The following is a 72089-nucleotide window of genomic DNA, read 5'->3' as shown; positions in this document are numbered from 1 at the left end:
GCTAGCCCAAGCTAACAAATACCTGAAGAAAAGAAGAAAACAAAGGATAATAGAGAAAAAAGGAAAAACATTGGAAGCTCAAAGGTAAAATTAAGGAGAAGCAAAAGGATTTCGAAAATTTCAAATACTCAGCCATCGGAGATGATCAATCCTGAAGAAGAAGGGTATAATACACCACCTCACATAGTCACCCCAACAATACAAACTCCAAAAATTGATCTAGTCCAGCAAGAAATTTATGACTATGTGGAATATCTAGAGCGAAGAGCACAACAAAAGGAAAAATTTTCTCAGTATGAAACGGGAGAAACTTCAGCAACAAAACAGAATGCAAAACAAGAACACAAAATTGAAGAAAATATAAAACAAGATATATATGAGCTGGAGGTTCTTAACAAATATTTAATTCAGGAAAGGGAAGCAACAAAGGTTCAGAATGAGATACTCAAAACTCAAAATGACAATATACTTCTACACCTTTGTCATTGGTACAAAAAGAATAAGAAACTTAAAGTTCAAAATAAGTTTCTTAAAAATAGGGTCAGAGGATTACAAGGCAGAATTCTAATGAAGAAACCAAGGACCATGTTTGGCATTAAAAATAAGAAAGAGAGTACTAGCTTGGATGTACTTGCACAGGCCTCAGAGATCATTCACTAAAGGAGGAAGGAAGAACCCGTTTTTGAAATTTTGATGCATGAGGACATGCAAAACCTTTGGTGTGGGGCAATGTTGACATTAGGGGATTTTTGAGGTCTAAAATGGGCCTCGTAAGGAAAATATAAAATAATAGTGGAAATAATAAAATAAGATTAGATTAAATCATCAAATTTTAGAGGGCAAAAAGAAAAAACTATTTTTTCAACTCGTATTTTCAACTTATCTCCCTATGGGTTTACTCAAATTTCAAGCGGAAACACTCATTGGATGCATAATTTTATTCCTCATCCAAGGAGTACCCTTGCATACTTTTGGTGAACTTTGCTACACGAAAAATTAGAAATACATGAAAAATGTGATTGCAATCACGTTTTTTCATGTATTTCTCATTTTTTGTGTAGCAAGATCCAGCAAAAGTATGCAACATGGGTACTCCTTAGATGAGGAATTAAATTTTACATCTAATGAGTACTCCCACTCGAAATTTGAGTAAAACCTTAGGGATATAAGTTGAAAATAAGAGTTGAAAAAATAGTTTTATTATTTTATTATTTTATAATATTTTTACTTTTTTACTCCAAAAATGGTGAATCATCCCCCATGGTTCACATCATCATCTTGAATCCTATTGGTTCTTATAAAGTTTATTTGGGTTGTGCATTTTTCTTAGGAGGCCCATTTTAGACCTCAAAATTCCCCTAATGAGTCTGAAATTGTTTCTTTTTTACTATCCTTTTTGCCCTCTTATTTCATCTTCTTTTACCTTCTTATCACCATTTTGTAGCAAACATAACATGTTTGAGGTCAAGGTCAACCCTTAAAAGGTATTCATCGTCCGTAATTAGAATATCTACTTCTTAATGAATTATGATGGAAATATTCTTACAACTATGGAATTACAAACATTTTGCAACTAATATTTGTTTCCACAAAAGAATCCAATGTTACACAGGTTATAGCACTCCAGTAAATGGAAGAAGACTAGAAAAAGGTGACAAATGGCTTCTATATGGACAACCACCTAGTGGCATCACTTGGCAAGCTACACGGGTTAAAGAAATCTCGAAGTCAAAGACAAAGTCAAACATGGGAACTGTGTGTAGAAATCAAACACAAGTAGTGGAGAAATAAAAACGTCAAGCGAGAAAGGCTGAAGATTGGATCAGTGGTCAATATTGTAGATCGAGATAAAATATCCTATGACTTGTTTTTTCAATAGCAAGTCATAAAGAGATTGAACTCTAAGATAAATTGGTCTCATAGGTGTCAAAATAATTTATAGCATATCAGCTTTAAACTCTTTCAAAGTTGTTTTATAATTTTTATAAATGTTGTAAGCGAGACAAGAAACATAAGGTTATTATTACTAAGTTTATAGTTATTTTGTGGAGAAGACTGATACTTTGTTTTATAATACAAATCATTGTTGTTTCCAAATGCGTGTGTAAAGAAATTTTGGTCACCAATCAAACTTGCATTTCGGGAGGGCCCCTTGCAAGATTTGAGGTCTTATTCATAGTTTTTGTTTTGTTTCATGCATTATCATTTCTTTTAAGAATTTGTTTTGAATAATAGTTACATTCCTGATTGTTTTTCATTTGGTTGCAGAGTACTCATAAACAGAAAAGCATTAAAAATATTTCAGTTATTAAATGTGTGTTCTTTCTAGCACTTGATCATTTCATAGTTTAAATTGATTTCTTAATTGTTAGTGAAACACTCTTTAGAGGAAAAATAAGCACACAAGTAATCGCTCTCAAGTTGTAAAGATTTTCATGCCGTTTTCTATAAGTAGATATTTTTATGGAAATTTCTCTTTCATGCAATTAATCTAGAATTTCTTGCTGCAATTTAGAATAAGAGTTTCCTTCTGCAAAATAGAGTAGAATGCTTTGAATTTTGCAAAATAGAGTTAGATTTTCTCTTTCATGAGCTTTGGCCTTTCAGCATTGTACCTTCATAGAAGAAAGTTTTGAATTCTTCAATTTAAGATAGATTTTCAATTTCTATAGAGAAGAGGTTTTCAATTCATTTAATTCAAATTTAATATAACTTTAGAATGAAATAACATGTGTGTGATTACTCTCCAATTTGTGTCCATAGTTAGAAATAATTTCATTTATAGAATAAATTAGTTCATAAGAAGAATCATAGCATATATAGTGCACATACATTTCACAAGTGCACGAATCCTGGTTAACAATTAATAAAGGAAATTAAGAACAATTAATTTAACGAACAGTTGATACAGGGAATCTTGAGCCAGGAATAGAGTCATATGTTCTTCCAAGCCAATGTGAACATGTATTTTAAGTAGATGTTCCACGTTAAGCGGGTTGGTCATATGTTGTTAGATATGATCCCAGAGGAAGGCCTGTAAAGTATAGTATAGCAAAATAAGATGAAATTGAAGAAGAAGATGATGTAGAGGAGCAGGGGGTTCATGGTGTGTTAGACAAAGACATTGAAGAAGTTCAAGGAATATATTTTAATCAAGACAATGTTAATTTGGATGAATTAGATGATATTGACTTTTTGTTAGATGAATAACTTGAAGAATTTGAACCAAATGTAGAAGAGCATGTTCCAGATGATGATATAGACGATGATGATGATGTTGATATGGAGAATCCTTTGAACATGAATTTTGAAATGGATGATATAGATGATGATTTGGATGGGGATGAAGATTAATGATATCAAAATGTTGAAAAGTATGAGGTATGTATTTATATGTTTTCAGTTCGTTTGTTCTCTTTAGTCCACCTTAAACTTTTATTTTCCTAGTTTTTATGTTTGATTGTTACTGTGTTTCTTTAAAATATATTATAGTAGATAGATTGGATATTGATCATTACTGTGTTTCTTTAAAATATATTATAGTAGATAGATTGGGTGTTGGGGAATTGAGAGTGATGTGGGTGGGGAGGAGGGGGGGAGGGGCCATTTGAGCTTCCACCTTCACATGGTTGGCCTTTCTCAATAGAGAATATATTATTCTGGAAGCGAAGAGAATATCACCTATTTTCATACCATCATTTCCAATTTTAACTTTGGTTCATTAATCATGCGTAACAGGAGAATTGGGCAGCAGGTGAACCAGAAGACACTATGGTCGGGAATATGTGTGAAAAAGCAAGGACAAGACGTGCCAGCAATCAGGTGAATGATGGCATATGAGTGAAGCAACCGGAGGGAAAATTCATAGCGTGACGTGCACGACAGGGTGAAATCTTGCACCTTGATCATGCCCGCATAAACTCAGGGTGCCCAGGCTCCCATGGGCTCAACATTTACTATGCACGCTAGGGTGCCTACCTGATAGGGGCGCCCGTGCGATGAGTTGGTGGGTTGACCTCACTTGGCAAGGGGTTCCCGCATAAAAGAATTAAGATTGGCCCATGACTTCCCATGAACAAAGATCCCACCAGGGAGTCTCATAATAATTTTTAGAAAATTGACTAAATTAAAGTTTGGGTGTTAAAAGCTATTTTATAATTGATTGATTATGTAGCATGGTACTAAAAAATGCTAATATTTAATTGTCATTGATGAGCTAATAATTTGTGTTGACTTATTTGCATGGCAGGTGAAATGTTTGCACCCTGGGCACGCCTGCATGAATGCGAGGCTTCCATGGTGCATCACGTGTTGGGCACGCTCGCATGAACGCGGGGTGCCCATCACGTGTCGCGTGTTGGGCATGCCGGGGCACCTATGCGACGAGTTGGTGATCGACCTGACTTAGTATGGGGCGCCCACAAAAAAAAAGTAAGGTCATCCCATGACTACCCATGAACATAGTTCCCACAAGGAGGTCTCATAATGATTTTTAGAAAATTGTCTAAATTAATGTTTAGGTTTTAAAATTCAGTTTATAATTGATTGATTATGCAACATGGTACTGACAAATAATCATATTTTGTTGTCATTAATGAGCTAATGATTTGTGTTAACTGATATATTTGTTTCTCCACTACGAGGAGGTGTCACCATTATTCTCATTGCTATGATCATCATCTAAAAGTGTTATCATTTGATTGTATAATTTATTGTTCTTCACTATCTATTCTTTGCAAGTTTCAGTGAATCAATTTCTAGAGGGTTTCAGAAGTCTCTTGAGTTAATCATGATGTGACTTGAGAATGGGGTCAACGTTGATTTTTTTTCATTTTGTGCTCGTATGCACTGGAATTTGAAATGGTTATGGTAGATGCATGCATTGACAATATGGAAGGGTTTTGAGACTCAAATACAACTCACAAAAATAATTATGACAATTAAATTATTGAATTGTATATAATTAGTCAAGCAATTAATTATAAACCCATTGCAAAATGTATAAAAGGACTTTTGGCATAGTGTATAAGTTATTGATGATATTTGGAAGGTCATTAAGGTAGAAACATTTTCTTCAACAATTTTGGAATTTTATGAACATAAGTATAATCAAAATGGTACTTAGAATAAAAAAATTAAAATAATCTATGTGTTAATAGGATTTACCTGGGTCGTTGGGAGGCATGATTGTTATCACACCCACTTATTTTCAATTCCTACAAGTGACATGTTGATCTCTTAATGAGTATATCATTGCAATGGCTTAACACTACCATTGAAATGAATAGCTTGTGATGTGTTGCATCAAACTATTTCTAAAAGAAATATTTTTTAATCTTTTCTTAGGATTGTTTTTTCAAATTCATAAAATTCTTAATTATATCATGCCATGACTTGTGATATTGCATTTCTATAACTCATGTGAATATAAATGATTTATTTTCTCAACTCCATAAAATGACAAATGTTTCAAAGTACAACTTGTATCAATCTCTTGGATCTTAGTGCAATCTGAAATAAAAAATAAAAAATATATATACCTTAGGTTAAATCTTCCCATAATTCATTCCAATAAGTAATCCTACATTTACAACACTATGCTAATGTGTATAAAAAATTCATGAAGTAATAATGCTTAAATTAAGCAAAGTATTCTCTCCTAATTTATAATTTGTAAATGTGACTTCTCTTGTAAAGGATTTCTACATTCAAAAAAAGCTTGGTAGATGTCCACTAACCAAACTTGTTTCTTTTGTTTTAGTTTGTCAAGTGGCCTAAGTTCTCCAAAGATTACATCAGGCTTGACCTGTGGCTTGAGAAACCACGACCCAGGGTCATCTAAGTCGTCAAAATCACCCAATGATCACACTCGGCCTGGACCACACTAGCCTTTAACATGACTGGACTTTTGCCCACGTATTTTTGAACCAGTGACCTTCACATCATGGAGCGACTTAACAATACACCCCATCACTGTCTATTCTACGCCCCATGGGAAACCAACTTTGTGATTGAATGGGAAGTGCTCATCCAGGGTAATTTCAAGGAGTTTTAGGATGATTGAAAAAAGAATTGTAGGGATCAACTACAAGATATGTTTGAGGGCTACTATGTTGATCTTTGCAAGCTGCCTATGTAGAGGTTGATAGATCAAATCACAAGACAATACATGAAGATTATCATATTATGAGTCATGGATTCTTATGGCTAACTAACGCCATATATTGAGTACTGAATGCCATGAATTGACATTATTTGTTTCAATATTCTCTTCTACTCACCAACAAATGGGTTGAATGTGTATTAATGATAGTGATTTAAGACATCCTATAACAATTGATAAAATTATCAACTAAAGTCTACCTCTACCAATTCAAATTTTAAATTACATGATTTTTTTTAAATGTAACCATTAGTGTAAGTTGATTATTAATTAATAAAATTAATAACTATTATCTATCACATAGTTGTTGATTTTATTTTTTTAATAATATTTTATTGTTTGAAATTAACAATTACAATATAAATTTTAATCTTAAATCAAAACCCATATACCCAAAAACATAGAATTCATAGCTCGTCTCAATATATGGTTGTGGCATGTCATTGCATAGACATAGAGATATATAGATTGTGGGTGTTTCTCACTGGCTCCGCTCCCTACATTCGATTCTTGCAGACTTGAGGGTTTCTTGGTGGCTCCACTCCTTATATTTGATTCTTGCAAACCTGAGGTTTTCTCAGTGGCTCCTCCCTAAATTTGATTCAGTGTTCCCTTGAGTGTTTCTCGATAGCTCCTCCCTATATTAAATTATTGTATATTCATCCTAAAGGATCAAGTGAAATACTCGGTAAAGGTTTCGGGGAGGGGACAGTGGTCATGCGCAAACTCCTTCAAGAATCCATAGTAGCTGGAAGATTTGGGCATCGGGGTTAAGAAATGGTAAGTATACATTCCTTCTTAAACACCTGTAAATCTAGGGTTTTCAAAAAAATTGTAGAACTAGCACCTAACACAATTTGATTGCACCAAATGCAAAGAATCTTAGGCTTGAAAATGGCATGAATTGAAATTATTGACTAGTTATCCCACCCGCTTCCTTGTACTACTTTTGTACTACCTTTTTAAATTCTTCTTGATTTTTCCATATTGTTGTCGCATGGCTATTAAGAGGAGATTCATTATTTGGTTCTCCCAAAAGACTCTGAATAGACAGTAGAACAATTTGAACCTCATATGCAGAGGACCATTTATCCTTATGCTAGAGTTGAAAAGAGTTAATGGCTTGTCAAAACACATCTTGGTAAATTCACATTCAAGAACCTCACTTTCACCCTTTCACTATTTAATTTACCACTTTGACAAGGCAACCTATCACATTGAGGCCCAAGTATGAGAATTGCTTATTAATTGTAACGGGTTGCAAAGGCACAACAACCTTATTATCTTTCCTTGTGTATGTTTGGTAAGTTGTTTTGTTCTGATTGAGTTATATTCACCACCTCCTCTTTCCAATGGAGAGGGACAAGAACTTCCAATACTATTCAAAACAAGGATGAACTCACAACCCATTCACCCAACTACCAACATATTTTAGAGTTCTTAACCCACCTGGGAATGGAAATCAGGGCCCTACCTCGTACTTCTTTTGCTAGGATGAGAATCCCCTTGTATCGTATTGTTGGGCTCATAATCCCCTTACCTAAGCTAGTTTCTAATCAGTGACCAGATATAGGGAGGAATGAAGCCTCTAGAATACTTCATGACATAATGGATTGTACCCTTTAGATATATGAGTACATGCTTACCATATTTACAATGATATTGGTGAGGCTCAATATATTCACCATATTAAATGTATTTGTTAGTTTTTAGAGATTTAGACACAACATCATAAACCATTAAGGTACTTGTGTCTATATATATATATATGTATATATGTATATATGTATATATGTATATGTATATGTATATGTATATGTATATGTGTATATGTATATGTATATGTATATGTATATGTATATGTATATGTATATGTATATGTATATGTATATGTATGTTGTTGTGGGGAAAAATGCCTATGCAGGACGATCCTATCCACCTAAGGTGTGACAGTGCCTTAGCAACAAACGAGTACAGCTATTCTGTTTTCTTCCTTTATGAAATGTGAAAGAAGAGAGATCAATAGACTTACCGGTGTCTTCCGTTTGTCCCTCGATCCGGTCTCTCTTCTCTTTGGGTGTTCACAGCTACTTGCCTTCTTGCTTATCCAGCTTCAACTTCCTGCAAGATCACAAGAGAACAGCTACTTGCGACAAGATAAGAACACTACACAAAGACAGATATTCACATTCATAACTAGTTTAGGATTAGAAATAAACCAAATACACTAATACATTCATACATCAAAATACATCAGCATATAGGAGAAACCAAGATAGCTTTGTTGATGAATAACAAGGTTCAGGAAGAGATACAACCCAGAGGGCTCCAATCCAGCATCTCCTTCCCAGAAAATGGAATTCCTATCTTCAGCCCCTTCAAAGCATTAAGCACCCAATGATTCCAGTCTCAAACCAACATCAATTCTTTGCAATAACAAAATTCCCGCCTCTAGATCTCATGGAGGAGAGATCCATATATAGATGTTTGGAGAGAGGATGAGTCAGCTTGAGATCTGACTAGTGTCCTCTCCCTCTGTCAGTTCTTGAGTCCACTTGGAGGTTCTTGCTTCCACTTGGAGATTTGGAACCTCTTACTCATCACCACTCGAATTCCCTGAGGCAAGTGTCATTTTGGAAGCTTCCTGGGTTTTGACACCTTGAGAAATGAGCCTGCCACTTGTCCATTCTCGTTCAGCGCAGGTAGCCTTTGTTCCAGTTGACATTCAACGCAGGTAGCCAGTGTTGGCTTTGACATTCAGCGCAAAAATCTAGTGTAGCCACTGAAATGATCCTGAATTGACTTGTTTTGAGCAGTTTTTGGTGGAGAACTTCTGTGAATTGCTGTGGTTTGTTAGCCTTGTTCCTCTAGGGGTAGGAACAACATGTTTAGGGACTTTGGATCCCTTAGATTATGGACATTTCATGCTCAATGCTGTAAGGCACAAAAATGTCTATAACAGTTGCCCCCTAAAGTATGAGGCTGTTTATCGGGTGAAATGCTTTATCAGGGGGATCCGAAGTTCATCCAATGCTGGGAGGAGACCTGTAATACAATACAATACAATACATTATTTTTCATACTGCTTTCATGATCTAGCTGAGGTGAGCATTCCCATGCTCAGCTTTATAAATTCATTTTTCTGTACATAGAACAGACAATCGTCTGATGGTAGACTGATAATTTTGATGAAATTATCGTCCTTTGAGTAGGATGATTATCTGCTGCAATGATGTACATGTCAATGTCTTTATCTTTCCTGAATATATATCATAGCCCGGATGGATGAAACTAGATCCGGGGTCTTCAAACTCGTTCGATCTTCACTCTAAGTACAAGTCGATCCATGTGAGAAATGTTCTGAAGTCGAACATGGAAAGACGTCGCTTGATTACCGGTCAATGATGTAAACTGTTAACAAGCGCGAGAGGAATCACTGATAATGATAATGACCCTCAAGGTACTGCAGTACAATTCACGTGGTGTGAATAAAGGACTTGGTGTCGAACACCACGCAAAATCTTTCGGTCGAAGGTCATTGATGTATACCTGTCGCCGGAAGTGAGAAACTTGCCATTGTGGCATGCAAGCTTCAAAGTACTGAAGGGGGTGTTCCTAGATCAACTTCTTGGATAATGAGCTGATATCGACAAGAAGCGATCCATCAAAGGAGGGCCTTAATGAATGCCACATCAGTGACACGGAACGGAGCTAATGATTTTAATGGAGGTGAAAACGATCTGTGACATATGATTCAGGGTGGCGGTCATGAAAGGATGAAGGATAATGTATGGCAGTGGATGGGACACGGTTGACTTTTCTGAATGACTTTTCTTGAACATATGGCGACACTGATACGATGGATCGGTAGCATTACCCCAACTATGGATGGTATGGCGAGACCATGGATGTGACCGGTGAATGAAACAACCCAACCCGATTGTGGTACGGAGGAAAAGTGTCATGTTCAAGAGCGACTTGCTACCATCAAAGTTTTCTTTAGTTTCTCCCAATTTTTCCCCAGTCATTGCTGACCAGTACCTCTTTATTTTTGTCAAGCTTGAGGAGGATAACATATGCTTGTTCTATAACCTGCCCTTCGGGCAAGCCCATCGCTATGTTTTAACAAGCCTAGCGATAGTGAAACTCGTTCTCGTCTAAAGACAAGTTTGTCGCTATTTAATGATTTTAACGAGTCTAACGACAAGGATAGCTCGGTCCTTTTCATTTTTAGAAAGTCTGAAAAGGTACATAAAGTTAACTCCAGAAGTCCTTTTTCGTCATCTAATCCCTTAAGTCCGAAAAAGTATAAAACAATACAGAAGGGATGAGTTTTCGATAGTTTTAACGAGCCGAATAAAACAAGCGCTCGATCTTTTTGTGCAATAATCCCTCAGGTCCAAAAAGATTAAAATCTAGAGGAGGGATAGCTCTTCCGGTCGCTTTAACGAGTTGGAAGGCCAAAACTCGGCAATCTTTTCATTTTTTACGAGTCAGTTGAAAAGAGCTTAAAGAAGACTCGTCTTTTGAGGAACGAGTGATAAACAGGGATAGCAGCTGATTCTAGGTACATGTTGGAATTTTCCAATCACGGCAGTGTCACAAGGATGGCTAGGTGAGATCACTCTTCGCAGCTGTTCCTCAAAATGGGTAAACAATCATATGGAGGTGAACAATCGGCCAAATGAAAAGTGGAGGTGACGGTGCAAACACGACCAAGGCTTTAACGGCTGATGATATTACATTCACAGTGGTTATTTACCGGGTAGTTCATTTTTTAACGAGCTTAAACGCAGGTGGAAACATTTGCTCGATCTTATGTTTATTTTTTAACGAGCATGAACTATGTGCTAAAACTGCTCGGATCTTTCGTTTATTTTTTAACGAGCATGAACTTTGTGCTAAAACTGCTCGATATTATATGGTCAAATCTTTGATTTTTACCATGACTAGCTTTGCCCTTTTCAAAGATAGTACTGTATCCTCAATTGCTGCATCAAACTAGTTAGAAATGAATAATATTTGCATGGAAATGAGATTAGAACCCTAATATTTCGCTTTGAACTACGTAAAAAGCAATTAAAAGGTGTTTTTACCTCTCATTTTACCATTTCATTTGAACTTGGTTTGTTGGAGCTTTGGAGGTGCCTCTTCCCCCTTGATTTTCACCAGCTGATTCCGGGAGATTCTGCAGACGATTTTCGGCGCCGTCTGGACCAGGTAGGAGCTAAACTCTAGCTCTTTCTTTTCATGGTTTCCTTTTTCCATTTTGTGCCTGTTTTCCTGTTCTCATGAGCCCCTGGGGTTTTGCTAGGGCACTCTGCCATCAGCGCAGGCAGTCCATTCGAAACCTGCGTTGAATGTCAAGCTGCCTGAAGGCAGTTTGACCTTCAACGCAGGTAGGACACTAGCCAATTGCGTTGATCATAGAAAAGCAGTTCTATTGCACAGTTTTTGATGAAATTTTGCCAGTTTTTCATCAAATCCAGGATCTTACTCTTTCTCTTGTTTGTTTTGCAGGGACTTTTGAGCAAAATGACCCTCACATGGCGAGAACGAGAACATGAAGAGGAGGACATGATTGCCCTCCATGACCCTGTCACAGTGAACGCGCTGCGGAACTGTGGCCTGCTGAAGTTCTTCCGTATCTCTAGTATGAGAGCACAGATCTCTTTACTGCAGTATATGCTTGATGCTTGGGATCCTATTAACCAAGTATTTCAGATCAGGAGCAAATCCATCCCTTTGACCGTGGTAGACATTTACTTCTTGACTGGTTTTTCGAGGCGGGGTGCCCCCATTTCTTTGTTTGGTTCGGCCCGAGGGAATGACTCCGTGAGAGATTATGTCCACCAGTATTGCAGGGAGGGATCCCAGCCGAGCAGAGACGGCAAGGTTTTTATCCGTGAGATTACTGACAGGTCTCTCAGGTCCATTCTGTATACTATTGGTAGGATGGCCGGTAGCGCCTCTCTACATGTTGCCAACAGATCTTATGTGCAGCACGCCTTGGAGTGTCTTCAACCGAAAGTATTCAACTAGTGTGATGCAGTACTTCTTCAGATGAAAAGTCAGTTGAACAAGGTAAAGGACGGGAAGCTGAAGAACTTTGGATTTGGTTCTGTTCTGACTGCCTTTGCCTTGGAGAAAATACCACTGATGCAGCCTTAGTATATTGCACTCGACTTGCCTTCTCCTACCGAGCCACACATGCAGAGATGGGTTGATCACATGTCTAGGCATGCTGGTCAATCTCAGATTTCTTTCACTGATACCTTCTTCAAGTGGTTCGAGCGTCAGGAGATGGTCTATTCTGAGTATCCATATGTTGGTATGGATTTCCGAGGTGATCCGGACTTGGTACTGCCGGATGGCGAACAGTGGGGCGCTATTGGTAAAATCTTCGACCATATTATTGTTTACTGTTCTTATTTATAATGTCCTTGTGCTTTATTCTATCAATACTTTAATCAAACTCATGTGTGCATGCAGATGTTGGTCCTGTTCGTCCAGCAGTTCGCCCGAGAGTGCCAGTTGCTGCCCCAGCAGGGGAGACTGCTGGGAGAGTTATTCTCCGCGACCTTGACGTAGCCGAGACCCTTATAGCTGTGCAGGAGCAGGTTGAGAGCCTTACTCTCGGCATTCCCGATGTGAGGATTGATGAGTTACCTTTACAGTTGCAGCGGCATACTACTGGTGTGCCTAGACAATGGACTCGTCTCTTGCGCATGATTGCACAGGCCGTGACGTGCTATCATGAGCATCACTAGGCTAGGGTGCCCCCTAGCATTTTTGAGTTTTTGGGTCATATGACCGATTTTTGTCTTGGTTACAGAACATTATGTATGAACGATAAACAGCTTACATATATATATTTTGATTTTCGAGTTTTATTCTGGTTGAGTTATATGATCCATATGTACAACATTGATGATGTGTCTCTTTTTATAAATGTCGCAAATGTCTATCTAACACATAGTTTGCTAATGAGTCGGTTAATGTGTTTAAGTTTCTGGAAATATGCTGGTATTGAATTGAATCAAATTGTCTTTCCAAAATCTTTACCCTTAGGAACATGCGATAAATAGCTGGATTGCGAACGAAATATATACCATTGAATTGTAGTATTACGAGCTGTGAGTCTAGCCTGACGATTAGTCGGCGTATACCACGGGTGATGGCATCAGAGAGTAGTTCTATCAACGCGTTATACTCAGTGATTTTATTCGTTGATTGCCTAATACACACACCTCTGAAACTTAATAACTCGCCGCTTGGATCAAAAATGGCCCAGGCTGCGGAGGATAGGTTCCGCGAACTACGACTCGCTCCGTCGGCATATCCAACACATGTCTCCAGAAGGTTTGACATCTGCAATAAATGTAAAAGGGTGGATCACTCGACCAAAACAAACACTTTAGCGAAAACAAAATACAACAAAAGCATACAGGTTACTATTTAAGCATAGTAACGCTTGAGGTACAACCCATTACAGGGTTGCGCCAGTGGAATTCCGTCATAATCCATTAACTCGTAGGCTCCTTTTGCTAACACTCGTTTAACAATATAGGGGCCCATCCATAAGGAATTAAATTTACCTGCTCCCAATTTATCAGATTCTTGGTCATAAAGCAAGACCAAGTCACCTTCTGAGAAGACACGGGGTTTGACATTTTTATCGAACTGCGCCTTGACTCGTTTCTTATGGGCTTCGTTAGCCAAAGCGGCATCACGACGGGTTTCATCCAATTGGATTAATTCCAAGAAAAGAGCCTCTTCTTCTGAAGTTCCGGGGAGGAGGTCAATTGCGAGTTTAAGAGACGAGATTTCACACTGGATTGGCAAGACTGCTTCCAGGCCATACACCAGTTGGAAAGGTGTGAACCCGGTCGCGTTCTTTACCGATGTTCGGTAAGCCCACAAGGCTGAGTACAGGATTAGGTGCCACCTTCTTTTGTGAACCCCGATCATCCTTTGCAACATACGCTTCAGGACCTTGTTGATTGCTTCAACTTGTCCGTTGGCTTGTGGATAATACGGGGTAAAGCTGTCGTGAGATAGCCCTAGCTTGGCAGCTAATTCGGCCATCATGTGATTGCGAAAATGCGATCCATGATCTGTAACTATAGCCTGTGGTACGCCGAACCTGGCGACTACATGATTGAAAAAGAAAAGGGCAGCTGTTTCACCAGTGTTATCTAATGTAGGCATCGCCTCGGCCCATTTGGTAAAATAGTCAACAGCGACTATAATATACCCATGCCCCCCGGTCGAGGTGGGGTTACATTGCATGAAATCGATGCCCCATTTGGCGAAAGGCCCAATAGCAACTATCGGCTGTAAAGGTGCGGGTGGTCTTCTGGTTTTGCTATCGAAAATTTGACAAGCATGGCAACTTCTGACTGCGGTTATGCAATCTTTGAACATGGTTGGCCAGAAGTATCCTGCTCGTAAGATTTTCTGTGCTGTAGCATATCCAGATTGATGCCCCCCACACGTGCCTGAATGACACTCATTCAGGGCTTTTTCGGCCTCTTCATGGGTGAGACACCTCCTCAGAACTGTATCGATACCACGATGGTAAAGCGTATCACCGACGATCATGTAGTCTTTCGCTTGGTATCGTATACGTTTCTGTTCTGAGTGAGAGGTGTCAGGCCTGAATTTTTGGGTTTGGAGATAAATTATTATATCTCCATACCACTCATTGCTTGCAGATATCAGAAACAAACTTTCGTCCACTATTGACTCTTCTGATGTTTCATCGTTGGACGACGATGGGAAATCGCACAATAATTCTGCGAAAACTTAAGCTTTCTTTGATTTGGATTTTACAAATTCCAGATCAAACTCTTGAAGGATCACTATCCATTTTGAATACTTGCCCCCCAGCAACTGTCGCGAAAATATATAAGTCATGGGGTTGCAATCTGATAGAATGGTAGTTTTCCGAAAGAGGACATAATGTCGAAATCTTTGTATCGCTTGAACAACAGCGAGTGCTAGCTTTTCAACATAAGAATATTTGCTTTCTGTATCATTCAAGTTTTTACTTAAATAATATATAGGATGTTCAATTCCATCGACTTCTTGAACTAAAACCATCGCAATGGTCGTATCCGCTGCAGCCAGATACAGGTTAAAATCTCTTTTATAGTCCTGGTCATACATTAATGATGCTTTTACTAGAGAATCTTTCAGAGCATCAAAGGAAGCTTGCGCCACCTGGTCCCAGACGAAAGGTACATCCTTTTTCAAAAGACGAGTATAACCTTTAGCAAGTTCTGCGTAATTTGGAATGAACCTCCTCAGAAAGTTTGCTTTCCCTTGGAGTTTCTGAATCTGAAGCAAATTTGAAGGTGGAGGCAAATTAATGATTGCCTGAACCTTACAAGGGTCGAGACGAATCCCATCCTTAGAGACTACAAAGCCAAGTAAACGACCAGAACCGATGCAAAACACACATTTGTGTGGATTGAGTCTTATCTTGTAGTGTCGAAAACGTAGAAATATCGCTCTTAAATGCTGCGGATGATCAGTCCGCTTTCGCGAATGAGCCGGAAGGTCGTCGAGATAAGGTTGAACGATGTTCTTGATGTCATGGAAGGCATAATTCATTGCCCTCTGAAACGTCGCCCCTGCGTTCTTTAAACCAAAGGGTAATTTTCGATAAGCGAATGTGCCCCACGGACAGATGAATGCAGTCTTTGACTGGTCCTGTGGGCGGATATTTATTTGATTATACCCAGAAAATCCATCCATGAATGAAAAGATTTCACATCCGGCGCATTCATCAATTATCTGATCGATGAAGGGTGTAGGGTAGTTGTCCTTCGGACAAGCTTGGTTTACATCCCTATAATCGAAACACACTCTGATTGTCCCTTGTTTCTTCATAACAGGGACAATATTCGATACCCAATCGGTTAGAGGAACCGAGTAGATGAAACCAGCATGGAGGAGCTTTTCAACTTCTGCTTTAATGGCAGCGGCTTTCTTGGGGTGCACCTGCCGAAGCTGTTGTCTTACTGGTTTGACATCAGGATACATCTTAATTTCATGTTCAACGATACTCGAGTCAATGCCTGGCATTTCATCATATGACCAAGCAAAGACATCTCTGAATTCACGAAAAAGAGCGTTATATATTTCCAGTTCTGAAGGGGAACAACCTTTGCCAACATAAATATTCTCTACAACATTTGTTTTAGTCGAGATATTTATGGCTATAGTCTCTTCAATATTGGATAAGTTTCGCTCGGAATCCACCGTATTTACAGTATTTGATAGGAATTCAAAAACTGAAGGGTGATAAAGGTCATGTTGAGTATCTTCTTCATATTCCGGAAGAAGGGAACGATGGTGGCAATCATTCCATGGTGCCCCCTCAATCAACATTGATTGTAGAATTCCTTCGTCAGTCCCATGTACTTTCGACCAAGGATCTAATGGGGTACCATATTCTCTAGACCTATCTACCCAAACGCTTGATGAGCGTTGATTTGGGTTCGCCTCCCATGCTCGAAACATTGATTGCTACAATATTTCTATAGGGCTTGGGGACAAAACCATTGCATGATCCATGTTGATATCGTCTTCTGAGATCTTCGTGGAAGATATCATGTTGTAGACTCTTACCAATGCTACTTCCCCTATATATAATGGAGTTGGAAGTGCGAAAGTTCCCATTAATGTGGGGTCTTTCAGTAGGCCTACTCCGATGTCTTGAAGCGAATGGTTGCTTCCATGGATCATGGGAATGCTTCCTGTAACTTGTGAACCATTAGGGAGGAAGTTTTGTTGGTTGACGATCGTAATCCCTCCTTCAAACGGGAATGCGATCTTCCTAAAATAAGTCGACACAACAGCTGCCATGGCATAGATCCATGGTCTTCCCAGTAGGATGTTGTAGTCAAGATTCCCATCGATGACTTCAACATCTATTTCTACTGTTTTTCCTCCCAGTTCAAGCTTCAAGTTATTAAGGATACCGTACGGGGTATAAGTCCTTCCGTCGAAAGCTTTTAATGTCGTCGAAGATCGCGACAAGGTTGGAGATCCTAAAGTTTTCCAGCAACTCATCGACATAATACATGTAGATGCCCCCTCATCAATAATTGTTCGGTGAACAGTTTTGTTGAGGGCTTTCACTTGAATAAGGAAAGCTAGTTGAGCTGGTAACTGAGGATCGTATCCTTTGTGGTCGAAGGATACAAGATTGGAATCCTTAGTATCAACCCCACCAATAGCCGATAACAAAGCCTGCCTTTGGGATGGGCAATTCTGTAGTACTTCAAGAGTCGACATAGCGGATGGCGATTGCGCCAAATCTTCCACTATGTTATAATGCTGCGCCACTCTGGCGCGAGGATTAAATGTCGACTTGTGTACTACTCCCTTTGGCGGTTTTATTGTTAATTCAGGAATGATGGGCGGTACAACTTCTGTCGAAGTTGTTGTCGAACTACTCGGTTGATCTTTACCTTTTTCGTTCGACAGCTGCGGATTCCCGTAATCTTTGTTCCTTGTCGAAATAAAAGCATCATTCTGCTGTTTTGAAACTGACAACATAAGTACTTGCGACGGGGAAGCATTTCCACTATCAACCAGATTTTGACCTGGATTGGGAAATGGATCAGTTAACACAGCTGAGGTTTGCGAACTTTTAAAGAACCTCTTCAACTCAGCTTTGTATGGGCAATCCCTTGCCCAGTGATCCTCATCACATATTTGACATGGATATTTCCTATTTCCAGGAGGGTTTGAAGAAGTTTTTTCAGGGGATGACTCACCCTGTTTCTTCTTCTTCCCTTTGTTTTGCTTCTTCTTGCTCCCTGGTTGTTTGGTTTCTTTGCCTTTATCTGCTGATACGACATTTACTTCCGAAGCAAGAATTTCTTATTTTGCATTTTGATCCGAATTCTTACGGGCTTTCTTAGACGAAACCTTTGTCGATTTCGCGTTTGCCGTGCCAATCACGCCATCTCCGGCATGAGAGTCACTATTTGATTTAGGAGGAGGAGGAATTGAAAATTCCGGTCTAGGGACGTCAGGTATTTTGTCGTAGAGCGTGCCAGACTGAGTATAAACTAAGTCTAGATATTGCGCACGAGCAATAACTTGCTCCTCCGTTACGACTCCCCCCTTGGCCACATCTTCTGTTATAGCAGGAAGTAACGACTTTATAAACCATTGAGCTAACAGCTGATCAGGAACGTATGTTTTCACCATCCTACGACGACGATGCCATTCATGTATATGATCAGATATATGAGTGGCAGTTGTCTGCTTGAAGTTGGTTAATATTTCTGTTCCCGTTTCATACCTTATCGGTAATTGAAAATGGGTTAAGAAAGTCGTGGCTAGGGAGCTAAAATTGTCGAACGAGGCTCTAGGTAACTCAATATACCATTTTTCCGTTGGACCCGTTAACGTCCTCTGGAAAAGGCGAAGCCTTATCGAATCATCATTTAAGGTGTTTGAGGAACACCACAGATGAAAAGTCATCACATGATTCGATGGGTATTCACCTGGATTTCCATTGAATTTAGGAATGTCAGATGGAAGTTTGTGAGGAATCGCTGGCCACCAAGGGGCGTAAGCAATCGGATCGTTGGTTAGCCGGTGTAAATCGGGTAACTCTAAAGTTGCCACAAATGGTAGCTGTTGATTCAGGTTAGGTGAAGCATAACCAGGGTACGATGGAATCGCTTGAGCAGTGGGCCTTTGCATACCAGCATAATGTAATTGATGTTGGTACGACTGATACGGTTGGTGGACTTGACTGTAAAGCGGTTGGTTTTGACTGTTTTGAATATACGGTTGTCCACTATTCGCAAAGATCTGCTGCTCAGAACCTTGGTACACTTGCTGGAATTGTGGTTGTTGGTATTGCATCAGCCACGGTTGTGAAGCCATGTTCTGTTGCGCTATACTAACTGTTGGACCAAGGTGTGGGGTAATTGTACCCGTTTGGACCTGTGTCACCCCACCAGTTGGCGATTGTGGTTGTGTCACAGGGTCAAGGGGCTATTGCATTACAACCTGAGAAATCTGAGGCTGACATACAACAGGCATTGCTTGAACTTGTGACGCTGTTACAATAGCTGGTGTGGTCGGGATGTTCATCATAGGTACACATTGTTGCATAGAATATACAACCCTTGGTTGTTGAATTAGCATAGGTACCCAACCACTTGATGTAACTCCAGTATAACCTGAATACTATTGTGAACTCCCGTATGGATACCCTCCCGGAGCGGGTAATGAAAGGGCATACTGCCCCCCATACGGTAGCAATCCGGAACTAAAGGGGATTGTTTGTCCTTGAGGACAGGATTTCCCAAATTGACCTCCAAATGGATCAATCTGGCGAGTCTCAACATAAGAGTTGCCGGATATTATTCCGGATGAACAAACTGGAACAGACCACACTGTCGAAATAGTCCCTTAGTGGACTCCTTCTAGCTGTTGCGAGCTAGTTGGGACAGATGGTATGCCGACAAACATTGTCGGAGTGACAGCAGGGGCTTCTGCTGTCGCTGTGTCGTTCGACACAGTCCTAGATGTTGACGGTTGTTCAGACATTTTGAGTCTATCCAATAGATTGCCTAGCGATTCTACAGGAACTTCCACTTGTGGTAGACTAACTTCTGATGAAGGAAATAGAGTGACCCCGACTCCAAAATGGGTTGGAGTACTTGCTTTCGGATCCTCTGCAATTTCCTCTATCGCAATCAAACCTGGTGGAAGAAGAAGACCGTCAGGTCCGTAAAATATTTCTGGTGCCGAAGAAGGGGTTGAATCGACAGCGACAGTTGTTTGAGGAGCAAGACTCTCTGAACCGGTTACAGATGGAACTGGTTCAGTAGCACAAGTATTTGCCCCCAGACTAGTATCAGTGTTACTGTCCCTCTGTGGCTGTTGAACTTCTTCTATAGAGGCAGGGTTTCCAGAAATGTTTGGAGTAACCAGAATCTCAGATGTTGTTGGAACACTTGTTCTAACTTTAATAGGAGATTTCGAACCGGTTAAACGAGTTCGCTTTGTCCGTACTTTTTTCGATTCCGGCGACAAAGACGGTTGACTCGTAAGCCTCCGCGAATGAAGGGGTTTCAATTGACTTTCTTCCACGATTGCGGATTACTCGATCAACCAAAATACAAAAGGGGAAAGTGTGTTTCCGAAATAAATGAATTTTTTAGACGCTTTTAGACACAACTTGCTTTTTCAGTTTTAAAGAGTTGAGAAAAAGCTAAAGATGACTCTAGTCTCCTTCGATGTTTTAACGAGCCCAAAGTGACAAATGCTCGGATGGACTTTTTCTGTTATAGAGTCTGAAAAAGGCCAAAAGGAACTGCTCTGGAGTTCTAGGCAGAGGGTGTGCCAAACTTTTCGCAAAACCGCAGAATACTTTTTAGGGTACGGGCGGTCGATCTTCCTGAATGCTGTGTTCAGTGCATTGCGATTAGTAGGGCGGCCGACACGGCTTCCTAAGGATAAAGGTTTTATGCCTATAGGGGTCTCCCAATATATACGCGACGGTACGTGGGAGCACAATCCGTACTGGCGCTATCGTCCCTCAGGAGGAATCACCCACCTTCCACAAGATCGACAGTCACCAGGCTTAACGACGCCGGAACACGTCTCTAGCCTAGACCTCTATGTTGTGTGTTATGTTGCAAAGCGTTGTTAAGTTCATTCAATTTATTTTAGGTTGATCTTTTTTAAAGTTTGCCTTTCAAGGTTCACCATGAGATGTATGATACAAATTCCTAAATGCAGTCTAAAGATGATAAGCAAGCTTTATATCTTTTCAACTTTGAAAAATCCTAGCTACTAAGGGAAAAGAAAGACACCATCTTTTCTCAAAGAGCAATCAGCACACTCTAATGCACTTTTCCTAAATCCAACATGCAAACTATCAAATGCAAATGCATAATGCAGGTGTTTGTTTTTCGCTTTCTTAGTATTGATGCCTACAAAGAAAGCTTTTTGTACAACTTTGAATTTGCTTTTAAATGACAACTACAAACAAGTTCACTTTTTCGAAATCAGAGAGGGTAGAAGAGATTACATTACTTAACGATTTTCGAAATAAAGACTTTTTTCGACACTTAAAAGAGACAAATTCAAACCAATAAGCAAAAGTAAATGTATAATCAATCTGCAAACAGCCAATGAACTCTCTCCTAAGATCACAATGAACAGATCTGAATCATAGGCTACAGGATGACTATTTCACTCATGCAAAGGAAAACTGTAAATGACGCCACAAACACATAAAAACACTCACAGTATTTTTGTACAAAAGGAGGCGGAATCTAAGCAGAGAAAAGGGGTTTTCAGACTGGTACCTATGCTGGTTACAGGCTGCAAAAATCAGAGATCAAAACAGGGCAAAACAGAGCAGAGAACCCCAGCTGCACAAAGACAAACTGGTTCAGCGCAACCTCAACACAGGGGTTTTGACATTCAGCGCAGGTAGCCTTCACGGGACCTGCGTTGAAATGCAGAATCCCTTCACTCGGTCTGCACTGAAGGAGAAACTCTCGTTTCCCTCAGGTTCTTGGTCACAGATTGCTCTTTAATTCACTGTTTTAGGCCAAATAAAAGCAACAAGCAAGGTGTAATCAAAGAGATGCTTTGAGAGGCTACTAATATCTATCACAAGGATCATCAAATCATTTGTGAATCCATTGTTCAGATCATAGACAAGTCCAGCAATTGGATCAAAGCAGCAACTTTCTACTTTGCATCCGGGAAAGATGCAGTTCGATTGTTGCTGTCAAGTCTATGATGCAAACAATGATAAAAACACAAATAAAATGACTAAACAAATCTCCCCAGCGGAGTCGCCAATTTGTTGTGGGGAAAAATGCCTATGCAGGACGATCCTATCCACCTAAGGTGTGACAGTGCCTTAGCAACAAATGAGTACAGCTATTCTGGTTTCTTCCTTTATGAAATGTGAAAGAAGAGAGATCAATAGACTTACCGGTGTCTTCCGTTTGTCCCTCGATCCGGTCTCTCTTCTCTTTGGGTGTTCACAGCTACTTGCCTTCTTTCTTCTCCAGCTTCAACTTCCTGCAAGATCACAAGAGAACAGCTACTTGCGACAAGAGAACAGCTACTTGCGACAAGAGAAGAACACTACACAAAGACAGATATTCACATTCATAACTAGTTTAGGATTAGAAATAAACCAAATACACTAATACATTCATACATCAAAATACATCAGCATATAGGAGAAACCAAGATAGCTTTATTGATGAATAACAAGGTTCAGGAAGAGATACAACCCAGAGGGCTCCAATCCAGCATCTCCTTCCCAGAAAATGGAATTCCTATCTTCAGCCCCTTCAAAGCATTAAGCACCCAATGATTCCAGTCTCAAACCAACAACAATTCTTTGCAATAACAAAATTCCCGCCTCTAGATCTCATGGAGGAGAGATCCATATATAGATGTTTGGAGAGAGGATGAGTCAGCTTGAGATCTGACTAGTGTCCTCTCCCTCTGTCAGTTCTTGAGTCCACTTGGAGGTTCTTGCTTCCACTTGGAGATTTGGAACCTCTTACTCATCACCAGTCGAATTCCCTGAGGCAAGTGTCATTTTGGAAGCTTCCTGGGTTTTGACACCTTGAGAAATGAGCCTGCCACTTGTCCATTCTCGTTCAGCGCAGGTAGCCTTTGTTCCAGTTGACATTCAACACAGGTAGCCAGTGTTGGCTTTGACATTCAGCGCAAAAAGCTAGTGTAGCCACTGAAATGATCCTGAATTGACTTGTTTTGAGCAGTTTTTGGTGGAGAACTTCTGTGAATTGCTGTGGTTTGTTGGCCTTGTTCCTCTAGGGGTAGGAACAACATGTTTAGGGACTTTGGATCCCTTAGATTATGGACATTTCATGCTCAATGTTGTAAGGCACAAAAATGTCTATAACATATGTATGTATATATGGTTTGTTAGGTAATTATTTTCTTCTTCATGTGAAACTTCTTACATAAGAATGGAGATTTTCTCTTCCTAAACTAGTTTGCAGATGTTGTTTGTGATATCTAACATGGATCCGTTAAGAAGGTGCTAAAGTATGTGTTTATATATTTTTTTGTATTAACATGCCTATAACTTCCCCCCTTGTGCATGAAAGAAGATGATTTTGTTGTGGGTTTTCGATTTCATAATGGTTTGATGAAAAACTTAGTATTTATGTGCCCTTCTCTCTACCGCCAAGGTCTATATTGTTTCCTTCGTAAACATTCTTATTGAATATTGTGAGCTATAATTTCTTCTCCAATCATATTTTCCTCTTTTTATATGTCAATTATTCTAGTTTTCATTATTTCCCATTGAGTAAGGCTACTTATTTTTCCAACTACCTTTTGTCTGAGAAGATGTTACCAAATTCTTCTTTGTGTGATTCCTTAAGGTGAGCCTTGATTTTCTTGAGCATTGGTTGGGAAATGTACATTTTGTTGCCCATGATATTGATGTCTTATTTCCACTAGACCCACATGTCTTCCTTGAAGTATGGTTGATAAAGCCAAAATTTTGTAAACTAAAGGGGGTTGAACTTAGGATCTAATATTGTTCCATTATATAAAAACAGGCCAATATTAAAAAAGAGTTCTTAGTAGCAGTTATATTGCTACTTTAAATCCCATTTCCCAAAATACTTTAAATACTAAGAACTTATCCAAACATACTACCTCCATTTGATGTCTTCTTCTTATATTTTTCCAAGTATCAAGGCCATATATGGTTTGGATGTTTATGAGCTTAAGGTTCTTATTGAATTTCTTGAAATGGGTTTAATTTTCCCATAGTTTGTGAACTCCCCATATTTTCTCAAATAAAGAGTTGAAAATATTTTTCTCATTGCATTCTAGTGTACCAAATTTAGATTGTTGAAAAACCTTGACAACACACTAACAACAAAGTTTATGTCTAGTCTAGTTGTTATAATATAAATCAAAATTCCAACATGACACATGGTCTCATTTATATCTTTAAACTTGTCACGTTTTGACATTTTTAATGTTACCTCCATTATTTCTCAATAAAATTCATCTTGAAATTTTTAAGCAATTTTAATTTATACTAATTGGCCTATTTATTAAAGATCATATTATTTTTGCTACCAAACTTCTATGTGTAAGCAATATTGCATTGATGCCTAAATCTATCATATCAATTACTTCACAATGATTGGATTTTTCTTCCTCTATTCAAATGGACCTATTTATATGTTTATCAAGTCATTAACATAACGAATCATGGTATTGATTTCATATTTTTTTTATTTAATATAGAAGTATGGATTTGAATTACTCCTTTTTCAAACTATTAGACCTAAGGCATTGATCTAGTTTCATATACCATATTTGAGGTCTTATTTTAATCCATATAATGTTTTCACTAACTTGCAAACCTATGCTTTTTACCTTTGGTAATAAAACACTCTGGTTGATCCATATAAACTCTATCCATATCTTCAAAAAAACATCCATTTAGTGGACTCACCACCTAAATATTTTATTTGAAAGATAAAAAGAAATGGCAATAAACTAAGTTGTGGATGCAAAAGTATCTTCATAGTTTATAGCTTATTTTCTTGCCTTATCCACGTTGTATCCCATTGTTAGAAATCAACACTCACAATAAACAAATAAAAGGAGACTTGATTATGCATTTTTATTATGGAGGACCATACATATGAATACATTTGCACAAATATGTAAAGGCATTTGTATTGCTTTCTCATAAGGGATGTATCACCTATTATGTTTTAATAGGTCATTATGATATGGATTGATTTATTGTAACTTTTTCTTGAATCTCTTAGAAGTCACCTTGAAATATAAACTCAAAAATTTCACCTCAACCTTGAGATTTTCTAGATCTATCTCTCATCACATTGAACCTTATGGATGAATCTAAAGTGTGACTTATATATATTTCACTTCTATCCAACTAGAGACATAAGGAAACCTAAGAAAATAAAAATCAAATGAATTTTGATGTGTAATGAAAGAACAATTTGTGGAGAATTTTGATGTATAATGAAAGAACAATTTGTGGAGAATTTTATTGTGTTTAGGGGTTTTGAAGGTTTTCATTTTTTATGAAAAACAGTATTCTTGTTAGGGAAGAGGTTATTGATCCAAGAATGGGTCCCTATTGATGATGAGGATTTATATCTAGTAGGATACTTGGATGAATCTCTCTCCAAGGATCATATTTTCTTATAGCTAGTTATCATAATTATGTCGTCACAAATCTCAAAAAATCACTTTAACAATTATACAGGGTTATATCATGGTGACATGATAGATATGAGTAAGTATTCTCTAACAATTCTTAACATTTCCACTCATGGATTTGGAAATATACATTCACCATCATTTGAGATTAATAGTAGTCCTAAGACCTCTCAAGTGGCACTTAATGTGAATGTTTTTGTGGGTATAGTTGTCCATAACATGACATGTATCACTATTCCAATGGAACGTGAGTCAAACTCTACATTTCCTTTTCTCATATATAGTGCCATTAGTCATTTCACGTTGAGAGAATGGCATGGTTTTATCCTTTGGTATGAGGAGGAAGCATGGAAGATATTGGCCCAAACATGGTTAATGAATCATTGTTTTCTTGGGCTTATACTATGGCACCCTTTTTTTGATGTGTGGATTCATATAAATCATATAATGTTTTGATTTGGGTAATATTTCCCAATATCCCACTAGAACTTTGGAATAATGTAGGTATTAAAGCCATAGGATATGCAATTAGATCCTATATTATAGGTGATGATGGGTATGTAGAGAATAACTTGTGGTTAATGGCCCAAATTATAGTTGATATCGATGCTAGGTAGGGTTTATATGAATCAATCCAAATTGTTAGTGGTGATATTTCTTATAATCATATTTTTACTATATGGATGTGTCATTTTTTGTTTTAGATGCCATGCATTGGTCCACTTAATGGTGGATTGTTCTCGATTTTCCATTACTTGACATTGTGGGTTGGGTATGTACTATGTCTAATGGAGAAGTTCATCCCAAGGACATGAAAGAGGATAATTCACCCAAAGTAGTTTGAGTTGTGGATAGTGGATATCCTGTTATTTAACTATTCATGGATACGGCTCTTATGACTCATCCTATGAAATGGTTTATTGTGATGCAGCTAGAGGGAGGAGTTCCATAGGGTTAAACAAAGACAACATTCTTCTAACTCACTTGTACTATTATAATGTTCTTATGTATTTGTCAAGACGTTTCTTAACATCCCTTATGAGACTCTCTAATAGTTTTTCTCATTTAATGGACTGCTATAGGACTTTCAACCAAACAAGTATTTGTCAGATCTATCTTCATCTAGTGATGAAAGTTCAAGTAGGATATAAGAAATTGACAAAACATCTGCTACGCCATCTAGTAGGCAAAGATCAACCAGAACTGAAAAGATTAGAAGAAAAATCCATAGACACATGGATTTTTTTCTTGCTAAAGGGGGGTCATGTTCTTATGATAATGGGAGAATAGATTACATCGAGGTTCCCTCGAGGTACAAACCTCTAGTGAAACAATGGGCACCCAAGGATGTTCCTGAAATAAACATTGATTTTTCTTTCAATGAAAGGATATATGTCATTTCCCCATCGTCATTACATGGCCCGAATATTTTCCATGGATGGCATAAAGGTATGTTATGGAGGATTAACTGAATTGATGGAGTATGTCAAACCCTGTTACAACTACAATGATTAGGTATGGCTAGTCCAATATACCAAAAGTATGTGAAGATATGGAGTGGCCTAAACTTATATACAACTAAAAGGTAATGGACAAAATAAATATGTAACTATGTATATTGATGGAAGGACAAACAAGCAAGGAATATTGCAGGGTTTACAAATAGTACACGTCCCCTGACCACAAATAAGTAGACCAATTGCCTATTTTAGGGGCATGAAAGAAACTGTGTATTTGTATGTGCCATTAAATCAATATATTCAGGGGAATATTTTCTCATTGATTACAATTTGAATTGAATAGATACAAATATTTCTATTATGGGGGACGCATGTATTCAATTTTACCTAACCTGTAAGCACTGTTGATTATATTTTATGATTTTCATTTACTAAAATATATTGTCAGGAATTTTGTGAGTTGAGGAAACATTTTAATACGTCATGGTTATAATATTGGCAGGTTGATCAAGGTCAAAGGCACCAACTTCACAGAAGTTAAACTTCAATGTAGCTATACATACAATAATATAACCATGAGATTTATTCTAGAGTGTCATTTTATCCATTATAGAGTAAGTCAAATTCATGTTTTTAGGCATCATATAACTAAATGAAAGGTTTAGTATGCATATGACCAACTTGAACAAATGCATTCCTTCATCATTTTGAAATTATTGTTTCTATACAATATGGAATATATACTGACCCTATCATAATACCTCTTCCAAGAGCATTCCAAGATTATGAAGTTTTTATAAATTTAAAACCTTTTATATTGGTCATGATATAACATGAAGTTTCTATATAAATTTAGACATATGTAAGTAGTGGTTTTATTATTAATATAATGATAATTAATTGTGGATGAATTGAAAATTACACTTATTTGATAAACATGGTGATAAGGGAAAGGCACCAACCTTAGAGAAATCCACATATGCTCCTGACGAAGAGCTTACTGAAGAAGAAATTTTTATATACGTTGATCTAATCCAATCAATAAAGAATATTTGAATGAAAGAAAACAAGAAACTTGGTTCTTTAGTTTTGATTAAGTCTTAGACATAAGAGATAAGAGGCCAAATGAAACCTTGATGCGCCAAATTCGTCAATATGGGGTGAGAAATTCATTTAATATCCCATTTATTTTCTTATGATTTTAATTATCTCATCCTTTATAAAAAAAAACTCTTTATTTTACAGGATTTTTTGGCGGAGTACGATCCTCATGCTGGGACCATGGGGGTCGGCATTGGTAGTAATGTCAATGCTTCACCTGTGAGTGATGCACTGGTCATTGAGACCGGTACTGTTAAAAATATGCAACTACATTCAAATTCCACTTTGGACAACTCATTTTATGGAGATGATGAAGGAATTGAATTCCTCTTTTCAAGAGGACCAAAATTGACCTAAAGATCACTCAAATAAGATAACGGAAAGTGTAGTTATGAAAGAAAGCCCACATATGCACATTTGATCAAGGTCAGCCCCAAAGAAAATTGGACACTCATGGAAGCCTATAAATACAAGTGACCTGAAGCTCATTTGGACATCATCACCAAGCATATTCTTCTTCTCTTCTTCATTGATTGGCTCGCACAAGTCTGAGGCAGGGACAACAACAAAGCTTCGCAAAGGTCCGAAATTACAAGGTATGAGGCTCACATCTATTTTAGGATTTTGTGCTACAGTTGTTGGATTTCCATAGGGAAAATTAGACCACAGTCACAGGAATCACAAGATCAAGGGAGCAACTAGAAACCTCCAATTTCACACATAGCTCTTCATCCATGCGACCAGGAAGTTTGACTCAGATTTGACCGAGGACTGAAGTTGACTGCAGACAGGAAAAGTTGTCACTGATATATTTTGATGTTGGAAACATGTTTTTGAATATTGTTGGGTTGTTTTGTTGGATGATATTATATTGGGCTCATTGTACTCTCTTTTGAAGATATTATGACAATCTAATAGAAGAATATTTTTCAAAGGGTTTGCCCCCTAGTGGGGTTTTTCCCTGGTCTTTGACCAAATTTGGTGTCTCTTGTTGATGTGTTGATTGTCTCCTTTGTCAATACAGATATTGTTCTATCTTCAATTATTGTTGATGAATGGAAAGACTAATTGTATTTGGAAATATTGCTAATTGAAGTATTGAATTGGGATAAAGTAATTGACACAACATATAATAATCTGAATGATCAACATGGGATCAGAGCTAAGGTGGAGGATAAGCCCAAAAGGACACAAGCATTGAAGCAATCATATTTGGAAAGTTGAAGGATCTAATCTAGTCAAGTCAAGATGTCTTCCTTCTTCAAGGAAAATGAAAATTTCGGTGACTCATCTAATTTTGTTGCATGGAAAGTCAAGTTGGAGATCATAACCGATAACAATGATGTTCTATATTACATTCAAGTAAAACTACTTGAGCCTCCATAGAATGCTTCCACTACTACCAAGAACAAGCACAAGAAAGGTGAGTTAAAAGCAAATAAAATTACAGTTGGTGGTTTACAAGATAATCTACTTGCATATGTTGGAAATTTGAGAAGGTCTAATATGTATGATAAGATAGTTGGCATGTATGAATTCAACAATTTGAATTAAGTCATCTCCTTGATTGATCGGCTCAAAGACACAAAAATGAACGAGGGATATTATGTGCAATCCTACATTATGAGGATATCTGACCTTAGAGATCAATTGCAAAGAGTTTGGGAAACTATGTCTGATAGGGAATTGGTGATCATAACTCTAAGAGGTCTCCCTCTTGTTTGGGAAAGCTTCATCACTACCATAGGCAACAACAATGTCCTCCCAACATTTGATGCAATAGTTGGAAAGCACACTCAAGAAGAATCAAGGATGATGTCAAGAGGAAGGATTCAAAAGCATGAAGAAGGAGAACATGTTGCATCGAGAAATTTTACACCCCGAGATACAAAAGGAAGAAATGATAGAACATCATCTCACATTGAATGCTATAATTGTCACAAGAAGGAAAATTATGCTCGAGATTGCCTTGAGAAGATCAATGGTCCATGCTACAACACTAGAAGCAACAACATGTTTGATGATCGAAGAAGAAGAGATGACTGAAGGAATGATCGCAATGGAAGAGATGAAATAAGAAGAAGAGATGTTCTACATGACCATGAAGAAGATCTTCATCCTCAAAAGAAGTCAAGATACTCCAAGTATGAAAGTAATGTTGGAAAACATTCTAAACTTATTCTTATTTCCGCTTTTACTAGTTCCTCTCCTCTAAATCTGTGGGATAGTTGGTTGGTTGATAGTGGGGCCACTCATAAATTCTCTGGTTATAAGGAATTTATCTCTAATTTGGTGGAGAGGGAGTCAAATTTGAAAATTATTCTTGGAGAAAACTCCACTCATCCCGTTAAAAGTTTTCAGTCTATCAAATTTCATTTGAATTCAAGACAATCTATTTGTCTCCACGATGTGATGTATGTGTCAGGGTTAAAGAAGAATTTGGTATCAATATCTGCTTTGGAAGACAAACGGATGAGGATTTCCTTCATAGGGGGGAAGTTTCTTACTTGGAATGTTGGATCACCTATGAGAGATGTATTAACATTAGGATCAAGATATCAAGGACTCTACAGGGTTACTAGAAGACCACTTCTAGCATTGGTCCATGATACTAATCATCTGAGCGAGTTATGGCAGTGAAGATTGGACCATCTACATTATGATGCTCTTCCTAAACTAGGGAAACCGGTCTCAGGTATTCCCAAGTTTCAAACCCAACTTGGTGGAGTATGTCCAGGATGTGCCAGTGGGAAGAAGACAAGGAAACCATTCCCCTCTAGTGAGAACAAGACAAATGACATCCTCCATCTCATTCATTTTGACTTAGGTGGTCCAATGCCTGTACACTCTTTTGGTGGCCATATCTATTATATCACCTTCATTGATTAATTTTCAAGAAATATGTGGATATATTATTTGAAGCACAAGGATGAAGCCTTCAAAATGTTCAAATATTTGATCGAAAATCAAACAGGGAAGAAAATCAAGATATTCAGGTCTGACAATGGTGGAGAGTACACTTCGAATGAATTCATCGATTTTTGCAAGAAGGAAGGTATAAAGAAGGAAACGAATATGCCCTATACTCCCAAAAAAATGGAGTAGCTTTATTGTAGAAGTCGCTCGTGCCATGCTCCATGATCAAAATTTGTTGAAGTTCCTTTAGGGAGAAGCAAAAAATATTTTGTATATGTTCAAAACAGGGTACTTCATCAAGCATTGGAAAATGAGACCCCTAAAGAAGCGTTCACAGGTGTCAAGCCCAATGTTAGCCATCTCTGTATCTTTGGCTACCCCATATACTTTCATGTGCCGAAGGACAAAAGAAACAAATTGGAATCCACAGGAAGAAAAGGTACGTTTGTTGAATATTTTGAAAATTATAAGCCATTGAGAATATGTATTCCTAGTCAAAGGAAGGTTGATATTAGCAGGGATATAAAATTTAATGAAGATGTTTCCCTTGAAAAAGCAAGGGACCTTCCTCTGCCTCCTCCTCCTGAGAAGAATAATGATATGGATATTTTGAATGGTCCTGTTGTTCCCAGATATGAGACAGATAGTCTTGACAATCCCATGGAGCCCATAGATCCCTTAGATACTCCTCTGTGTGATCCTCCCGCTAGGAAGAGGCCACTTTGTCTTCGAGACACATTACAGGATGATGAGAGACAAACTCTCATTCGAAGATCATTTAGAGAAAGGAAGAAGTCATGCAGGTATAAGGGATATGTTTGTAACACCCTCCTCCCACATCTACCCAAGTAACCATGCCAACCGGGTAAATATGCAACGAGAGGTTACTATGATTGGATTCGACCGCTTATGTGACCTTAAGGAAGTGGAATCGACAGAACACATCAACCAAGCTATCCACATTAGCAACAAAACCCTCAGAAGACATGTTAGCCACCCATGCATCTTGTCCCTAGGTCCCATTGATGTTCTAGACATATTAGGCCTCATTCACTCCCATGTTATAGGAAAGAGAGAATCTAGAAACCCAAAGTTGTTCTCACAGGCTTGCCTGCTGGTGACTAGATACTAAATGTGTCAGTGATATGACAGTGACCCCTAGCTTTGAGCCATTTTTTCAGGCCCAGATCCAAATTCAATGCCCAGAATGGGATAATAACTCAGAAACAATAAAAAAAATAGGGAAACAATGATTCAAAAGCAATGATTTGAACAAGACCTTCATTGGATCCCTACTAGCCATGGCAGGCATTTTGTCAAACATATCATCATCATGTAACCTACCGGTGTAAACAACAGAATTAAGTGTAGGGATCTCATACTTATCTGAGAATCACTATGAAACATTGTTCTCTCATGTCATTTGAGCATTATCATCTATTGGGCTATAGATACATTATCCATTCATTTACAAGTAAAAACATGACGAGAGACATACATAGTTGTTGGCATAAAACATATACATAACCGACATAATAGGGACAGAAATATCAATGAAATCATAGACATATACACCATATATAATCCATCATAATACCCATAGAAATATTAGGAGAAATAACCTTTTGATTAATGATGCGAAAACCAAACCCGGGATGGGACTTCCATGTTCCACCCAACCATAGAATGGCCAATCCAAATCTCTCTTCAGTTGTTCACCCCCATGCCATATTGCAAGCATGAATGTGGGACTCAAACTGAAAGAACCAACTAGGGCATACAGAGGCTAAACCACCTCACCCTCATCAATAGAAACCAGGCTTTACCATAATCCATCCTGGATCATTAGGCCAACACAATGAACACATCATATCAGGCTTTACCATGATCGCCGCCCAACCACTAGGCCAAACAAGCATGGATGCCACCATATTTCTCCACCTACACCGTGAGGAATTTTCCTGCTTCCTAGTCTCTCAATATTTACGTCAATCCAAACCCAAATCACTAGACCCTAAACCGAGGCCCACTCTCCCGGCTTTACCGCATATCCCAAACCCAGGATTACTAGGCCCAATAGAGAGAAAAAAACTTCTTTACTTTACCGTATATCCTTCCATTCACCGACAAGGATTCCTAGGCCATTTGAGGCGACACAAAATCTGGATTTACTGCAACCTATAGTCCAGTTCAGGGGTTACTAGGCCATGTGTTCTATAATTTCAGAGATCCACCTCACTCAGCTTCGAATCCATCCAAAAATCCATCTCAACCAAAACATTAGAACCCCATCACACCATGCCTATCCGGAAATGGAAAGGCTAGGCTAAAAACATGGTTACACCTAGAAAACCCATGCCACAACAGCAAAGAACACAATGCAATACCATGCATGCCAAATCTAGCAAGGAATATACACATGCAAATCGATACCTACAATGACTCTAGTTGTAGCTTCTTGATCCTGCCTTTCCCTGCTTTATATTTGCTTCCTCTTTCCTTCTTTGCCTTTCTTGCTCCAATGTCAAAACGCTCCAAGAAAACTCCAAGTCTCCAAGAGTGAGAGAGAATAATAAGAAAGCTCCAAAACTCAACTGAAAAAAGGTTACCAACTGATCCTCAAAAGCATTTTTATGAATGAGGCCTCTATTTTCTTCATTTTGTATTATTTTCCTTCATTTTCCTCTTCACATGAAACCTGTGACATTTCACCTCCGTTTTCTACTAATTTCCATTATTTTCATAAATAAATGTGCCATAAATTCCATTTTCCTTTCCAAAGCCTTAGCCATTGCCTTTTCCAATTTCCTTAGCCATAAACAACCAAATGAACACCCCCTAAGATGTCTTGCCAAACATTCAACTTGGAATAAGTTTCCCATCAACTGTGGTTATTATTTTTCCCTTTCTTAACTTTTATTACATGGAATTTTCACCAGGGTTGTTAGAGAACCCTCCCCCTTGGAGAACACCATCCTTGGTGTTAGACCACACCAATACCTCAACAAAACCTCTGAAAATAAAACATACTGCCCATGGAGCTTTATAACATAGCTCGATGCAGTATTTACAATGATCACCCTGCTGAAAATCAAACCAACATCATAACAACATAATAACGTGACGTCATAATGAAATGACACCCATACAGATTATTGGAGCTTTATAACTTATCTCATGGCGATATTTACATCCATATACATATATACATATAGAAAAATCACCAAAGCATGTACCAACATCACACCAAAACACTAAGCCAAAATTGCTTTGCCTCAACCGAAAAACAAGGAAGGATACATAGCGTGCATCTGATCCACCATCTCCCATGTAGCTTCATCGGGCCCAAAGTGCTTCCACTACACTTTATCTTTCTCAATTGCTCATTTCTAGAGCTTAAGCACCTTTTTTGCAATATACACTGAGGCTCCGGCTAGAATTCTCCATCTGGTTACACCTGTAATATAGACCAGTCAATCACATGATCAACATATTTAACATACTTCTTAAGCAATGATACATGGAAAACATCATGGACTTTCATTGTTGGAGGCAGTGAAATTCAATAGGCTACTATCCCAATCCTCTCAATGATACTGAAGTGTCAACAAAACCATGGTGCCAACCATGATCCAATCTGCATGCAACTCTTCTTCGGTTTGATGCGCAAGTACACCTGTTCCCCAACCTGGAACTCCTTGAACAACTTGTTCTGATCTGCATATATTTTCTGCCTATCCTACGTTGCCTTTATATTTTTCTTTATAACTTGCATTTCTTGTTCCATGTCTGCCAACATCTCTAGTCCAATCAACACCCCCTTAACCGGATCACTGCAACTGATGGGAGTGTTACAACTCCACCCATACAATTACTCAAAAGGACTCATCCTCAATGACTCTTGATAATCATTGTTGTATTCGAACTCTACCAAGGGGATATACTCTTCCCACTTCCATTGTTGATACATCACATACATCCTCAACATGTCCTCCAATATCCTATTGACCCTTTCTGTCTTTCCATCTATCTACATATGATAAGTTGTGCTAAAGGCCAACTCTATGCCCAAACCTGCAAATAAATCCTTCCAAAACTTGGAAGTGAACTTTGCATCCCTATATGAATATTCAAACTCTACCAAGGGGATATACTCTTCCCACTTCCATTGTTGATGCATCACATACATCCTCAACATGTCCTCCAATATCCTGTTGACCCTTTTTGTCTTTCCATCTGTCTACGGATGATAAGTTGTGCTAAAGGCCAACTCTATGCTGAAACCTGCAAATAAATCCTTCTAAAACTTGGAAGTGAACTTTGCATCCTTGTATGAAACAATATTCTTTGGCACACCATGCAATCTGACCACATCTTTGATGAATAGTTGTGCCACATCGCTAGTTTAGAATGTAGAATTCACGGGAATGAAGTGTGCAACCTTTGTCAGCCTATCCACAATAACCATGATGGAATCACGTTGTCTCATTTTCTTCGGAAACTTTGTAATGAAGTCCATGGAAACGACCTCCCATTTCCTCCCTTGAATCACAATCGAATGTAGTAGTCCACCTGGATGTTTGCACTTTGCCTTCACTCTGTGACAACCAAAACACCTAGCCACAAACTCTGTTACATTCTTCTTCAGATTCGGCCAATAATAATATCTCTTCACTCCAGTCAATGCCTTCTGATAACTTGGGTGACCTGAATAAGGTTTCACATGAAACTCTCTCAAGATCACCTTCTTGAGCTCATTGTTATTCATCACATATATCCTGTCTCTAAATCTGACCAATCCATCTATTGTAAGACAATAATCTATACCCTATGCACCCGTACCTTTACCTGTACTTGTACTACCACCTGTGCTTGTACCACTACCTATACATGTACCTGCACCTATACCTATACCTGTATTGCCACCTGTACATGTACCAGTACCCTGTTGCAACCTGTGCACAATCTTTATATACCTGACATCCTACTGACCTGCCTGTAAGATCATATCCTGTAGATCTATTCCATAGGAGCTCATATCTTCCGAGTGATTTACTAGTATCTGCCTACTGAGAGCATTTGCCACCCTCTTCTCTTCACCTTTGATGTACCTGATCTCGAAATCAAACTCACTAATCGTGGCTAACCATCTAGCGTGTTGGGAATTTAGATTCAGTTGGTTAAACAAATATCTCAACCCAATATGATCACTCATAAGTACAAACCTCCTGCCAAGAAGATAGTGTCTCCACATCTTCAATGCATGTATGATCATTGCTAACTCAAGATCATGTGTTGGGTAGTTCTTCTCATGCTCGTTTAGTTTCCGCGACTCATAACATACAACCTATCCATCTTGCACAAGGACTCCACCAAGTCCTCTCTTGCAAGCATCTGTGCATACTACAAACTCTTTATCTGGATTTGCAATCTGTAGCACTGGTGCATGTGTCAACAACTGCTTAAGCTACTCAAAACTAGCCTCACACTCCATTGTCCATTAAAAATTCTTACCTTTCATTTTCAATGATGTGGTAGGATACACAATCTACAAGAAATTCCTCATGAACCTCCAATAATAGCCTTCCAACCCCATGAAAGATCTTTCCTCATCCACACTCTTAGGATCTACCCATTCCATGATGGCTCTTATCTTCTCTAGATCTCCTGCAATTCCTTCCTTGGAGACAGCATAACGCAAGTAATATACCTCACTCTGAAATAAACTACACTTGTTGAGCTTAGCATACAACTAATGCTCTCTCGACAACCTCAAGACTGCTGCCAAATGCTCGACATGCTCTTCCTCATTTTTAGAATATACCAATATATCATCAATGAAAACAATAACAAACTTATCCAAATACGAACGCAACACATTATTCATCAAGCACATAAACATATTTGGAGAATTAGTTAAGCCAAATGGAACTACAACAAGCTCATAATGGAACATTGTTGCTCCCTTCAGTTGATCGAACAAGTCATCAATCCTCGACAACACAAAATTTGGCTTTACCGCAACCCACAGTCTGGTTCAGGGGTTACTAGGCCATGTGTTCTATCATTTCAGAGATCCACCTCATCCAAATTTGAATCCATTATGAAATCTAGCTCAACCAAAGCATGATCCGAATATAAATAGGAATGCAATAAATTATAGATATAACCATAAATACAAAGATGCGGCATAAATAACACTTCCTTTCATTAATATCAAATAATGAAATATGCTTCCAAATAGAATCGATAGTGAGACTAGCTTGGGCGATGATAGCTTATCTCTGAGAAGAGATGTGGTGGCTACATGCCTCTCAACTGAGTTACAATGAGGCTCAACGGCCTTTTTATTATTGAACAATAAGAGAAAACCCTAACCCGAGGAGATGTAACACCAAGAGTTTATGGGCCTTGTTGGGATTAGTTGGGTAGCCAACTTCCCGGGGTCGTAACTTGGTCATATTATCTATTTTTGACGCGCATGATAACTAAGTGGAAAATTCTCTCCGAGGAATAAAACTAAAAATGTGATTTCATTTAAAACGCCCAGAAAAATATTGCCAAAAAAATGTCATTTAGGGCCTCAAAATGGCTCCGGAAGTTCATGACCCGAAAAAACCGCCAAAAATAGTAAACTATGCTACAATTAAGGAAAGTGAAAAACTGAAAGAAACAATGGTGGGGTTCCAAGTGGAATAGGCGGGTGGCCACCAATATCCAGCTGGATCAGTCCTCCCCCTTTAGGAAGCAATGGTCTCCATTACGTTTAGTTCCTCCATGAGATGAGGAAACTTCTGTTGAACTTGGTCCCTAGTGAGCCATTTTCCTTGGTGCAGGAATTGGCTAGATTTGACAACTCAATATAGTTGGATCTTCTACTGGAGAGTGTTCTTGATCTGCGTGTCCATCAATTGCAGCTTGTTCCATGCAATCTGGATTTAACTCTATTGGTGTGGGTTGTTCTGCAATGTCAAATGTGTCTAGTAATGGTGGAAAGTATGGTCGAAGGCGATCCACATTGAACACTGGGTGCAGGCCAAGGAATGGGAGAATGCTAAGCTCAAAAGAATTATCTTCCACGACCTTGGTGATGGTGTATGGCACATATCAAAGCACGTGAATCTTGCGGTGGGGCCCAATGAGGTGCTCCTTCTGTAAATGTAGCCAAAATTTGTTTCCCACCTAGAACTTGTGTGGCACCCGATGTTGATCATGTCATTGCTTGTACTTAACATTGGCTTTGTCCAATATGTCATGCACCTGTTGTTGGATGTGTTGAATGTGTTCAATGAAGTTATTTTCCATGTCGGCTTCAGACTAGACATGAGTCAAATCAACCTGAGTCACTACAAATGGTATGGCCACATCAATGGGACATAGTGGTTGGAATCCCAAGCCTACTTGAAAAGGGTTGTGGCCAGTCTAGCTGTGGAGAGCCCAGTTGTATCTGTGCTGGACATAGGGGAAGCTCTCATCCCATGTGTGGGGATGATTTGAGTTGTACATGCGCAGAATATGTACGATCATCCTGTTGACGACCTCTGTCTGACCATCAGTTTGGGGATGGAAAGTTATGGACTTAGTGAGCTTGGTGTCCAACATCGACCAAAGACTAGACCAAAAATTACTGAGGAACCTATTGTCTTGTTCTGAGATGATAGACTATGGGATCCCAAAGTGTACCCACACTCATTCAAAGAAGACTTTAGTAGTGGATTCTTCTATGATACTCTTCTTGTAAGCCGCCATAATGGCCATCTCAAAGAATTTTTCGACAACCACAAAAACACAGTCGTTGCAATGCTTAGTTGAAGGAAGGCCTGACTTGTAATCCATGGAGATGGATTCCCAAGCTCGACTAGGGTTAGGCAACGGAGTATAGAGACCTTGCTTCTTGATGGTCGGTTTGGAAATGGCGCAGGAAGTGCAGGATATGATGTACTTCCCAACATCTTGTCAAAGATTCGGCCAATAGAAATACTTTACCGTTTTCTCGACCCAAAATTCCCACTAGCCCGGTTGTAGTGCGCTTCCCAAATCATCAACGCATGCTCGCTTAAAGGAACACAAAGGTGTCCTGGGTGGCATAACAGAGCATCCTGAAGGTGAAAATCTAGAACTTGTTGACCCTCCAAGAGTGTATGGTATGTGTGGCCGAATTTTGGGTCAATTTTGTAGAGAAGTGGCCAATCATAAGTCTCGTGCCCACAAGAGTTGAGCACGATGGTTAACGCCATGATCGGTGGTCGGCTAAGCCAATCTGCAACATTATTTGTGTTTCCCTTCTTGTACTTGATATTCAAATGGAACTGTTGTAGGTATGTGGACCACTTCTGATGGCAATCATTTTGCAACTTCTCTTGTGTCTGTATGAACTGCAGGGGTTGGTGGTCTGTGTGGATGACCGTTTCCTTTCCCAAAATGTACTGCTTCCATTGTCGACAAGCCTACACAATGGAATACATCTCTTTGTCATAAGTGGGATACTTCCGGACTGTGTCTAAAAGTGTCTCACTATGATATGTCACTCGATGCCCCTGTTGAGTAAGGACTACCCCAATAGCATAGTTAGAGGCATTTGTCTCGATCTCAAATGGTTGTTGCAAGTCTGTTAAGGTGAGCATTGGTGCAGAGTAGAAGCGATGTTTCAACTCTGTGAATGCCTTCTATTGAGATTCATACCAAAAGGATTTTTCTCTCACTCCTCCTTTGGTGACTCGACTCAAGGGCCAAGTGATATGAGAGAACCCCAACATGAACCTACGGTAGAAATTGGCAAGACCCAGAAAGTTGCAGAGATCTGTCAGAGTGGTTGGGGCTAGCCAATCCGAAATGACTTGGATATTGGCTAAATCCACATGCACCCCCCACCCCCCGTTCATCAATAATGTATCCCAGATACTGAACCTATGTCATGCCAAAAGTGCATTTCTCAAAATTTGCACACATCTTGTGTCGTCGCAGTGTTTGGAGAACCTGTCGGATGTGGTGGAGGTGCTCTTCCCAACTCTGGTTGAAGATTAGGATGTCATCCAAGTATACCACTACAAATGGGTTGGTGAATGGCCGCAAGATGTCCTCCATCAGCCTCATGAAGGTTGCAAGAGCATTCGTCAACCTGAAAGGCATAACCAACCATTCGAAAAGGCCCTCCTAGGCTTTGAAGGCAGTCTTCCACGCATCAAAGGGTTCAATTGGTATCTGGTGATATCTGGACTTCAAGTCGATCTTATTGAAATATTTTCCCCCCTTGAGTTGGTCTAGAAGGTCATCAATCCGTGGGATCAAGTACCTATTCCAGATAGTGATCTTGTTCAATGCTCAATAGTCAATACAGAGTCTCCAAGTCCCATCCTTCTTCTGTACCAAAACGATCGGGCTCCCATAGGGAGATGAACTCAGCCTAATGTGACCTTTCTGCTACAACTCCTGAATTTGCCTCTTGATTTCATTGTTATCCATAACGGAGCACCAATAGATTGGTCCATTAGGTAATGACGCAACTAGGGTCATATCAATGGAGTGCTTGACGTGATAGTGTAGAGCCACCCTTGCAGGGGAGGTGAAGATGTCCTCGTACTCCTCCACGACCTTGTCCATCTATTTTTATCGTGCGGAGGGGCCCTATTTGGAGGTCACAGCCACCGTCTTCTTCTTTCCTTGAGGGCGTATCATCAGGAAAAAAAATCCTTGATTTTGAAATGAGCTCACTACATTGTTTTGCAGTAACCAGAGAGATGGCGGTAGGCAGTGCTACCTCTGGTATCCTATACAACTTATTTCCCAATGTAACAATAATAGCTCGAGGCCTTGAATCATACACAGTATGTCGTTTCCACAAGTATGGTTGGCCTAATAATACATTACAAACATCTAGGGGAGCAACGTCACATAATACCTCATCTGTGAAGGGCTTGATGTTGTATGGAAGGCGACATTGTTGGCCCATGCGTAGATCCCATCCTTGGTGAAGCCACTCAATGGTGTACGGTTGTGGGTGTATTGTGGTCAGTAAGCCCAGCCACTTCATGACCTCTGCTACAATGAGTTTATTTTGGCTCCTGCTGTTGACACTGAACTGTAGCAGGGAACCCTTTAACCACATCTGGGAGTGGAAGAGACACTCCTCCTCCTCTGGATCTTCAGGTTCCTCCTTCTGGAACTTTGTAGTGGTGATGGTGGCGTTGGGCTCCACATCAATAGTTTTCTTCCCTTTTTCATTCCCCTTGTCGGGTTATGACTCAGAGTTAGGACATGCATCTGATTCTGAAGCCTTCAGCTCAGCCACCAGTGACTGCTTGGCCCAACACTAACTTGTGTTGTGGGTGGAGCTCTTATGGAACTCACACCACTTTCCCGTGTCCTTCTTCGGCTTCAAGGTGTTGTCCTTTTCTTGTGGCCTGGGTGGGTTGTCCTAGGCCATCTCGTCTTGGCTTTATCCTTTGTTCTACGGTTTGGAGGCTCCTTTCCCTTGCTTTAGATTCACAGATCCAAAGTCTTGTTTCTTATGTTTAAACTTTTGCTTGATCTTGATGATGTATCAGTATGTCGTGCCGAGTGGGTAGATTTCTAGGAACTACATCTCATCCTTGATGTATCTATGTAGGCATCCATGGTACTTGATTACCAAATGTTTCTCAGAATCCTTGATACCCAACTTCGTGGGAAGGATATGAAAAACATTGGTAAACTCCGACACATCTTGGTCCCTTCCCTGCCACAGTGTGATTCACTTTCTGTATTTGTCCTCATAGCTCCCAATAGGGTAGTACTACTCCTTGATGGTGTCCTAGAATGAATTCCATGTGGGAGCGGCTGAAAATAATGAGATCGTACTTTCGTCCTTCTGCTCACAATAGGTTTCCCACTAGTCCTTGACATAGGGGGCGACTTTGAGAAGAAAAAATGTAATATTTTCTCAGTTGGAAAAATCATGAACATAAAAATATCCTTCTCATAGATTCAACCATTTATCTATGGTGTTTGCATCTATTTGGCCCTCAAATATGGGAATGTAAAAGTTCACTTGTACCTTAAAAGGTGTGGAGCCTCCAAAATGGCTGTTGGATGTGGATGTGTCGTCGGTGGGCAACCGTTGAAGGATCTAGGCAAAGTTATCCATCATTGTGTTCCTTTGTTTCTCGAGCGCCTCCTCGAGAAATATTTTGATAGGATCTCCTACTCCCTCGTCTTTCTTTTCTTCCCCCATGGGAGGCCGTCAAGATTTACGAGGCTGGTCTTGCAAAGGTTCGACCAGTTTGAGCCCTAACTCCTTATATCCCGACCTTGTTGGGGACATGCAAAGAAAAATAGAGAAAGAGCATACCACTCATCTGAATTTAAACAAGAACACAACAAATTACAAATATAACCATAAATACAGAGATGCAATAGAAATAACACTTCATTTCATTAATATCAAATAATGAAATATGCTTACAAACAAAATGGAAAATGAGACTAGCTCGGGCGATGGTAGCTTATCTCTGAGAAGAGATGTGGCAGCTACATGTCTCTCAACTGAGTTAAAATGAGGCTCAAGGGCCTTTTTATTATTGAACAATAAGAGAAAACCCTAAACAAACAAAACCCTAACCTGAGGAGATGTAACACCAATAGTTTATGGGCCCTGTTGGGGTTAGTTGGGCAGCCAACTTCCTGAGGTCGTAACTTGGTCATATTATCTCCATTTAACCTGCATGATACCTTGTTGGAAAGATCTCTTTGAGGAATACAAATGAAAATGTGATTTCAATGAAATCTCCCATAGGAATGTTGCTAAAAAAACATCATTTATGGCCTCAAAATGGTTCCAGAAGTTCAAGACTCGAAAAACTACCAAAAATAGTAAATTGTGCTACAATTAAGGAAACTAAAAAAGTGAAATAAACAAGGGTGGGGGTCCAAGTGGAATAGGGAAGTGGCCACCAATATCCACCTGGATCAAAACATGAGAACCCCATCACACCATGGCTATCTGGAAATGGCAAGGCTAGGCTGAAAACACTGTTACACCTAGAAAAACCCATGCCACAATAGCAAAGAACAACATGCAATACCATGCATACCAAATCTAGCAAGGAAGATACACATGCAAATCTATACATGAAATGAATCCTGTTGTAGCTTTTTGATCATGCCTTTTCGTGCTTGATCTTTTGTTCCTCTTGCCTTCTTTGTCTTTCTTGCTCCAATGTCAAAATGCTCCAAGAAAACTCCAAGTGTCCAAGAGTGAGAGAGAGAGAGAGAGAGAGAATAATGAGAGAGCTCCAATAATCAACTAACAAAAAGTTACCAGTTGATCCTCAGAAGCCTTTTTATGAATGAGGCCTCTATTTTCTTCATTTTTTATTATTTTCCTTCATTTTCCTCCTCAAATGCAACTTTGACCTTTCACCTCCCTTTTCTACTAATTTCCATTATTTTCATAAATAAATGTGTCAAAAATGCCATTTTTCCTTTCCAAAGCTTTAGCCATTTCATTTGCCAATTTCCTTAGCCATAAACAACCAACTGAACACCCCCTAGGATGTCTTGCCCAACATTCATCTTGGAATAAGTGTCCCATCAACTGTGGTCATTATTTTTGTCTTTATTAACTTTTATTACATGGAATTTTCACCAGGGTTGTTACAATGTTATAGTTATGAGCACTGTGATTCAAGTTGAACCTCCCACATTCGAATAAGTCGTAAAAGAACAAGTTTGGAAATATATTATGGTCGAAGAATATGAATCAATTATATGATTTATGAGATGTTGTGTTGAAACTGAAGGGGAAATTTTTGGTGACTTCTAAGTAGCTATTCAAGATCAAGCATGGAGTTGATGGTAGTGTTTAGAAATACAAGGCAAGGTTCGTCACTCGAGGATTCTCCCAAAAAGAGTGGGAATAGTATGATGATATATTTCCACCTATGGTTCTATGTACAACCATTCGTTTGATAATTTCCATTGTCACAATTCAAGGATGGACTCTTCATCAGATGGATGTAAAGACAACATTCCTACATGGTATGTTACAGGAAGAAGTGTATGTTGAGAATCCACAAGGATTTGAAGTAAAGGACCAAAGGACACATGTTTTTAGATTGAAGAAGGAATTGTATGGTTTGAATCAAGCACCTATAGCATGGTACGCATGCATAGACAAATACTTGATGAAGTTGGGATTCACAAGAAGAAATGTTGATCCCAACCTCTACTTCAAGATAGTCCAAGGTATGTCATTGATTTTGGTTTCATATGTTGATGATCTATTCTAGACAGGTAGTGATCCTCTGATGATCGAGTGTAAGAGGGAGCTAGCCTCTGAATTTGAGATGAAGGACCTTGGACTCATGAACTACTTTCTAGGCCTTGAGGTGTGGCAAAGGCCCAGAGAGATTTTCCTTTCACAAGGAAAATATGTTGTGAAGTTGTTGGAAATATTTGGAATGATAAAATTCAAGTCATTACCCACACTAATGGAAATTAACTTCAAGAACTTATGTGGAGAAGTTGTAGGACCTAATTTGGTGAATCCATATGAGTATAGATAGTTGATAGGGGCTTTGATGTTCCTAGTAAACACTCGTCCAGACATATTCTATGCAGTGAATAAATTGATTCAATTTGTGACTGAGCCTATCCATGCACAATGGATTGCTGCCAAACACATTTTGAGATACTTGCATGGGACTATCACACTTGGTCTGAGATATTCTACCGGAGATGTTTGACTTCATGGATACATCGATGTCAACTGGGAGGGAAACATTATTGATAGGAAGAGTATGTCTAGATGTTGTTTCAGTCTTGGATCTACCATGATATCGTGGATGAGCAGGAAGGATAATTTTGTAGCATTGAGTACCACTAAGGCAGAGTATATTTCGCTAGCATGGCTAGCTGCGAAGCAGTTTGGTTGAGAAAGCTATTTGAGCATGTCTTAGATACTAAAATGATATATTTTGACAACAATAGTGGGATCTATTTGGTAGAGAATCTCGTATTTCATGACAAGTCCAAGCAGATAGATATTTGATATCACTTCATTTGATACATGGTGTAAAGAGGATTCATTTGACTCCATCACATATCAACAGATGAGCATATTGCAGATATTCTCACCAAGGCTTTGTCTAAAAATAAGTTCTTGGCATTCAAAGAGAATCTTGGACTGATGGATGTGACCCCTCCTAACAAGGGGCATCATTGATCGAGAACATTGAGCCATCTCTTCCCTGCTATCTGAGCTCCTAGGGTGAAAAATTAAGATAGATGGCTCCTAGGTTTGAGGGATATATGGATAATGGGTTCATAGATGTTTCTCCCCTATTTTTTACCCATATGGTTGGAGATGTTGATCCCCTATCTTATTGTTTGCAAAGAATACCCCAGTTAGCATCATACCACAATCTCGAGTTATTGAAATTATCACTGCCCATTTGGCCAACGGGTTGAGAGTGCACTTGGGGTTGTACAACCCAAGCTAATTATGATGCAGGTGTTCTACCACATGACTCTTGAGAGTCATCATTGGGAAAATCAGTGAAAAATAGGATGGGTTGATATGTGCTCCCCTATATCACCTATCTCTTTATATGGGACTGTAGATGTTTATCTACCTCATGAGATTCTGGGTTGAGATGTGCTCCCCGATGTGGATTCAGGTTGATATGTGCTCCCCGATATTACTTTCAGATTGGGATATGCTCTCCAACATTATAAAGTGTGGAAGCTAAAGGTTGGAAGTTAATTCTCTCTGATTCTTCTTCTCTAGATTCGATTTTTTTTCAGCAGATAGAGTTGAGCATAGATGGGACATGATATGTTGATAGGATTACATGATAGAATGTTCAATGATCAAATAATGACAAGTGGAATTCTCCCTAGTTGAGAGGGAGTGTTAAAAATATGCAACTACAGTAAAATTCCACTTTGTACAACTCATTTTATGGGGATGATGATGGAATTGAATTCCTTTTTTCGAGAGAACCAAAATTGACATAAAGATCACTAAAATCGGATAAGGGAAAGTGTACTTGTGAAGAAAAGCCCACATATGCACATTTGATGAAGGTCAGACCCAATGAAAATTGGACACCCATGGAAGCCTATAAATACAAGTGACCTCAAGCTCATTTAGACATCATCACCAAGCAACTTCTTCTTCTCTTCTTCATTGATTAGCTCACACAGGTCTGAGGCAGGGACGAAAACAAAGGTTTGCAAAGGTCCTAAATTACAGGATCTAAGGCTCGCATATGTTTTAGGGTTTTGGGCTATAGTCACTGGCTTTCCACAGGGAAAATTTTACCATAGTCACAAGCATCATAGGCTCAAGGAAGAGACTAAAAACTTCATTCATACGCACAACTCCTCATCCATGCGACCGAGAAGTTTGACTCATATTTGACTGAGGGTTGAAGTTTACCACAGACAGGAAAAGTTGTCTCTGATATATTTTGATGTTGGAAACATATTTCTGAATATTTTTTGGTTGTTTTACTGGATGATATTGTATTGGGCTCATTGTACTCTCTGCTAAACATTTTATGACAATCTAATACAAGAATATTTTTCAAAGGGTTTTCCCTCCTGGTGGGGTTTTTCCCTAGTCTTTGACCAAATCTGGTGTCTCTTATTCATTTGTTGATTGTATCCTTTGCCATTACATTTATTATTCTATCTTCAATTATTGTTGATGAATGGAAATACTAATTGTATTTGGAAAGATTTCTAATTGAAGTATTGAATTGGGCTAAATTAATTGACAAAACATAGAACAATTTGAAAAATTAATAGGTACGCTTGTTAAACCACACACGACAAGATCTACACCCCTTGAACAACATACGTCGGGATCTTCACATGATGTTGTGGATGTAAATCATGATATAATTGCATAATTTTAAGATATTTTTCCTGGATCTTCCCATTTTATTAGCATGGGAACATTACCGACTACGTTTTTGGTAGATGGTGACAATGCCCCCATGAAAATAGAGAAAATTCTAGGCATTTGAGAAGTTTTTTAAATATTAAGTACAATCTAATTGAAATTAACGTATATTCTGTGATAATTTTAAACTAATGATAATATTGTTTTGCAAGAAATGATGTATTATATAGGCATTTGTATGACCTAACCTTGGAAATATTTAGGCCCATCGTTCGAGAAAACTAGCAATCCCAAAGTTCCAAGTTGAAAGATGAACTTATAACCAGGATGGTTCACTTGTTCAATGAGGGTACCTTCAACAAAACTAGAGTTACCTCCAAGGTCAGCTTACATTCAAAATATATGCAGGACCAGTATAGCTCTCATTTGGAAAGGACAAGGTCAAATGGGCACCCTTAAGGGATCCAAAGAGGGAGTGGAAAGTGCTCGTGGAAGATGGAAACAGGAAGGCAATTTGAAAAGTAGGGAAGAAACCACCAGGACTAGGAAGGTATGGGGCACTTTGAATAATGTAATTATGATTCTTTGTCGCCATTGTGAAATCTGATTAAGTTTTTCAAGATTTTATATATAGACTCCCAAATACATCCAAATCCATGATGGGTAGAATAACTAAACATGGGAAACGTCATCTTGTCTTAGGTGGTTACTCAAAATTTGCCCCAAAAATTGTAAGATATAAAACAATAATTTTCATCCAAATTATGAATTCTTAAGAATTTTAATTAAATATCATTCATGTTCTCATGAAAAATTGTAGGGGTCACAATTCAAAGAGGCTCCCACAGAGGAAAACCTAAACCTTTCTATCAAGCATGACTATCAAGTCATGGTTGAACGTAGGACAAGCTTGGCATACTCATAATCTTTCACCACCCAACCTAACACTTAGGCAAATAAAAGCAACGAATATCATTTATAAATGATTACTTGTGCAATCTATTGGTTATTATTTTTTCCATAAAGTAATGTGCTTGATTGTAAAAAGTCGGTGAGCAATGTAGATACAACACATGATTCTACTGAAGGTGGAGTGCCTCTTGAAACTGGTGTTCAGCTTAATACTAGAGGTATTTCATGTGTTATAAAAAAATTGTAGTATGGAATACAATTAAAAATATTTAAATGCAAATGTTGTATTAATTATAACCTTTCTTGTTTCTACACCAGAGCATGTACAGTATGAGGCTAGAGAAGAGGAGGAACATATGGCCACATCCAAAAGTATTCTTCTTCCCTCCACTACTAAAGCAGCTAAAGAACACTCTACTACTCTTTTTATTATTAAAACATATTTAATAATAATAACTATAAATATGAATTTAACATTTCTTTCTTATTGCAGTTGATGTTTAGCCCCACTTGCAGCAGCATAGTCATAAGGCTAGGTCAGTAGCAAGACATACACTAGAGCCCACAACAACTGAAGGGAACCAAGATCAATACATCCTCGCTAACTACATATTTAAAAAGAGAAAGAAACATGATAAAAAATTATTGCACTTGTTTATTTAGAGCTCGATTGTTTTAGTATGACATTTTTTACTGAGAGGTTGAATGCCTCATGGCATGTGCACATGTAAATTTTGACTATCTTAATAAAAAGTAGTGATTTTTTCGTTGGAAAAACTTAGAATGACCTTGTTTCATATAATTTAAACATATTTTTTGTGATAAAATTTATTGAGATAAAATATTTTATGTATGTATGAATGGATGAATGAATTATGACACCTATTAAGGCATCATATATTTGTAATCTTTCCTCATCCAACTCTGGTTTGAGGTTATGATTAAATTACAATGCAAGGAATTATTTATAGAGGCTCAACCAAAACCCATGTAACTGAATAAGTGGAAAAATCTAGAAGACGCATTCGAATATTTTGTCTCATATAAACTTTGTGGATTTTAAACATCTTGGTATACAAGTCATTTTCAAATATGTATACTATAAAGAAAATACCTTCTATCAGAGGTTATAACGGAGGTTTTTAGTGTTATAAAATTGGAAAAACTTATCAAATAAACATCCAGTAAAACATTTGTTTGCAGTATCAGATGTTTTAGCAAAGATTATAATAGAACTTCATCACAACTGAAAAAATCTGGGTGACCAGAAGTTTTAGTGAATGTTTGTTTTTGTAGCATGCTTCATGGAATAAGTACTTATTCCAAATGCACTGCATATGTAAAAGCATCGGGGATGCATACATAACTTAAAGCACTGAGGTGTTGAATGCAAAGAACATCGGTGCCTAAAACATATACCGCCTTGGTGTGTATATATCAAAAACACCTTGGGGCATTCTTTTAAGGAACGACATCGGGGCACGCAAAAGAATATTTCAGTCACGGTGCTTATATTTAAACTTGTAGCGCCTATTATCACTTAAGAATTCTAATTCCCAAATTGCTCACATTAGTTTGAGGGTAAAGGTTCGGTGCTAGTCTAGGTTTGATTTTTGTTTGTCTTAGAGTCTGAATCTTAGGAGTCTTGATGGTATGCTTAAATAAAGGTCAACCATTCATCAACCATTCATCTTCATTCATCACTGGTCTCATAACTCACACAATTTCCACGTGTCAGCTTTGTTCAAAGGTTATTATGTTCTACAAAGCTCTTTAGGTGATTTCGTAGCGCATAAATCCTTTTTAGGTGTTTTCGCAGCGCAACATGCTTTAGGTGATTACGTAGCGCATAATCCAGATTTTACACTGGCTGCGCTACGAAATCGAAGATTCGTGCAATCCATAGCAAATCTTTCCTAATTGTCAAATTTGTCAAGCTCTGTTATGGTTGCTTATTCACTGTCAGCTTATACACCCCAGCAGTCCCTTAAAGAGAAAACTCAGATCAAAGAAGGTGCACATGAATCAAACACAGGTGAAGGAGTCCAAAGAAGAAGGACTAGGAGCCAGGTAGCTAAAGAAAAAGGCAAGTCAGTGATTATTGAGGAAAGCCCTATTTCAAAGGGAGACTTGAATGATTTACTGCAAGCCATTGATATTGAAGAATCTCCCCTGGTTCAAGCAGATTTGATAGAGTTAGGAAAAGACAAGGCTAAGAGAGTCAAAGCCTCGAAAAGCCTCAAGTTTGATGATCAGGTTGCTCAATTTGTCTTTAAGCCAAGAAGACCCATAACGAGGAATTTCAAACACATACAGGAGGTACTGCCAGGAGCAGATGAAACAGAGGAGATAACACAGTCTCATGAAGGAAAAGATAAAGGTAAAGCAGTTACCCTTCAAGAAGAAGATAGTGTTGAAGAGTTGAAAAGGAAGTTGGAATTGGAAAACTTTGAAATTGCTAGAATGAAGAAAGCCTCCAGGAAACATGCAATCAAGGAAGCTTATTTTAACCAAATGCAAGCTCGGTGGGAGGAAAAAACATTTCAAATACCCGAGGTGGTCGACTGTAATGTTCAATTCCGTAGCTGGACTGTCCCTGCAATAAAGGAAGCACAATTCATTAGAAAGGTCAATACAAAGCTGAGAGCTGGGATCAGAGTCATAAAGAAGAAAATTGAAGAGTTGAAGCTGCAGCTAAGGCAGCGGGAAAGATCTCCTTAAGGAAACCACACATCAAGTAAGGTTATGTTCCAAATTTTGATGCTTTTCCTTGTTATATTTTTTCTTGAAGAATCATACATTTCCACTCAGTTTTGAAAAGCTTTGGAGTAGTTGAAAAGAATGTTTAAATAGAAGGAAGCTCAAGATAGCAAATTTTTGGTATTAGGCTATGTTTTGGTGATTACACAACAGTTTCGTAGCGCGCTACGAAACTGCTGAAGATGATGCCTAATGCACAGCAGTTTCGTAGCGCGCTACGAAACTGCTGTAGCTACATACGTAAAACTCAGTCAACCAATTTTGAGGGACCGAGGGGAAATTTTTGAAAAAGGAATCTTTTCAAAGGATCATGTAACAGGTGTCAACATTCAACAAGGGAAGAAACAGGTGGAAGAAACATATATTCGAACTCTAAACTTTTTGTTATAAAGTGATCAGAGTTACCACAGTTCATGATATGTCAGACAACTTGGAGGAGGTCTCGTCTTCACACATGGAAAAGATCAACAGCACATCAAGGACATGGCATTCTAATATATTTTTGTATAATCAAAGAAGAAGGACATGGTTCATTGGTTTCGAATATCTTTGAGGAAAACCAAAAGCAGATAAAAAGGGGCAGTTTCCTACTTTTCAGGAGCAATGGAGAAGATGTGACATTAAGGACCAGCAGGCAGTTACAAACACCTACCACAGCTAAACTAAAAGAGACCACTTGTCAAAGAACGAGAATTGATTGTAATTAATGCTATTATTAGCATGATATGAAGTTAGACTCCTATTTGCCTTAGATCTCTAAAAAGTCTAGTTAGCCGTTTGTTACATTTAATAGGTAGTTAAAGTTTGAATAGGTGTCATAAGAAGTAGAATTTGAGTTCCCCTCATGCAAGAGGAGGAATCTCAGCCTTGTAAAAGAATTCTATATATAGGAGAGAGGGAAATGTACCAAGGGTTGGAAATTTATTGAAAAAAGCTCTGCTATTGTGCTATGTATATGACTCTGTTTTAGTAATACAAGACTTGGCTTTACTTCTCAGGAATCAGAAGGAGTTTATTGTTCAGAATGTTGTGTATTATCTTCTCTTCAATATTTGCAGTGGTATAGATGTGTGATTACTTAGAAATCACTGATTGTGCTCTAATTTCGTTCACATATTTATAAACTGTGTTGTCCTGTATGTTTCTGGTGTATTCTGAATGGTTAAATTTTGTATGCCCTGACTTCTATGTAAGGTTCATGTCATTGTTATTCTAAAACGAATTTGACTCCATAAGCCCAATGGATACTTTCTAGTTGTGTTTCCACCACTCATATTTTTAGATTTGTTTCATAAGAGTTAGCCATCTTTATCATAATCAAAGATCATTAATCCGTTGAGAGAGCCCTCTCAGGTTGGGGAGGCTAAGCCTCAGCCTAAAGTAGGTTTGAAATAGTTACTTGAAGTCTACCTGATCAGCAGCCTGTCAGGGTCAGATTTTGAGATAACAGCGCCGATGCGTATTGTTCGTATAAATGCACCAATGCGCTAAGGATATAAAAGGACCAGTGCTATTAATTCTAATAATGCACCGGGCTGGAAATAATAACTTGTAGGAACAGGGCGTTAGTTCTATGAAAGCACTAGTGGGTTAAGAACTACAATGCGTCGGAGCGTTAATTGCAAACAATATCAATGTTTAAAGAACTAAATGCCTCGGTGCTATCGTTTTCTGAAAAAAGCATCAATCATGCAAAAAAGATGTCACCATGATGCTTTTATATAACATAACACACCACTGCATTTTTATGTTATGGATGCACCAGTATGACATTTTCTATTTTTTTGGAAACATTGAACTATGACAATGCAATTATTACAATTTTTTAAATATGTTATTCATTGAAAAATTGACATATATCTTATAACAACATTCATATAAATTAAAATTTGATTAGTGCAATTGTATATGATGTTTGGATTAATTTGTTATATTATCAGATTTTCGATTTCTTCATTATAAGATTTAATCATCCATATATTTAATCAGTGGTGTAATATTTCACAACGACATTAGATAACACAATAGAATAAATTAAAATGTATTTTATTATATATCAATAAGAGGCCCTTTGTTATAAAAAAATGGGATTGTTATTAGTAACCTCTTGTCTTTCAATTGGGACACTATGTCCATTACATTAAACAAAATGTCTGATTTTAACAGAAAATTATTTCAAAAGATACAACAAGTTGCATTGATATCCAAATAGGTCATCTTTCTTCGCTGGAATTGTTGTTAGTGCTCAAGTTACTTCCATGACTTGGGTTATTTTGATGAATGTTTTGTTGATTGCATCGATTGTTTTTGTTTTCTTGATCTTGTTCCATTTGTAAACATAAAAATAAAGTGCAGTGACTATATCCACATTGGTGAGAATAATGAAAATTGAAATAAATAATATACATCAATGTAAATCAAATAGCAACGTACCATAGCAAGAAGTGACTCATAAATTGTACATATAGTTTCAAAACCAAGTCCCGCACCTTGTTGCAACAAGTCTTCTATGGCGTAGTTCCATACTTTGTTTCTTGCATGTTTTAAACCGCATTATAAAGCATAAATTCAATAGAAAGGATGTATTTATTCTATTAATTATAAACCTAGAGAAGCAAAACAACATAGATACTTACAAATTCCACAATTAATTTTTGATATGTCCACATATACTCACAACCCATATTTAACCCAATGTCAATCGATTTTTTGATCTTCTTTGTATGTTAGCACCTACTTGAAGACATTCAAGAATGATTGTTGTAAAACAAATTAAAATATACAACAATGAAACCTTGAGTTGTTACAAGGAAACATTAACAATTACTCACGAACTTAGATATCAACCATTTTCTTCCTTCTTGTCCTATTTTATGTGTCGAAGAGTTTCATTTGGTTTTATTTTCTATGAGACAATACTTGAAAATTAATATTTAATGCTAAATTATTTTTTATATGTACAAAGTCAATCATGATTACATACATTTGAAGCATGTCTTTGTTGATATGGCTCGTCCTGTGATGCAATTATGTCAAATTTATTTACCATCTCCTTATATTCTCTTTTTGACATTCCTACTAGCATGTTTCGCATATCAGCTCGTTGACCATTTATGATTTTCATAATCTTCCTGAAAAAAGTAATAAACTATTTTTGTATTGATATATGAAAACTAAATATAACAAAATTGATATTAGTAAATGAATGGTTTGTAGTAATATATGGATATAATTCTAGAAAATCATTTTAATTAGGAATATAACACTTTGAATGATTATTTTTTGTTGTTGTATGTTTTTGTTATTGCAAGTCAGACGTGTCTCATTGACCATTCCTCTGGAAACACTTTATGTAGTTTAGATATAATTTAGTTCTGGGAATCATTGGATTGATCCTTGTATTGTAAGTGGAAAGTATGTCTATTCATTTATTCAACTAGATACCTCATGGTTTTGTAAAGGAAATGTCCCCTTTCATTAACCTCCAACACTACTCTAGATGAGTTTAGTACCAATTCATCATCATTTACAGTTTTATAAATTTTCTTTTCTTAAAACGACATTGATCTTTTTCTTCATTGTTGTTCCCTATATAACATTAAACATATGTGAATTAATACACTGTTTGAAACATGTTATCTAATATTCTTAAGTATATTATTAATGAAAATTCAAATAAAAATTACTCATATTGAATAATATTTTTTCATTCACCCGGTTCATCCTTCTGTATTTTTGTATCAAGCTTTTATGCTCTTATGCAATTATATTAGAAATAATCTTATCGACTTTCTTCATTTTGTGGCTCTGTATGACACACTTTAACCAATACATATTAATTGAACTTACATTAATTTTGTAAAAAAATTACAAAGAACTTGCCTTCTCTGCTTTTTTTGATGTAATATCATTGTGTTGATCAATATTTTTGTTACTCGACACCTTCTTAGAATTTTTTTACCAATATACAGCTTGTACCATTTAATACAGAAGCCATTAAATATATTGTATACATAAATCAAATAATTTTTAACCAAAAAGAGCTACGGTAACCAGTGTGTTTATTTGAATAAACACATTGGTGCATTTATTCCATTAAACGCATCGGGCGTTTAATTTTTCAGCACCGTCAGCGAAAATTACTTTTTTTAAATAATTTAAAATTATGATGGTTCAATTTGTAACGATAAACGCAGTTTGATGACTCAACAATGTTATTTGGCAGAGGCGTGTCGATGAATTATATTACACGGGAGCACCGATGAACAAACTGGACAGAACCAACAATGTTATAATATACGGGTGTGTTGTATTACACAAGGTGCACTAGTGTGTTATATTACATAGGGTGTACCGTGAAACATATATATGTTTTTTTTTAAACAAGGCCAATAGGGTTTGGATCTAATTCAATAAGTGATCCCCCTACTTTACATGTCAAATGCCTTATATATAGTAAGTACACAAACTCATTAAATCTAAAATGCCTAAAATGAAAAACCTTAAATGTGAAGTTGTAAAGGGAGTTAAACACTATAGTGAAATTTCAAAGTCAAATAAGCAAGAAGAAGCAAGGGTTTATGGTAAGTATCGATTTTTTTGTTTTTTTTTTATTTTAATTAAATTTAAATACGAACAGAGATTGTAATTTTTTTTACTAACAAAATCAATAGAAAGTTTTTTATTATACAAGGCTTTTAATTATTATTTTTCTGAATTGTGAATAAATCTAAAAAAAAAAAAATTAAATATTAAAAAATTAAAAAAATTAACGGTAAAATTTAAAATGTTTTCTATGCAGGGTTTTGAGTGAATCACCATACCTTTCAAATTATGATATTTTTGTGATTCCAAAATATTTTTTTGCTCTAGTGCTATCAGTATGTCGCTCTTGCAAATGATCTCTCTTTTAATTAAACCCTAACAAAAATTGTACAGTTTTTTATTAGTAAAATAAACAATAAATTTTTAGAAGTTTACTATTTAGGGTTTTGAGTGAATCATAATACCTTTCAGCTTCTGATCTTCTGAATAGTTCTATGACTCTAATGTCTTATGTTGCTACACAGTGCTCCTAGTATGTCTCTCTTACAAATCACTCCCTTGAAATTTTGGGAAAAATAATGAAATAGTAATTAAATTTTTACTACTTAAAAGACTTTATGAAATTAGGTTTCGAAAAATCAATTGTCGCTTGTTTTTTAATTTAACAAAAAAACAAAAAACAAAAAAAAAATCGTGTTTTTTCACTTTATCCGAACATTGATGTCTTCGATAGTAAAGAGCATCGATGCATTTATAAGAAAATTGCACCATCATTGTCGGGACAACAAAGTTTTTCATAACAACGACATGATACAATTCTTTTTCTTTCTTTTTTTGAAATATGATGCAATTAATATTTTAATGCAATGGTGTGGTTTGTATTTAAATGCATTGGTGTTGTAATTGTTATAAGAGCACCAAGATGGTAGAATTATTTTTTATTTTCTAAATATCGAAAATAGGTGTGTACTGGTGTTATTTTTATTTAAACGCATCGGTGCATTTTTATGCAAGAGCACTGATATGATAACAAATATTATATTTTTCAAAATGTCAAAAACCAGTGTGGGTATTATTTGAACACCCCGATGTTGTTATGATTTAAATGCATCAGTGCGATTTATTCTGGTAAGTCCACTGATAGGGTTTAAAAGCTATCTAAATTTTTATTTTCACAAAAATGGCATAGTAATCTCAAATTATGATTTATGACACATCCACATGAATTGCAATAGTTCATACTATACATTTTCCACTTAAAGTCGCCTTATTCTTGAAAAATGGTTTAAAAACTATATTGAAATTCATGTTGTGGTTATATGGTTCTTGAAATTAACTTTAGATACGCACACAAAATTTTATTGTTTTTATTTTTCTAAAATGCAAGGATAAAATAAAGAATATAAAATGGTCAATTCTTCAAATTTCAGCTTGTTCCATATTTTTTTTATCAAAATCATTCATGGAGTTCTCCCTTTCTATCTCCAGTAAGTTTAGATTTTATTTATATTTCGATTATCTAATTGAATTCATTTATTTTTAATCCATGTCAATTTGAATAAAAATGTATCCAAATTTGCAGGATCTTGATTCAGAATCGATTTCAGATGCAGAAAATATTCCTCAATTTCAAAAACGTCGGAAGATCTTATCATGAGCACCATATCACAAGCAAATGGTAGATGAAAATGGACAACCTCTTCACCTTTCGAATTGGAACATGGCATCTTCCAGTTGTAATCCTGGATCAACGATGATAATAAATGTTTATTATAATGTAATTTCAACAAACTAATTACATTGACATGCTCGCTAATATCATTGATATTGTACTAATGACGTTTAATGTTTTTTGAAATTAGGATTCTAGTGATGATGAGTGGCCCATCTACCATCTTCCAGCGCACTCCACTACAATGTCAACTTGAGAGAATGAGGCAATAAGAACAAAACTCGGAGAGGAACCATACAAAAAATGGATGAATCAACCACCTATTTAATTCCCACGAAGTCTAGATTCACCAATTAGGAATAACTACAACAATAATAGTCATTCATCACAAGTAGGCAATGGAGGCAATCAAATAGAGGTTGGTATGGACAATTACTTACGGGATATGACTGCCATGGTGACAATGTTGTTAGATGCATTCCATAATGACAGGAAAGGGGATGATGCTCATATCACTGATACTTTATTCGAAAGCCTGAAATATGCTTCCACCACCCCTCTCTTTGGACCTGGCACCAAGTCAAAGTCTACTTAGTTGGGGACAATTATGTTGTTATACAACTTGAAATCAAAGTTTGGTACGTCAAATGCATGTTTCTCAGCAATATTGAGGTAATTCACCTACATGATCGATCAAGTCCCTTATATTTTGTGAAATCTTGTCACATAATCAACATTAAAAATGGTCAATTTTACGAACGCTAAATATTGACATTATACAATTATATTCCCTACCAACTACAGGTTATTCAAAGATAAGGCTATTTCGAGCAATAATGTCTTGTCGGGTAGCTCTGAAGAGGAAAATAAATGGTTGAAAATGTTGGGTGTTGAGTACATATCATATCATGCATGTCTGAATGATTATATTCTATATAGAGGATAATTGGACCGTAGGGGCGACTAGGCAATCTGTTGGCAGAAAGAAGGAAAGAGGGCGATCGGAAGGAGGTTTCCCTATTAGGTTTATTAACAGATTGATTAGCAAGGCATTACACCTCTGATCCCATATTAGCTAGATTAGGGAGGGAGGATTACCCATATTACCAAGAAGGAGGGGAGAATGGCCTGCCTAACGACTATGAGACTTACTAATCGAACAGAGATGAGCTAGAGGTAGACCTGCTTTGATGCCCCTACTATTAATACTCGGATCAATTGCTTCTAGGTCTAAAACTGGCAAGGATGCTACCTTTGCTTCCCCTGCCTTTCTTGGAACTAAGCGAATGGGTGCTTACTCTTGAACTGCTTCTTCAACAAGGTATACGATGACTTTCACCTTTAGAGCGTGGTTAGTAAGTCAGATCTATAATACTGACCACGCTTACCGGGTGGCAGAGAGAGTAGTTAGTGTGCGAGTCATTACGGGCAAGACTGCTTGTTCGCACAGCCCACCAAAAAGTGGGGGGAAATGGGAGGCGCGGCTGACTTTACCCAGAGCAAACCTTTTTATTTATCCTGTATAATGAAAAGCTTATTGAGGTCAATCTGGGTGTCTCCCACACAGAGTAGGATAGGAGATGAGTAAGATCTAATAAGAAGGCATGTGTTGGCAAGGTTCTCTCTCCCACTTAGGCATGCGGGGTTTCCATGGTAAATGAATATGCCTATGTCGGCCAAGGTAGCGCATAAGACGGGTTATAGTCCCACCGGTTATATCCAGAAGGAAGATATACAAGGAAAACTATAGTTAGGAAGTTTGGATGGGACAATCTAAAATATCAGCTCCATTTCCAGTAAGGTGCATTGCTTTCGGATGGGAGGACAAGCCATAAGTAGACTTGCTAGTCGAATCGATGGAAAGAAACAAACAACTATGGGTCTGGTAAGAGGATGGGAGTGAACTAATCCACAAATAGATATGTCTGAAATATGGGCATGAGAGGTACCATAATTCAAAAAAAAATGGTAAATTACATGGTCCTCCTCATAATATATTGAGGCGCATGCCTATAATCCCAAGGATTTAAAGGCTCTTTATTTGTAAATAATTAGCTATGTTATGGGGATGGCATGCCTCACATAAAAGTGAGTCAAGATTTATGTGAATCCCAATAGATTCAATAACCATGAAGCATATAGAGGATACATGGCCTGAAAATTCAAGGATGAAGTACGAAGTCTACAACTTAGCATAGCCATGGATGGCGTCAACCCATATTCCCTCCAAAACACCAACTATTCTATTTGGCATGTAGTAGTGATCAATAACAATATACCCGCATGATTATCCATGAAGAATGAACATCTTATGTTTTCTCTCACATTCTCTACAATTGTCGCTAACATGTCGGCCTATATACAATAATTTCGTAGGTCTTGTAACAAAAGGGTATCATGGATGTAAATTTTGTGGACCTTCTCTAAAGGCTAGGCTATCCGACCACCTACAAAAGCTAGTGTATGACTTCTCTAGGGTATTCCTCCTATAAGAACACCCTTATAGAAGAGAAACATCTGCTTTCAATGGTAAACTAGAGAGAACCCAAAGGCCTACAATAATGACACTAGTTGAATGGCTTAGATCATATGAGAGAAAGAAGGAGACAGAGTTTGCATAAATGTTTGATTCAAATGAGGAGCCTATGTTCGATGATCCAAAATTATTTGACACCTATGATGATAAATTTCCCATTGGGATTAAAAGGAAATATGTCTTTTAGGATCTCCCATATTGGGAGCATCTTATGATTTCCACTTATTAGATCCTATGCATATATTTAAAAATGTTTCATATTCTTTATGGAGGCACATATCATTGAAAGAAAGTGACACATTAGTTGTTAGGAGAGATATTATTTCTTCAAAAACTAAAAAGAAACATTGGCCAAGACAAGAAACTAGAGGAGAGGTTGGTCCCTCTTGGTCTTTCAAAGAAGGTGATGTCCCATGGATTTTAAAGAAATATGATCTTTCTTTGGCAAAGGAAGTTATAATGAGTGTGAGGGTGTCTTCTTTATATGGGTATTCACTACGGCATTGTTTCACTATGGAGGACCATTTGTCGAGCTCAAAATCGCATGACCATTTAAACCTTTTAAGAGTACATATGTCAAAAACATGATTTTATTCATTTTTATTTTTTTATGCAATAGGATATTTTATAATTAATTTTTTGCTCAGGTGTTGCGATGTCATCTTGGAAAATATCAAGAGATGAATCCTTTAGAAATGGTTTCCTCTATTTTATCAGATACGGAGGGACATCTGGTTGGATTCCCCTATTTCCACTGGAGGTTGGATTCGTGGGCCTAAAACAAGAGCCACCACCATGGCTAAAACCCTAAAATGATCACATCTCGGAGCAAATTCCACACCATCACTGCCATAACCCGCATTGACCTTGGGATGCAAAGGGATGGCGTCGCTGGAGCACAAAAATCGGTGCTCCTGTCATTGCACATGAGATCTTTGGCATCCTAGAACAAGGGGTTAGGGTTAGTCGTTGTCGCAACAGCAACAACAAGAGAACTCCGTTGTCAAAATCCTGGAGTTGCTAGTTCATTGTATATACCAATAACCAGGGTACAGGTGGTCTTCTTGATTGTCACTCCTCCATATCCTTTCCTTCCTCGAATGGCAAGCCAGGCTCTTCTTGAATGACCATATACTTAGTGCCTCCGATGAACAGGCCTGTGGATGCAAGAGTTCCAAGATTTTCGAAATCATTCATTATTGTAGCAATCTCTTCAGGCTTCAGTTGAGGAAAGGATTCATTGTAAGCCCAAGGGGTGCCATCGTGGCCATAGATTGCAGCCGAAGAGAGGCGACTGCCATTGAAAAAATGGTAGTAACAGGATGTAACAGATCTCAAATTGGTGAAGAGTACAAAGGTATTGGCCCTACTGGATGTAACATGTTATGCTCTTAACCTGCAAAAATTATACCCAATACAAAATATGTGAAGAAAAGATACCCAGAACACAGAATAGCAATGATTTTATTATTCAGAGAGTAATGTTCACTTGCCTCTTCGAGGGGGCAACCTCCAATAGAGCAGAGCTCGATTACAAAATAAGACACGATACTCCTCGCAGGGAGTCTCTATCCTTTATATATGACTCATACATGCAATACCACGGGCCAATACCGTGGGTTTTATTAATACCATCTATCTAATACTACGGCCCATTTGCAACTAACTGTGGTCCCGTCATTAATTGTGGGTTAACCACTGACAAATATTAATATGGGCTTTATTGACTCTTGACTATGACGTGATCCCATGACATAAATAAGGGGGTTAGGGTGGGACCCTAACATGCCCTCCCCCTTAAGACTAGCCTTGTCCTCAAGGCTGAAGCTGCGGAAACTGCTGAAGAATAGTGGCTGGTTCCCAAGTTGCATCTTCCGGAGAGGTGTCTTTCCATTTGACGAGGACTTCCTTAATCATGCGGTCGCGCAGGTGTTTGTTTCTTGTGTCTAGAACCTGTTCGGGTTGAAGCCAGATTGACCCTTCTTCGTCCAATTCAGGTAGACTGGTTTGAACTCGGCAATTGTTTCCGATCACTTTCTTGAGGCACGATACATGGAAAACTGGATGGATTTTTGCAGTAGGTGGCAAAGCCAACTTGTAAGCCACTTCTCCAATGTGCTGAAGTACTTGGTATGGTCCGTAGAATTTTGGAGATAGCTTCTGACAACCCTTGTCTTTGAGTGATGTTTGCTTATATGGTTGCAGCCTCAAAAAGACCTGATCCCCTTCTTGAAATTGGCGCTCTGAGCGATGCTGGTCTACCTGTTGCTTCATGCAGTTCTGAGCTTGATGAATATTCTCTCTAAGATGGGCAAGCATGGTTGCGTGGTGTTGTAGGAGTTGATCCACTGCTTGTACTTTGGAGCACCCCTTGAGATAAGAAGTAGGGGAAGGCGGAAGTTGACCATATACTGCTTCATAGGGAGTCATTTTGGTGGTGGCATGATAGTTGGTGTTATACCACCATTCAGCCAGAGGTAACCACTGTACCCAAAGGTGTTGATTTTCTGAAGTGAAACACCTAAGGTAGGTTTCTAGACATTTGTTGACGGCTTCAGTTTGACCATCCGTTTGTGGATGATAGGAAGTACTAAGTTTTAGTTGAGTGCCTTGTATCCTGAAGAGTTCCTGCCAAAAATTACTGGTGAAGATCGGGTCGCGATCGGACACAATAAAAGTGGGCATGCCATGCAATTTGAAAATCTGATCCATGAAATATTGAGCGACCAAAGTTGGTGTAAATGGGTGGGGTAGTGCGCAGAAATGAGCATACTTCGATAGTCGGTCCACAACCACCATGATGACTGACTTGTTCCCGGACTTTGGAAGACCTGTAATGAAATCCATAGAAACTTCCGTCCAAATGGATGTCGGAATGGGCAATGGTTGTAATGTGCCTGGTGTGTTGACTGTTTCCCCTTTGTGGCGTTGACAGACATCGCATTCTGCTACAAAAGTAAGGATGTCCTTTTTCATGCCTGTCCAAAAAAATGATCTTCTAGTGCGAGCATACGTCTTCTGAAAGCCCGAATGTCCTACAATGGGCGATGAGTGCAATTCTGCCAAAATGTGACCTTTGAGGGTGGATGCTGGGGATATTACGACTCTGTCCTTGTAGCGAAGAATATCATCCTGCCACGAGTAGCCCTTGGTGGAATTTGGATCTACCTGCAATTGATAAATGAGTTGGGATAGCCCAGGGTGTGAAAACCATTCCTTGCGAGCCTCTTCAATCCATTCTGGAATAGGGAGGGAAATTGCTAGCAGAGTACTTTCTTCCTCAAATTGGCGAGATAATGCATCTGCTACACTATTGTCTTTCCCTTTCTTGTAAATGATCTCATAATCATATCCCAGCATTTTGACGAGCCATTTATTTTGTTGTGGGGAGGATAGGCGTTGCTCCAAAAAATATTTAAGACTATGATGATCTGTGCGGATTTGGAAACGTCGCCCCAATAAGTAAGGTCGCCAGGTCTTGACGGCATGTAAGATGGCCATCATTTCTTTTTCGTAGGTAGATTGGCCCAGATTCCTCCCACTTAGTTGTTGGCTTGTGAAGGCCAAAGGTCGCCCTTCCTGCATTAAGACCGCCCCAATACCGGTCCCCGAAGCATCACATTCATGACAAAGGATTTGGTGAAGTCAAGTAGTGCTAAGACTGGAGCGGAACACATGGCATTTTTTAGAGCGGTAAATGCCTGTTGTGCTTCCTCATTCCAGAAAAAGGAATTTTTCTTTAGGAGTTCAGTGAGGGGCTTCGCTATGCGGCCATAGTTGCGGACAAATTTACGATAATAGCCTGTGAGACCCAAAAATCCTCTCAAGCTCTTCAAAGTCTTAGGTTGAGGCCATTCTTGCATTGCCTGGATCTTTTTGGGGTCCACCTTGACACCTTCACGCCCCACAATGTGGCCCAAATACTCAACTTCTTCCATGCCAAACGCACACTTGGACATCTTGACAAATAATTTATGCTTGTGGAGCAGGTGTAAGAGTAGATCTACATGCTGAAGATGTGCAGCCCAAGTGCCACTATAGATGAGGATGTCATCGAAGAAGACAAGGACAAATTTCCTGAGATATGGTTTGAGAATGTGATTCATAAGGCTCTGAAAAGTAGAGGGGGCATTACAAAGACCAAATGGCATGACCAGGAACTCATAATGGCCTTCATGAGTTCAGAAAGCAGTCTTGGGAATGTCGACTTCCTTCATGCGAATTTGGTGGTAGCCTGAGCGAAGATCCAACTTAGTGAAGAATTGAGCCCCATTGAGTTCGTCCAGCAGATCGTCAACCACCGGAATGGGAAATTTATCTTTGACTGTCAACTTATTGAGGGCCCTGAAGTCGGGACACATCCGCCACTCCCCATCTTTCTTGAGTACCATGACCACTGGGGATGAATAAGGACTAATACTGGGACGAATGACACCTGCTTCCAAAAGTTCCTTGATGATTTTTTCTATTTCATTCTTTTGGGTGAACAGATATCTGTATGGCCGCACATTTGGGGGTTGGGCCCCTGGAACCAAGGTGATGCTATGATCATGTTCCCCTCGCGAGGGTGGAAGCTCATGAGGCTTGTCAAAGACCGGCAGATGGTTATTTAAAATCTGTTGCATCTCAGGATGAATTGGCAGAGACTTGGTTTCGACGACCTGGATGGCATTAAATTGAGCTACCACTCCATGATTGCCCTTTTTAACAATTTTTCCATCCGATGCGAGCTGATGATAGAGGGGGCTCCCGCCTGGAGTCCATGGAGGGTATGTGTGTAGTTGTTCTGCTTAAAACTCATATATAACTCCTGAAAATCCATTGTTATTGGCCCAAGCGTGCGGAGCCATTCAGCACCGAGGACAATGTCGCAACCCCCCATGTGTATGGCAAACATGTGGGTTTTCAACTGATAACCCCCCATTTGAAGTTTGAAATTTTCATAGTAGCCTTCACATTTCATTGTGCCCCCATCCGCAATTTGGACTTGGAAGTTAGAAACTGCTCTTACAAAACAATGCACTGCTTCTGCGATTTTTTGATGGATGAAATTATGGGTACTTCCACTATCAATCAAGACTAATATTGGGCGATGTTTAAGAAAACCCCTGATTTTGAGAGTTTGAGGGGAAGAAATCCCTGCCAACGCATGCAGCGAAATAACTGGTTCGTCAGAGACATTCTCCTTTGGGTTGTCTTCTTCTAGCGCCTCATGTTCCTCAAGTGGTGGATCTTCCTCTGTTGAGCTGTAGTAAGTGGCATCTATTTGAAAAAATTTGGGCTCCTTGCATTTATGACCTGGGGAGTACTTTTCATCACAGTAGTAACATAGTCCTTGCTTCCTTCTTTCGGCCATTTCCACCGTGACACCTTTTGGACCTTAAGTGTTTGAGTCGTGTTGTGAGCCTGTGGGAGACGACCTTTAGTGGGGAAATTTGGGCGACTGTATTGGGCTGCTAATGCACGTTCCACGTTACGGGCTACCTTGCAAGCCTCTGTCCAAGTGGGAGGGTGGTGCAGTAAGACTTGAGCTTTGATGGCTTCTTTAAGACCACTGATAAAACATTCCGTGTAGAAATCATTTGAGAGACCCCAAGTGCGGAAGGCTAAGGCTTCAAAAGCTGTAATATATTCATCCATGGTACCTGTCTGTCGGAGCTTAGTAAGACGACCCAAAAAAGAGTCCTCCTGTTCAAAGCGGTCTCGAAGAGCTTTGGTAAATTGGGTCCACATCTTAAAAGGTCAATTGCAACGTTGATGCCATTCCCACCATTACCACCGTTCATTGTCCAAGTACATGCTCCCCAACATAAGCTTAGTCGCATCATCGAAGATATGATTCAGTTTGAAATACTGCTCCATTTGTGCTATCCATGCGGACGGGTGAGAACCGTCAAATTTATGCATATCCAACTTGGGAGGCGCTGACTGGGTGGTGGGTGGGTGTGCCAGGCGTGAGGAGAGTGGCTAGACTCACCCTCATTGTATACATTGTCATTATACGCCTCCTCGTGGGCTGGCTCCTTGTCCTTCGGGAGTAATTGTTGGACCTGGAGAGATAGTCCATTAAGCTGCCTATTGATGGATTGGATGGATTCGTCAAGTTTGTCCAGTCTTTCATTGGCCATTGCTTGAGCTCTAGTTTCTACCATACACCAACCTGATGAAAAATTGGGACCGCCAAAAATTTTTCACTAATAATTGAATGGTGCCACCGTGCTCAGCTCGTCGTTCTAACGGAGTTTTACTCCTTCCTGATCAATACTGCAGTCGCCAAATCCTCAAAATGTCAATGCGGCCAAACTTCCTGCGAAAATTATACCTCGGTATAGGAACCCTTCACAACAATTCCGATCTGGTGGATCTGAGAGATCTGAATGCGGATCGGCTAGCTCTAACTGATCAGAATGACTGATGTCGGCTCCTTCTGCACCCCTTTGCACCAGCGGATCTGGAATAGATGATGTGCGATCCCCCGAGAGAAAAGGGAACTATGGTCTTGAGGAGTGTCAGGTGCTACAGATCGCAATATACATAAGGGTCTGGCAGTATTACTCAGCCCAATGTTTCAGGGCTCTAACTAAGGAGGATCGACCGTACCCTTAGCCATACAACCCGACTACCCTATCGTACGGGCGAGTAATCTCTCCGAGTGTTGTTCTCGATGTACTGTAGCCACAAGACGGCTAATGGTTTATCTATGGCGAGGTTTCAAGGGAGCCTAGGGGCTTCCGATATACCCAGAGGGTACGTGGAAAACAGTCCGTGCGCGGTTCTGTCTAATGCACTACTACTCGAAGGGGTACCCACAGGGGTTACAAGGGAGTCCAACAGACGTGACCACCTCTTGTATTTCCTGCATGCATGCCTCCCCAAATCCGCAAGTTTATGCGCTCAACGACAGATCCCGTGGTTTAAAGACGCCGGAACACGTCTCTAGCCAAAAAAAAAAATTCTAAGAATTGGCGATCCCACCGGCCCTGGAAAGTGCTCTGATACCACTTGTTATACTCTTAACCTGCAAAAATGATACCCAATACAGAATATGCGAAGAAAAGATACCCAGAACACAGAATAGCAATGATTTTATTATTCAGAGAGTAATGTTCACTTGCCTCTTCGAGGGGGCAACCTCCAATAGAGCAGAGCTCGATTACAAAATAAGACACGATACTCCTCGCAGGGAGTCTCTATCCTTTATATATGACTCATACATGCAATACCATGGGCCAATACCGTGGGTTTTATTAATACCATCTATCTAATACTACGACCCATTTGCAACTAACTGTGGTCCCGTCATTAATTGCGGGTTAACCACTTACAAATATTAATATGGGCTTTATTGACTCTTGACTATGACGTGATCCATGACATAAATAAGGGGGTTAGGGTGGGACCCTAACATAACAGGTCTCAAATTGGTGAAGAGTACAAAGGTATTGGGCCCTACAAGTAATAGTCGATTATTTATTTCTACCCAAGAGTCGATCCCTTGATGTGGAAAGTAAAAAAATAAAAAAACAATGCATAAGTTATATTCAATGGCAATATATACTAGCTAATATCACTTGCTAATAATTGTCTACCTTATCACAAGCTTCTATCTTTACACTAATAAATTTTACTTAATTACTAATATTCACATTAGACTTAGTTTTCTTATCACTAATTACTTCTCTAACCAAAATTATCTTGAGAGCCATTGTAACTAGTGTGTGGATTGTTCTGCACTAATTAGTGATCAATGTAAATTTCCTTTGTGATTTTACATGACTTGGTCATAGTTAATAAGATTACTTACATAACTTCAACTAAATGTTGATCAACAATTCATCTTGTATCTACAAATCCAAATCAAAAACATGTTTATACAAATAATTGTGCTCCATTATTTTTACCACTTTTATAATGAAAAGTAAATTTTTGAAAATTGTCATTATTTCCACCATTTTTCTAATGAAAAAAAACTTTTTCTTCCTACTCAATAATATTGTGAACTTCTTGAATCTCTTCCCTACTCAAATTCTTTATAAATGTGTTTGTTCTCTATTTTCTAGTTATGTAAATTTAACGTTCATTCCTTATAACTCTTTTAAGTAATGAAAGCTTAGTGTGACATGCTTAAACTTGGTATGAAATATGACATTTTTAATAAATTGTGCTATGTTTCAATGATCATATAATAAAGTGGTTGTTGGTGAATTAGTATTATATTTGATATTTGTAAGAGAAAAACATTTTATGTTTACAGTTTTTTTTTGTTCAAAAACAATATTATTGTTTGTTACTTTTATTGTTCTATGATATCATTGCTAATTCTAAAGCAAATGTCAAAAAGCCATGTGTGTTATTTCTTTATATGCCATAATCATATCATCTTTATAGTTTCCTTGATTTGCTATGGACCTATGTTATTTCTTTATATGCCATATTCATATCAGCTTTATAGTTTCCTTGATTTGAAAACAATATGGACCTTTCTATATTCCTGCCTCTCACATTGCTCTGGGCTTTGGTGCTATATTGTTTGTAATATAGTTACTAATTCCAAACCAAATTTTAAATTCTTGTAGTTTATGCATCCAAGCTAATCAAGATTTGGGTATCTAACAAACACAAACTCTTTCATACCAATATCGTATAGGTCCCAATCTAATGAATATCTCTAGCTTTTGATATATATGTTATCACCACACCTACAACAAAATCTATATTTAGTTGACTAATGGTTAGATAAATCCATTTTTTATACATTGTTGCATTTACTAGCTTTCCCAACTTTATTTATGCTAACCTTGAGCTTAGGTTCCAAGGGTGTGTCCATGGGATTGTATTCTTAGTTCACAAGGTTCTTTGGGAGATCTCCAACATACTTTAAATAAGATAATCAACTTTATACCATATTTCCATGTATAAATAATAATGCATGATTTGTAGGTTTGATATCTCCAAGGTTTGTTTCACACATCTCTTGAGTTTTGTAATTACTTTCACATTGCTACCTAATGTTATTAGATCATGCACATATAAAACAATTAACAACTAACCCAAACCTTATCTCTTGCACATAAAAGATTGGATCAAATTGTTCCATTTGAATTTGAGCTTTCTAAAGTGTTCATATGTATGAGATTACCATACTCTTACCACTTGTTGTAGGCCATATTGAGATATTTATCAACCAACACACAAATTCTCTCCAACTACATATTTTTAGGTATTTATGCGTTCCTAAGGCAATGATCCATGCATAAGAGAATTTGAACAGTGTCTTCAAAATGAGTACATTCAAACTCATCGCTTCTTTCTTTCAGCGTATCTCGACTACTAAAGCTAGCATAGAAAACCTCACCTCTTGAGCTTACTGATGGCACTTTATGGACATGACTAACAAACATCCCACATCTAAGATATCTCTAAAAAACACCCGCTCTATATAGAGTATTTTCTACCAAGACTAGTTGAACAATCAAACTTCTATCAAAAGATTCTCCTCAATTTCTAATGTTAGGAGAGGGAATCCACTTGGCCCCCAAGCTCCTTCCAAGATTGTACAACCAAGCCTCCCAATCATGATATCATTAAGCTTTACATCTCTCTTTTCACAATAAGAGATGGAGGCAAAGATTGTTGTTTTTGCTCCTTTGCCCCTATTTTTAGTTCCAATTATGATGTGAATGGCCCAACATCTTTTAGAGATTTCCCGTTCTATTTTAATTAAACCCTACCACTCCTTTTATTATCATGTATATCTCTTCTTTTTAACATCTAGAGTATTATAGACACTCTCATACTCTATTGATTAAAAAAAGGTACATTTTAGTCTCATTAATCTTTATATCTTTTACCTTTTTGGTAGTATTTAGCATTTGGTCTATTATTTTTTTAGTATTTAGCATTTGGTTTATTATATAAACACACTCCTACTCTATTGATTAACAAAATACATTTTAGTCTCATTAATTTTCTCTTTGATCATTTGTGGACATTAATACCATAATCTTATCTTCTCTTATTAGATTCAACAAATCTCAACAAATCCTGGTCTGTTTTTAGTATAAACTTCTCCGAATATAAAACATCTAAAAATAGGCTTTGGAACATCCATATGATGGTTTTTTTTCCCAAACTAAACCGTCTGATTTAAATTTGATTTTGAAACTGCTTCCTTTTCTCAGAGAGTTTATAACAATCTCCATGTTTGATTCTGATGAACGAAATCTATCCCTATTTTCATAGCTTACTGCAATTTGGACTTTCTTATTGCCTTCTCATATGTATGTGCCTCAATATAACTAGTGCCCATCAAAGAAAAGTTTACAACTGGTTGTTTATGGACTCAAAACACTCCCCCTGAGTTGCTCTTCTTCTGTATCCTTCTGCATACAATCTTGCTTCTGATTCCGAGTTCTCCATCCTTCATTGCTTTTTGTATTAAGCTAAATAAAATTCTATAGCCATTTATCCTTCTGTTTGGCTTGATTCTCTTCTGATTCTACCATTTTCAAATTTGTCAATTAGAGTTATGAGTTTGCGCTCCTAAACATCCCAAATTATGTAAGCTTTTGATTTCTAACAGTGTGTAAGAAGTACAATCACAGGATATACATGAAACCTTATGTCACTTTTCCTTGAGTATGTGAGCAAACACAATGCTGCAAAATATAGACAGATGCCTCATAAATGGTTTCCTGTCACTTAATAGCTATTTTAGTTTATGATATGAAAGCAGGCTGGTTAGATTCTAAAAACACACACAAATACCTCACAGATGGTTTCCTGCCACTGTGTAGCTATTTCAGTTTATTATATGAAACTGTGGTGGTTAGATTCTATTGATCAAGTAGACAGTGCAATACATTACTTCTACCCAACAATCCTCTATAATATTTTACATTTTAGCATGTTACAAACCATCCTCTAGGGATTCAAATCACAACTACCATCAAAATGCTTTGTCATAACTAGGATGCTCTCAGCTTTAGAGGACACTTTCAGAGATTCTGGAAGAACCTCTTCAGAACCACCAGAACATATATTCTTTAAACCTAAACCATCACTAACATCAAAAAAAAGAGTTGTCATACCTTCAGATACAGTCTCCATTCTCTGCAATTTTCAAAACCTCATTCTCCACAGCAGTATTACCGAAACCTTCTAAAGTTGGTTCAGAATTCAATCCCCCAATCTCCTGAGGCTCTTAAATAGAGTCCAATCTCTGGAAGCCAGCAGCTAATTCCAAACCCCTAAAATCCTCATCAGTTCTCTCCACCACCTCCATTGAGGTCATTTCACCATCAACCACAGATGAGGATGCACCCACATCAGATTCATCTGGGGAATCAATGAAAACCTCAGAGATCTTCCCCCGATTGCCTCCACAAACACACCCAGATTGGCTTTTCGACTCATCTTCCTCCTCCAACACTCTCCCCACAACATTTCCACCATAACCAGATACATTCCATTGGGGTTTCAGAACACCCGCTGGACGCCCATTAAAGAAAAAGGTCTTGGAAAAACTTTGAGAATACAATTTATCATTCAAACGACCATTACTGCAAGAGCCCAAGTCCTTACTCACCCAACCATTGCCTGCTTTCTCCTCAGACTCTATTTCCTCTGTGCTGGAATCATCCATGTGGCCATTCATCAGCAATCTCTTAGCATCCCCTCCCTTTGACAACTCTGCCGCCACTGACATGCATGTGAACCAGTTGGATTGGCTGATATTGCCTTCTGCAGAACTTGAGACATTAGGCGTTGAAAATGAACATTCCTCACACATTCCATGAGCATCTACCAACTTCCTGTGTGTCAGGCAATAATCCATCAAAGATATCTCTCTAGCATGGCGTTCACATATGAGTTTTCTGTAAAAGTCAGGCTCCTTGGGCTCCAGGATATGATCCACCCGAGAACACCATAAGCAAGGTGGGTGTAAACCAAAAAATGTGGCAAACTTAGTGATGATATACTGAAATAAGCCATTAATAAGTAACAGAAATATAAGAATCCATTCCAGGACTGCATATACCAGCATTCTTGTCAGTATCCATGAATTTCTCTGTAAAACCTTGGCAAAACCATTGGAAGCCATGTGTCGTCTATCCTATACCAAGAAGAGATGGATTTGACAGGTTTTAGACACTATGTATCAAGAGCTGTAAGTCTACTCCCAGGCCTAATTTTTGAGCAATTCTAATTTCTACATCAAAGTAGGACAATTGCGTAGTAGTACCATAAGAGAGAAACAGATTCAGCACCAATTCAAGTCAGGGATAGCCATATAGAAATAATGGGCAGTGTAGAAACAAAGAAAAAATGCAAAAATCCGATCGTCCACCAACAAAACTCGGAAAAATTCAGCGGAAAGACAATCAATCAAGCCTTTACGTATCTGCAAGATGCAGTTGCAGAGGCGATCTTGGTCTGTGAAACTGCAAGGACAATTGATGGGAAGAAAAGATAAGGAGAATTTGAAAAAGTAAGCCTGGATGATCACAGGAACGAATAAAGAGAATTTGATGGAACAGCAGCATCAGCGAAAGAAAGATATGAGTCTGAGAAGCGAGTAGAAACTTTGGCAAAAGTAATGGTAATCCACCCCCACCTCCCCCACTTTTCTTTAACAATTATGCAGTATACAGATCATGTATACAGCAGCATTTCTGGCATCTAACGAATAAAGAGGGGATTTGTATCTTTTGTTTTTTTCTTTGTTTCTTGGGCCAGACCTTCATAAAAGTTGGCACCACCATAATCCATATGCAGACTGCATCTGTATATTTATCTGTACATGTACGTATTTCATAGGCATGAGAATCACCACCAATCACAGCAACAGCAACCAGATCATGCATTCTTTT

This window comes from Pinus tabuliformis, chromosome 6 (assembly GCF_031772625.1).
Source record: "Pinus tabuliformis cultivar Carrire ecotype Pingquan chromosome 6, CPIR1, whole genome shotgun sequence".
Classification (NCBI taxonomy): Eukaryota; Viridiplantae; Streptophyta; class Pinopsida; order Pinales; family Pinaceae; genus Pinus; species Pinus tabuliformis.
This window is presented reverse-complemented; position numbering follows the sequence as displayed.